At 53.8% G+C, this 55,124-nt stretch overlaps 1 protein-coding gene across 4 annotated transcripts; it reads right to left on the bottom strand.

The window, feature by feature from the left end:
* Nucleotides 1-2,440: 2,440 nt before the first annotated feature.
* On the bottom strand, nucleotides 2,441-46,800 carry GLCE (glucuronic acid epimerase). 4 transcript variants are annotated; one of them, XM_064669310.1, is made up of 15 exons: nucleotides 46,289-46,800; nucleotides 45,101-45,276; nucleotides 44,359-44,541; nucleotides 43,769-43,901; nucleotides 43,400-43,524; nucleotides 43,081-43,167; nucleotides 42,309-42,353; nucleotides 41,763-41,887; nucleotides 41,160-41,244; nucleotides 40,867-40,966; nucleotides 40,599-40,765; nucleotides 25,538-25,638; nucleotides 13,663-14,204; nucleotides 9,215-9,451; nucleotides 2,441-6,169 (listed from the first exon to the last, which is right to left on the bottom strand). In XM_064669310.1, exons 1-15 carry the CDS (start codon nucleotides 46,434-46,436, stop codon nucleotides 5,145-5,147), a joined length of 3,279 nt encoding a protein of 1,092 aa, XP_064525380.1. In that variant the 5' UTR covers nucleotides 46,437-46,800; the 3' UTR covers nucleotides 2,441-5,144. The 4 variants fall into 4 exon arrangements, with proteins under 4 accessions (XP_064525380.1, XP_064525384.1, XP_064525381.1 ...); XM_064669314.1 differs by lacking the exons at nucleotides 40,599-40,765; nucleotides 40,867-40,966; nucleotides 41,160-41,244; ... (6 more) ...; nucleotides 45,101-45,276; nucleotides 46,289-46,800 and adding an exon at nucleotides 37,920-38,070 and having other exon boundaries at nucleotides 25,236-25,638; XM_064669311.1 differs by lacking the exons at nucleotides 40,599-40,765; nucleotides 40,867-40,966; nucleotides 41,160-41,244; ... (6 more) ...; nucleotides 45,101-45,276; nucleotides 46,289-46,800 and adding an exon at nucleotides 37,920-38,070.
* Between the last annotated feature and the right edge of the window lie 8,324 nt (nucleotides 46,801-55,124).

Here is a 55,124-nt window from a genome sequence, read left to right as displayed (position 1 = left end):
CACAGCAGGGATGGGCCAGGGATGCAGGGATGGGCCAGGGATGCAGGGATGGGTGGAGGATGCAGAGATGAGCTGGGGATGCAGGGATGGGTGGAGGATGCAGGGATGAGCCGGGGATGCAGGATGGGCCAGGGATGCAGGGATGGGCCAGGGATGCAGAGATGGGCCAGGGATGCAGGGATGGGCCAGGGATGCAGGGATGGGCCAGGGATGCAGGGATGGGTGGAGGATGCAGGGATGGGCCAGAGATGCAGGGATGAGCCGGGGATGCAGGGATGGATGGAGGATGCAGAGATGGGCCAGGGATGCAGGGATGGGTGGAGGATGCAGGGATGGGCCAGGGATGAGCCAGGGATGCAGGGATGGGTGGAAGATGCAGGGATGGGCCAGGGATGCAGGGATGGGTGGAGGATGCAGGGATGGGTGGAGGATGGGCCAGGGATGAGCCAGGGATGCAGGGATGGGTGGATGGTGCTGGAGAAGCCGATGCTTCCCGCTGGGTTCATCAAGAGCCCTTTTGGTGGGATGAGGAAAGCCAGGCTGTCCCAGGCACCACAAGGAGGGCAATTCCATCATGGTTCCTCCTTGGAGCTGCATCCTGGATAACCAGGTGCCTCTGGATCACCCCCAGCTCCCGCAGTGTTGGCAGCCTGGCACAAAAGGAGGATTTGCTGTGCTGTGCCCTGGGCACGTCCATTCCCAGGGGGATTGTCACTGACTGATCCCCCCACGGTCCCCAACCCACAGGATTTCAGGAAGAGCAGGGAGAAAACACTCCCTCTGTGCCCACCCCACGCTTTTGGCACCGAGTGTGTGTTTTGAACCCTCTCCAGGCTCTTTTCCCTCCAAAGCAGAGCCCGGGATGTGGATTGACTCCAGGTGCCCCTCACCTGCCTGGGTTTCTGGGATGCATCAGAGCTGGAAAGGCTGGAATTCTGCTGCTGGGATGGCAGAGAGCTGGGAAAAGCTTTGAAATGACTCTGGATTGTTTGATATGATCACGGACACAATCTCAGCAATAATCCCTGTGCCCAGGAGCAGCTCTGCCAGAGCCACAGGGAGAGGGATTATCCCGAGTTCTTCGACCTCCTGCCCGAGGCAGGACCTTCCTCCCAGCCCTGGGAAACCTCCTGATTCCCAAACCAGTGCTTGGAAAGGCTGTGCCAGCCCCTGGTGCCTCCCAGGGAATCACAAAATCACTAAAGTGGGAAAAGCCCTTAAAGATCATCAAATCCAACCATCCCCCAGCACTGCCAAGGCCACCCCTGGACCGTGTCCCCAAGTGCCACATCCACACGTCCTTTAAAACACTTTGTGCAACGAGTGACAGTCCAGTTTCAAACCAGTGGAAACTTCCCAGCACCGAGGGGTTGAAGTCCAGTGGAAAATCCTCTTTTTTGCAGGAAAACGAGTCTGGAGCTGCAGCCCAGCCCCGGGAGCAGGATGTCCTGGGGGCTGGACACAACAGACCAGCCAAGAATTCCTGCTGGGATTTGTCCCCGGGGCCAAAGCCCTTGGGTGGGGAAGCTCTGCCAGCCTGGGAGAGGCTGGGGAAGAGATTAAGGAGAGAAGCAGCTATTTAACATTCCAGAAGCACAAGGCATCCATGGGATGATCAGTCACTCCAGGCAGATGGGAAATGTGGCTCCTTCCACCACGAACTGAGCAGCAAACACCCAAATCCATCACCAAGCAACAGAGTTAAATCCACTTCTATTTTCAATCCTGCGTTTTAACGAACTGCTCAGGAATGGAAATCAATATTCTCACCCAAGGAGTGGGAGAATCCTGGAGTGGTTTCTTGTGGATCTTAAAGTTGATCTTGATCCCATCCCACCCCCTGCCATGGGCAGGGACACCTCCCACCAGCCCAGGTTGCTCCAAGCCCCGTCCAACCTGGCCTTGGACACTTCCAGGGATCCAGGGGCAGCCACAGCTTCTCTGGGAAACCTGTGCCAGGGCCTGCCCACCCTCACAGGGAGGAATTCCTTCCCAATATCCCATCTGTCCCTGCCCTCTGGCAGTGGGAAGCCATTCCCTGTGTCCTGTCCCTCCATGCCTTGTCCCCAGTCCCTCTCCAGCTCTCCTGGAGCCCCTTCAGGCCCTGCAAGGGGCTCTCAGGTCTCCCTGGAGCTTTAAGAGTCCTGAATTTCTTACTTCACCAACAATTTTTGTTCAGGTGTTTTTAGTGACCAGTCAATTAAAATTATGATTTAACAAACCCCATGAAACTCAAACCAAAGCAGATTCAGCAGAAATCACTCCCACCAGGAACCCACCTCGTGACCTTCACCCCAGCAGACAGAGAACATCGATTTGTGCTTCTTACCTCAAACCAGCACATCAGTGAAAAAATGAGTTATTTTCCACCTTCCTCAGAATCCAAACCTCCCCAAAGCCACCACGGGGGAAGGGGGGGGTTAAAGAAGACACCCCGTGCTTGCCTTAAGATAAAAAAATTTATTTTACAGTCTTATAAAGCAGCTTTTACACGAAGCACAAACGCTGACCCATTTTCACATCGTATAGAAACATAGAGGAACCTCTTCCTGCTGCAAAAAACTCAGGTTTGGCTGAATAGAAAACTAACTGTGCACATTGTGCTTGAACTGCAAAGGCTGTACAGCTTTACAAAGGACCACCCTGCCCAGAGCATCCTGTAAACAAGTTATTGCATATTTACCACACGGGGAGAGCCCGCCCGGCCACGGCGGCGCAGCGAGAACCCGGCAAACCAAAGCCCCACGAGGAGGGGGGTGGGAAGAGCAGCTTCCAGGGAATGGCAGCTTCCAGGGAATGGCACCTGCCCGCTGGGAGGGTTGTGCTTGTGTCACTGGTCGGGGGGATCCGCGAGCGCGACGCCTCCGATGGCGCCCGGGGCCGGCAAATCCCGCGGGAGGATTCGCTGGATCCGGGGCTCCGAGAGCTCGGATCGGAGTCTGGAGTCTGAGGGCTCAGTGCCAAAGATCTGTGTGTCGGTTTGGAGAGTGAAAATCAACAAAAAAACCCCAAAAAAGTCAAAATGGATCTGGTGGAGGTTTGGGCGCCGCTGGCGTTGGCGCCGTGTCCGACGATCCTCTGCCACCGCACAACTCAACTGAGGGAATGCCAGGAGAAACTCCACACGGATTCTCCACGGTTCTACCACCTCTGCTGGGTGTTCCACTTGTGCTAAGGCCAAGAAAATGCAATGGGATGTTAAGGATCAGGTGGTGGGACAAGACCGACGGTGTTGGCACGGCCAGCTCGCGCTTCCGAGCCGGATCAGCCACGCTCCAATCCTGGAATTGGATGTAATTAGGGAAAAAAAAAAACAACAAAAAATTGGAAATTGTGGCCTCCATAAGGCACCAAAACCATCTCTCGAGCAGCACCCAAAGGGTGTCTCCAGATTCCCCAACTCCCAAACGGGGACAGGGTGGAGGGAAGAAGCAGGAGGGAGATGTCGCAGGAAGGACCAGTTTTTGGGGGGGGAAGCACATTTTTAGGGTGGTTTTGTGTGCGCACAGATAAGTAACAAAAATCACCTCTGCTACCTTTGGTATTGAAATTCCTCCTCCACCCCCACGTCCCACACGGATCCGTGTGGTGGGAGCGTGGGCTGGAACATCAAGTAATTCAAAAGTTGCTTCAAATCTCTGCCAGAAATCCCAAAAAGCATCAAAAAAATCAAAGCAATGCTCAAGTGCAGATGGATGTTGTCCTTGTGCCCGGCCTCCCTGGGGTTTGGGCGAACACCTGAAGCCCCACCTCCATGGACAGCATGGAATGGGAGCAGTGGGAGCCCCACAGTCAATCCGTGTCCTCTCTGGGAGTTTGGGCTCAGAGCAAACCTCAGCCATAGGCTGGTTTGACTCCTCTGGATCACCCCAGACACCTCAGAGTAATGTGGGTGTAAAGGACTGGGAAATGGGAAGAATCCACCTGGTTTCTTCTCCATCCCAGTGTGTGGGTTGGGATGTGTGGGTTGGGATGTGCACAGGGACCACTGGTCACTTGGCAGAGCCACGAAGGCAAATCCCACCCAAGAAGCCACTGCTGGAGGTGTAATGACCCCTTACACTGTAAGACAGTGAATCATGGAATCCTGGAATGGTTTGGGATGGAAAGACCTTAAAGCTCATCCAGTTCCAACCCAGTGACACCTTCCACTAGCCCAGGTTGCTCCAAGTCCTGTCCAACCCGGCCTTGGACACTTCCAAGGGGATGGGGCAGCCACAACCTCTCAGGAATTAAAGCCCAGGCAGAGCTGCAGAGCCCTCTGAGGTAACTTCAATTTCTAAAATGCTTGATGGATCGAGCAGGTTAAAAATTAAAATCACCTCAGGAAACCCTTAATGAACCCCGACTGAATTTCCTGAGCGACTCGGGACGAGCTCCACGTCCCGCTCAGCAACTCACCACGAGTGTCCCCAAAAAGAAGCGGCCAAAGCTCAGAGAAACCTCTCAGAGGGAATCACAAAACCCAGGACAGGACATCAGGCTCCAGAGGAGGGATCCAAGCTCCGAGGTGACACCAGTGAGGGGTGATGGTGAACCTGGGGGTGATGAGGCTCAGGCTCCGGGGGCCCCGCGAGCCCCACCGAGTTGTGCTTACGTGGCGCCGGCCGCGCGTCCTCCGCCCACACGTCTGGGGAGAAACCCTCCAGCTAAAGGATCTCCAGCCAGAGGACTGGGGAAAAACTTAAAAAGGTGTATTTGTCACCCCGAGAAAAGAATTCCTATTAAAAAACACCCCCGCCTTTAAAAGATACACTGTGCACTACCCAGGCTACGAGTGAAGTCACATCGACGGCGTCACACCACAGGAGCTGTTCCCACAGAGACACGTAAGACTCAGTTTAAGAGGCCACGGATTAACTCTTCAGGCGAGGCCTGCGGGACTTTCGAGACCTCTATGGCTTCTGCAAACATTTTCCTGCAAAAAGGAAAACTAAAACCCAACAAAACCCAGCCTCAGACTCAGGAGCACGGGGGGGCTTCGCTTCGCGGAGCGCAGGGGACGGGTGACGCTCCCCGGCCCCACCCCTCGGCCCCAAAGGTTCCCACCCTGGAATGCAGTGATTTCAGGAGAGCAGTTCTAAGGATCACTTCTTTGAACGGGCCGTAGAGAAGCGGGGCCGTCACCCGGCTTTGGTGGCAGCTCAGTTGTGCTTGGCCCGCCCGCCCCGCAGGTAACTCTTCCACCTCTTGACGAACTCCTTGAAGATGGGCGAGTCGTCGATGGTGCTGAGGAGCTGCAGCTGGTTGATGTGGGTGGTGTGGTAGTCCCAGCGGGCCAGGTTGGGCGCCGTGCCCAGCATGAAGTGGCGCAGGTCGTAGATGGTGCCCGAGCCGGTGTCGTAGAGCGGCAGCATGGCCTTGAGGGACTCCATGCCGCGCTCGTAGAGCAGCCGCGCCTCCCGGCCCAGCTTCTCGCCCGCCGTCTCCTTCAGGTCGTAGAGCCCGATGAGGGAGTACATGAAGCCGTTGAGCACGAAGGAGCTGGGGGACGTGGGGTACTCCTCGTACCAGTCGTGCCGGTTCATGAACACGGCCTTGACCCCGCGCTGCTCCGCCGGCAGCTTGTAGGGCGCGGTGGCCCTGAGGGCCGCGCCCAGGAAGGCCGCGTCCCGCGTCAGCAGGTAGGCCCGCACCAGCGTGGACATGGCCTGGCCCTGGGCCATGGCTGAGTACCACCCCGGCTCCAGGGATTTGAAGCCCTCCCCCAGCTTCCTGGTCACCATGATGGGCCACCCGCCCCGCTCGTCCTGGTTCCTCACCAGCCAGTCGCTGGCGGCGAAGAAGGCGGCCATGTGCGCCGTGGCCGAGATGGTGACGTTGTCCAGGAAGCCCCTGCCCTTGGCCACCAGCCGGACCACCCGCTTGGGCATGATCTTGGTCTGCTTCACGGCCTTGGTGTTGGAGAGCCCCACGCCCTTGCGCAGGTCGGTGAGCAGGTCCCTGGTCAGGGTGCTCCAGCTGGTGCGCGCCCCGATGCCGTAGTAGATGTCCCTGTCGCGGAAGGCGATGAGCTGCGTGTTGGACACGTAGTGCACCGTGAACAGCTGGTTCTTCTCCGTCGTCTCCAGCACCACCGAAATGCTGCCGTTGGTCACGAACTTGAGGTCGAAGGAGATGATGAAGTCCCGGGTGTTCCCCAGCTGCAGGGACACCCCCTCGCTGGTGTCTGCGAACAAACCCGACAGCTCAGCGCCCCACGGCTTCCACCCCCAGGGATCCCCCCTCCCCAGGCAGGAGCCCAAAGCTTTCAGGGCAGCCCATCAATAATTCAGTCGTTTCTGGGCTGTTGCACATTATTTAATTAAGCATAAAAGTAAATCTGGGAGCGAAGGGGAGAACCTGTTTGTGCCTCCCATTAAAGGGCTGCGGCAGTGCCAGGGGCTCCATCCAGCGTTTTATGGGATGTTTCTGGTACCTCGTGGATGGAGGGGAGCCATGACCCAGCAGCACCCGGGGTTGGGGACAGGTCACCAGCCTGGCAGGGCACAGGGCCCCTCCTGGAATGGGGTGGGCTGGAAGGGACCCTAAAGCCCGTCTCATCCCACCCTGCCACGGGCAGGGACACCTTCCCCTAGAGCAGCACCTTTCCTCCAGGATGGGGCACAGCAAGAACTGAGATGCCCCCTGATTTTCCTCTGCTGTAACTCAATAATAAACCAACAACCACCCTTTTGTTCCCAAATTAAAACCTCCCTTGGCACAGCGACACCAAAACCCGGCGCTGCTGCAGCCTCACATTCCTGAATAAAGCTCTGCTTTCAGCAAAGGGAAAAAAAAAAACAGGAATGCCAAAAGCAGGTATTTAGGATCCTCCTGGGACTGTTTCTGGGATTTTTTTCTTTCCCAACCTGACAGAGCCAAAACCCGATTAGTTTAATGGGGGGAAAAACCAAGGAATAAAGATGAGTGTGTTAAAATATTTCTTAACCTCTGCATTGGCAAAACTCAGCTTAATTTTAAGCTATAAATTAAATAAAGCTCCCAGGCACTGCCACAGAATAAAATCCAGTGTTCTCTGGATTTGAAAATATCAACTTCTCCCACAAAACCTACAGCGGGAGATCAAAAGGATAATTAATTTGGAAGGCTGAGAGCAAATCCTGGAGGTTTGAATGCACAGAGGGATGATGAGCACTTAAAGAGTGTCACATCAAATTAAGGGCTTTCCATGGGATAAAACTCTCCTGGAAAAGGCCATTGTTTCCTTATTTCTGCTCTGGGATGTGGGAAATACCCCGGACACGTTTCTCCGTGCAACCAGTACGTCATGGGCAGCTTTTCCTGCCTCCCAAACTAATCCCTGGAATTTTAAAACACCTCCTGTACAGGCTCTGTTGTCCAGTCCCAATTTTTTTGACTGAATGTCATGTTTTCCAAGCTTTTCAAGGAAAAACTGGGAGTTTTAAGCTCAGCATCTGCTCTGAGAGAAGGAACCGAGCGCTTTGGGCCACCACGTTTTGCTCCTGTGGAAAAAAACCTAATTAACCTCCCCCCTCTCACAGTGCCTGTCAAGTGAGTTTTATGGTTCCTTGTAAATAAATTATAACAAAGAGAATTAGAAAAGAGGGAGGAAAAAGAGTTTGGAGAAGCAAGGAACTAAAGGCTGCTCGTGGCTGCTGTGCCTTAAGCATCCATAAATCCATTACTTAGGGCCTGCTCAGAGGAGTGGATGCATATCCATATCCATGGATTACTCAGCCATCAATAAAGGATGAGGAGAGAACACAGCCCAGACCTTTTATCCTCCCCTCTCCCTGTATTTATCCACTACAAAGACACAAAAGTGTTGGACAACCTTTTCCCGGGAGCCCCAGGGCCGAGGTGCCAACGGAAAATTACTTCATTGTCCTTGGAAGTAATGGACTCATTAATTCCAGTGGGTATTGATTGAGGGAAAATACATTAGGGCCTTATTAATGAGCCTGGCCTGGCACAAGGGGAACTCTTGGATTAAATAATGGGTTTCCCTCCTAAATACCAAACAGAACAGGGGGAATCAGGGAGGTGGCAGCGAAACGCGGTGAAGGGAACAACTGGGAGACCCCAAAACACTCTTGTTCTTTCTCTAAGGCAACTTTAGGGTGTGTCAGGGAGGTCTGGGATGGATACTGGGAGCAGGTTCTTCCCCCCGAGGGTGTCTGGGCGCTGCACAGGCTCCCCAGGGTGGTGGGCACAGCCCCAGGGAGGGTTTGGACAATGTTCTTGGGTACAGGGAGGGATTTTGGGGTGTCCTCAGGGACTTAGTTCTTGAGGTGCCTTCCCACTCAATATATTCTGTAATTCTACCTGGGTTTAGGCAGAATTAAGACCCTAAATTTTACAGGCACAGTTGTATCCCAGTGAAGGGAGAGAGAGCTCCCGGTCCTGCCCGTGCTCCGGGCTGGAAACAGCCCTGCTGTGCCACCTGTCCCATCCCCTGGCACACCCCACACGCTCCCACCTCCTCCTGCAGCTGCTATTTTGGGACAGGAGCTGGAAGGCTCGGGAAATGTGACTCCTCGTCCCCCTCCATGAGCACATCCAGCCTTTGGGTTGGAGTAGAACAGTGCTGGAAGCCAGTGGAGAGGAGAAAACAGGGAAAACTCCAGAGGGACAGGAATCAGGGGTTGGATGAGGTGATCTCCAGAGGCCCTGAGGGGTTGAGGGAAGGGGGGTGAGCTCTCAGGTGAGGGGGATGGGGAATGGAGGATGGGGGATGAAGGATGGGGAATGAAAAGGATGGGGAATGAAAAGGATGGGGAATGAAAAGGATGGGGAATGAAAAGGATAGGGATGAAGGATGGGGAAAGAAGGATAAGGAATGAAGGACAGGAAAAGAAGGATGGGGGATGAAGGATAGGGGATGAAGGATAGGGGATGAAGGATAGGGGATGAAGGATAGGGGATGAAGGATGGGGAATCAAGGATGGGGAATCAAGGATGGGGAATCAAGGATGGGGAATCAAGGATGGGGAATCAAGGATGGGGAATCAAGGATGGGGAATCAAGGATAGGGGATGAAGGACAGGCAATGAAAAGGATGGGGAATCAAAAGGATGGGGAATCAAAAGGATGGGGAATGAAGGATAGAGAATCAAGGATGGGGAATGAAGGATGGGAATGAAGGGTAAATGAAAACAAACACATGAATCCCAAGAAGTTAAGGCTCCTCTGGCACAGCATGTTCAAATGAACATGTGCTGTTACCTGTGACACCTTCAGGACAACCCACCTGGAGCAGAGAACTGTTTGACCCCGGTGAGCTTGGCTTTGTCCCACACCGTGGTCAGGGAGCAGCCCTTGGGCACGGCCCAGTCCCCGGCCCTGCCCCTGTCCTCGGCTGTCTCATAAACCTCCACGTGCGGCGGCTTCTCCGTCAGGTTCTTGCTGTAGTGGCTCAGCCCGTACTGGGCGATCTGGATGGGGTAGAAGTAGCCCTGGGGCCCCCACTGGGTGGAGAGGGGAACTCCTGGGGGAGGAAGGAGAGGGAGCAGTGGTCAGCACCTTGCCAAAACCCCCAGTGCTGGAGCTCTGCTGAGTCCTCCTGCAGGGCCAGCACTGCCTCCCCTGCACACATGGGGCGTGGAGGGGTCACCATCCCAGTCCTGCTCAGGGACTGAACTGTTCCCTTTGCCACCAAGATCCATAACTAGTTCAAACTCAGCACTTTGGAGTGGCAGAGGAATCCTTATCACGGGCTTCCCTACATTCACAGACTCATGGAATGCTTTGGGTTGGAAGGGACCTTAAAGCCCATCCCATTCCATCCCCTGACATGGGCAGGGACACCTTCCACCAGCCCAGGTTGCTCCAACCTGGCCTTGGACACTTCCAGGAATCCAGGGGCAGCCACAGCTTCTCTGGGCAACCTGTGCCAGGGCCTCCCCACCCTCACAGCCAGGAATTCCTTCCCAATATCCCATCTCACCCTGCCTTCTGGCACTGGGAAGCCATTCCCTGGGTCCTGTCCCTCCCTCCCTTGTCCCCAGTCCCTCTCCAGCTCTCCTGGAGCCCCTTTAGGCCCTGAAAGGGTCTCTCAGGTCTCTCTGGATCCTTCTCTTCTCCAGGTGAGCCCCCCCAGCTCTCCCAGCCTGGCTCCATCCTCCTTCCATTGTCACTGGAGCCTCCCACTTATCTCAAAACACATTTTCCAAGCCTGAACAGATTTTTCCCCCCTGCTCCCGAGAGCAGTTAATCCCCAAACGCTTTTCCATCCCCGCAATCCCTTTAACGTCAGTAAATCTTTGCAAATTAAGTGCATCTGTTATTGGGCGATTTTTCTAAGAGTTATTTGCTGCTCAGAGAGCGATTTACCCTCAGCCACAAATCCCTCCCATTACCCAGCTCTCCTGGGAGCCTTCCTGCCTGGAGTGGTGCCTGCAGGAGCCAGCAGGCTCTCCAAGAAGGATTTGCCCTAATTCCACCCCGCAAAGCTGTCCCTTGTCTTCATCCCAGCCTTCCCTGGGATTGTCCCAAAAGCCTGTGGTCTCACAAAGGTCTCTCCCTTAGTTTAGGCTTTGGGTGATTTTAGATCTAAAAGAACCCCCTGGAGGCACCTCAGAGGAATCAGGCAGGAAAATCACAGAGTTCATCATTTGCATCCTGATTTATGGGTTTTTAATGGGGTTTTATGGGTTTTCACAGGGGAGGAGCTCAGTGTCACATAAAACTGCCACCCTCCATCAGGATCCTTGGGATGCACCTGCAGAAATCCCTGCAGAGCTCTACCTGCCCTTCCCAGCTCCCAGGATTTGGGTGGAAAACCCAGGAAGTGGGAACAAGCTGCGTGGGGGAGCCTCATTTGCACATGTTCCCCCCGAAGCAAACACAGGATATTTAAAGTATGGTTAAATCCTAAAGTCCTGAATTTTCTGTGGAACAAATTCCCGACCTCTAAATACAAATCCAAAGTGGGAACAGATCACCAGGTCCTTCCTGCAGCAAACCAAGGACGTTTGGCACTGAAAGGGGAAAATCAAGTTGGCACTTGCACCATTTCCCCCTTGGCAACGTCAGGCTCAGGAACCAATTTGTTCTTCAGGGTGGAACAGTGAAAAGATGACTTAAATTAAATATAAAAAGATGTATTTTCATTGTTTTCATACATTTGTTGGTGCTAATGATTATCACTGACGGGATAAACCATCCCAGGAAGGTTTGAATATTCCATCTTATGGGAGCCCCTGGAGGCTCATTAATGCTGAGCATTTCCAGTTAAAGGGACATTCACTGGGAGTGAAAGATGGAAAAAAAGAAGGAAATTTGCTATAAAAGCTTCACTTGATATTCATCCAACCTGACAGGGTGAAATTCTGCAGGACACAGGATGGAACAACCCCTTGGGAGAGAGAGGAGGGAACACAGAACACGAGGGAATGGTTTGAGTTGGAAGGGAATTAAAACCCATCCCATCCCACCCCCTGCCACGGGTAGGGACACCTTCCCCTATCCCAGGCTGCCCCAAGCCCCATCCAGCCTGGCCTGGGACACTTTCAGGGATGGGGCAGCCACAGCCTCTGGAATGAGGATGAAAGTTAAAGGAATAATCTCACAGGACTGTGAGAACTTCCAGGGCTGGGATGGTGCAAAGTAAAAGCCTAAAGGTGCCTGAGAACCCGGTTTAATATTAAAATCCCTTCCCGACAAAGCTGGTAAGAGAATTGGGATTGTTCACCTGGAGAAGACGAGGATCCAGGGAGACCTGAGAGACCCTTTCCAGGGCCTAAAGGGGCTCCAGGAGAGCTGGAGAGGGACTGGGGACAAGGGAGGGAGGGCCAGGACACAGGGAATGGCTTCCCAGTGCCAGAGGGCAGGGAGAGATGGGATATTGGGAAGGAATTCCTGGCTGGGAGGGTGGGCAGGCCCTGGCACAGGCTGCCCAGAGAAGCTGTGGCTGCCCCTGGATCCCTGGAAGTGTCCAAGGCCAGGTTGGACGGGGCTTGGAGCCAACTGGGCTGGTGGGAGGTGTCCCTGCCCATGGCAGGGGGTGGCACTGGATGGGCTTTAAGGTTCCTTGCAACCCAAACCATTCTGGGATTCTGGAATCCTTTCCCACCCTCTTTGCTGCATTCCCAGAGCTCTGTTTCCTTCCCCACCCAGGCTCTGGCACCACATTTACATCATAGGCTGCAAACCCCCAACATTCCTGGACAACCAAGCCCATTATCCAGTGTTAAACTCCCTGGAGCCTCAAGGGCTGAGCAGGGAGCAGCTCCACAGGCCCCCGGTGTTCCCGAGGCTGCTGTTCCCAACCCACCTCTCCATCCCTTCCTTCCCAGGTGTAACAAGGACGAGAGTTAAAAAACAACAATAAAAATGTGAGAATAACCTCAAACTCCCTCCCCAGAATTCCATATCCTACATATCTCCTCATGTGAACCTTCCCAGCCAAGTAACTCCCAGGCCCAGCAGCTCCTGCCGTGTCCGTGTGCCGGGAAGAGCTGGAATCCACACCCCAGGAGCAGCACCAGAGGCAGGAGAATTAATGGGCTTTATTCCTTAAGTGAAAGTTGGTCATTAATTTATGAGGGGTCACGGTGGCACACTCTGTAAGTGCTTCACAAAGTCATTAATTTTTTAATGGGAAGCCAAGAAGAATTTTCTGCCATCAAATCTCCACCGAGCCGTGGGAGGACCCCGAGGGTTAATTAGTGATGGCTCAAATTGGGAAGGTTTGACTGCATCTCCCTGTTATCCAGGGATAATCCAGGGGCTGGAGAGCTGCTTGACCCTTGGGCTGTTCTCCAAAACCTCCTCCCACAGATTTAATCCCCAAAATTAAGGTGCCTGAGAGCAGCTGGGCTGTTCCAGAGGTGCCAGCAGCGCTCAGCCCATGGATTTATCCGTGTCCACAGGGAAGCAGGAGCCTCCTCAGAAACCAAGGTCAGGCTTGCTGGCCTTCTAAAATGATTTTAAAATTTAATTCCAAATTTAAATTCTAAAATAATTTTTTACTCTGTAGTTTTATTTTTTATTTTTTAAAAAACGTAATATTTTAACGCTTTGTATCATAAAATAATTGTGGCTCCCTGAGAGGCTCAAGTGTCAACAGTGATGCCAAACCCTGGCAGCAGCACTGCCAGAGCAGTGTCCCAGCACCTCTGGAGCTCACTGCAACTGGGAAAACTGGGAATCATCACGGAATCACTGAATGGGTTGGGCTGGAAGGGGCCTTAAAGCCCATCCAGTGCCACCCCCTGCCACGGGCAGGGACACCTTCCCCTGGCCCAGGTTGCTCCAGGTTCATCCAACCTGGCCTTGGACACTTCCAGGGATGGGCTGACACTTCCCTATGGAGCTGGGAAGACTTGGCATGAGGTTGCCCAGAGAAGCTGTGGCTGCCCCTGGATCCCTGGAAGTGTCCAAGGCCAGGCTGGATGGGGCTTGGAGTGACCTGGGATAGGGGAAGGTGTCCCTGCCCATGGCAGGGGGTGGAATGAGATGAGCTTTAAAGCCCCTTCCACCCAAGTCTAGGACTGATTCTCTGATCCTCTCCAACCTTTTCACTGGACACCAACGTTTCCCTCACAGTTTTCCCTTCTCCACCCTCACATTCCCCCCTCACACTTTGCCCCAAATCACCCCAGGCTGTTCTCCCACCGACCCAAACCCCGGGTGGCCTCGCAGAGCAAATCCCAAGCAGCGTTTCCACCCCAAAGGAGAAGAAAACACTCCACCCACCTTCAACCCCGCTGATGCACTTGACCCTGTCCCGGACCTCGACGTTGTAGCCCTCGAAGGACATGAAGACCCCGTCGGGGTGGTAGGGAGCCCGCTGTGTGTATACTTTGGAGTAGCTATGAGAGAATTCAAACCTGTCATAACCATCGTACTGAGCAATTTTCCCATAAACCTCAAAGTATTTCTCTACCCAGCTGAAGGGCAGGAACACCTCGTTGCCCTCCCTCCTGCCCTTCACGGTGTGCTCCTCGTTGATCACACAGTCAATCTCCTCGTACTTGGGCGCGGGGGCCCTGCCTGCCCCGGCCACGGGGGGGGCTTTCTGCTGCTCCTGGGGGGAGGTCTCCTCACTGTGCTGCCTGGGCTCGTCCTCGGCCATCCCGCGGCGCTCCAGCCCCGGCGGGATCCGCGGGAAGGGGCCGGAGGTGTCCGAGGAGCAGCGGTTCCACAGCAGCACCATCACCAGCGTGAACAGGGCACAGATGACGATCAGAGTCTTGTAGTTGACCCGAGCTGCCAAGCAACGCATATTCACACCATACCTGCAACACAGCGGGCACAGCGTGAGGGGGGCACAGGGCAGCTCCGGGGGGAGCATCTCCAACAGGAACATCACCCCTCGTGCTCCTGATGGAGCCTTTCCACAGGAACATCACCCCTCGTGCTCCTGGGGGAGCCTTTCCTACAGGAACATCACCCCTCGTGCTCCTGGGGGAGCATCTCCAACAGGAACATCACCCCTTGTGCTCCTGGTGGAGCCTTTCCAACAGGAACATCACCCCATGTGCTCCTGATGGAGCATTTCCAACAGGAACATCACCCCTCGTGCTCCTGGGGGAGCATTTCCACAGGAACATCACCCCTCGTGCTCCTGGGGGAGCATTTCCAACAGGAACATTACCCCTCGTGCTCCTGGTGGAGCATTTCCAACAGGATCATCACCCCACGTGCTCCTGGGGGAGCCTTTCCAACAGGATCATCACCCCACGTGCTCCTGGGGGAGCCTTTCCACAGGAACATCACCCCACGTGCTCCTGGGGGAGCATCTCCAACAGGAACATCACCCCTCGTGCTCCTGGGGGAGCATCTCCAACAGGAACATCACCCCACGTGCTCCTGGTGGAGCCTTTCCACAGGAACATCACCCCTCGTGCTCCTGGGGGAGCATTTCCAACAGGAACATCACCCCTCGTGCTCCTGGGGGAGCATTTCCAACAGGAACATTACCCCTCGTGCTCCTGGTGGAGCATCTCCAATGGGAAAAGCACCCCTCGTGCTCCTGGTGGAACATCTCCAGCAGGAATATCACCCCTCATGCTCCTAGTGGAGCATCTCCAGCAGGAAAAGCACCCTCGTGCTCCTGGTGGAGCATCTCCAACAGGAACTTCACCCCTTGTACTCCTGGTAGAACATCTCCAGCAGGAACATCACCCCACACACTCCTGGTGGAGCCTTTCCAACAGGAACATCACCCCTTGTGCTCCTGGTGGAGTCTCTCCAATGGGAAAAGCACCCCAGGTGCTCCTGGTGGAGCCTTTCCACAGGAACCTCACCCCACACACTCCTGGTGGAGCCTTTCCAATGGGAACATCACCCCATGTGCTCCTGGTGGAGCCTTTCCAATGGGAACATCACCTCCAACACCCTCCTGACAGCAATTCCCAGTAATTCCATGTAATTCCCACAGTTAATTCCCGCATTAATCACGATTTACCTCCCAGGAAGTGCTGGACACACATTCCCTGCAAACCACAGCGTCCACCAGGAGATCCATCAGCAATTCCCTCATTCTCTGCTCCCCTGGAAGCTCCAATCTCTGGGAAGCCCCAACCCCCCCCCCAGTTTTGCCCCACTGATGTTCCCAGTTTATTATTGGCACATCCCATTCCAACCCTATTCCCAAGGGATACTTTCATCACCTTTTGCCTTCCCTGTGCAAAGAGCAGAGTTTAAGGGAGTAACAGAGCAGAGAAAGAAATAAAATCCCAATTAAATTTGAAGAACTGGCTAAAAATGCCTCATTTTTCCTGCTTAGAAATCCCTGGCACTTATTTCCCAGGGAGGAACAACCAAAGGCAGTTCCTCCATCACAGAATTCGTATTTTCACTGGAATTCTGCAGCTTCACCAAGTGATTGTTTCTAAAGAGAATGTCCTGGACGAGGGATTTTGCCAGGGAATCTTGAACCTGGGATGAAATTGCTCCCACAGGGATTTTCACTGAGGAAAAACCACCGAAAATACCACATTTAAATAATATATTTCTATATATTACCAATAAATCAGTAGAGCCTGAACCTCAATGTCGGGAAATGCGAGGGAACAATGGAACGTTTTCCACATTTTCCATAAATCCTGAAGAGCACAGGGAGGGTGGAGGCCATGGAATGGGCATCTCTGGGAACCTGGGTGTGATCCCATTTTGGGAATATCGCTTTCTAAGGATCAGGATGTTCAATATTCCCACCAGGGGAGGGTGTCCAAGCTGCAGGAATGGGAACAGAGGAGATCCAGGAGATCCCTGTTCCTGTGCCTCCTTCTCCTGAGCCTTCAAACCAAGCCCTGCCTGGCACCTCATCCTGCAAATACGTCTGTCCCAGCAGAGCTGATGGTTAGACTCTGGAATTAGCCCTGGAAAATGTGTTTGGAACCTCCTGCTCCTTGATTTTCTGCTGTTCAGGGATCACTGGAGCAGCACTGGGGAGACCAAGAGAACCCACAAATCCTGGGTTTATTCAAGTCCAGCCCAAAGGCTGAGCTGGATTTTACACCAGGAACTTAAAACTGGTTTTTAGAACACGGCCAGGAATGTACAGAGGCCTGGAATAAAGTCTTTTACCTTTTTTATCCCAATTTTTTTTACCTTTTACCTTTTTAATCCCAAATTTTTTACCTTTTTTTCTCTCCCAACTTCCAGAGCTGAGGCCCAGGAGGAGCAGAACAGAACGAGAAGCGACAGAAAAGCTCCTTGAGGACAAACTGTGAATTATATTTGAATCCCTGACAGTGAATTATTGAAGTCCAGGAGGTGATTAATATTAAATATCGAATAAACAACAGAAAAGCACCAGTCCAAGGGCAGAGCAACTGCTGAGCAGGGAAAATGCTGCCAGGGAATTCTCCCCTGGGGTCAGCGAAGAGCAAAGAGGATTCCTGGAAAAAGGTGGAATAATTCTGTGTTCTTACCTCCCAGAGCCTTTGGTTCCCTGCTCCCAACAAACCTGGAATGAACATCTCCAATACCTGGGATGCCCAACACAGAACCCACAAAATCCTCGTTGATAAATGGAATTGGGGGTTGATCCCTCAGAGCAGCTTTTCTTTGGGAGGAACAGAATTCCCGAATATTTCGGTTTCTTCTTCAGGCTCAGGTTAAAAGGCAGGGATGTGGCTGGAGGATCCAGGTCCTTTGGGAAGGCCACGTCCAAGTGGAAGAGTTTTGCCAGTTAAATCCCACAAACTTCATCCCCAAAGCCGGGCAGTGAAATCCTCCTGCGGTGCCAAACTCCTCCTTTTGGTGACTTTTTTTACAGTAATCCCTGCTTGAAAAATAAATTCCCATTTTCCAAGCGTTCTACCCCAAGTTTTTAAGGATCAGGGAGCACTCCAGGACTTGGAGGATCCAGAGAGCAGCAGCAGGGACAGATCCACACCATTCCCTGTGTCCCCTTGCAGGCCATTCCACATCCCTACGGACACACTCTCTGCTCCAGGGCTTGGGGATCAAACCCAGTTGGTAAAATCTGACAAATTTGGGGGGTTGTTGATTTTTTGGGTTGTTTTTTTTTCCTTTTTTGAGGGGTATTTCTGTCATTTCCTGGAGCACTTGATCTAATTCCAGCCCCGTCGAACGGAGGTTGAAGTGGTTCATCCTTACTAAGGGTATCCAGGAATCCCCTCCAGGAATCCCTTTTTTTCAAGAGGCAGTAATTGTGTTGAAATAAGCAAAAAAAAAAAAAGTTATTTCTTTGTGCTGCACAATGTTTCAAAACAGTTAATGGAGGGTGGAGGGCACAGTAATGGCTCTTTTCAGTTTGTCCAACAGCTGAAATTTGAAGCTTGAAAGCTCCTTTTACTGTGGCCAAAAAAAAAGAGTCTGGATCCATCCTGTGACTCTGGGCTTGAAAATTTAGGTTAAATCACAATTATCTTAAAAAAATAAAAAAACTCTCTTCCACAGCAAGTTTCCCTTCTGCAGCTCAACCTCAAGACACGGGAATTCAACCCCGAGGAAGGAAAGAGCCTCAGAAACGAGGGGGGAAAGGTTTTACTCCACCTGGATATCCTGGAACGTGGGAAATGGAAGTCAGGAGGCGGTTCCCAAAGCTCCACAGTTTTCCCACTGGTCCATCTCTGGCCTTCAAATCTCTTCTGCCTCGGCCTTCCGGGCTGGACATGCCACCAACCTGTTCCTCGGGGATTTTTGGGAGCGTAGGAGTCTGGTCCTGCCGCCTCCTTGGAACTGGGAGAGGGACCACTGCGGTTCTGTGGCATGAGGGGGGTCTGGATGTTGGGCTGCACTCGGGGGGTGATGCTTTCCTGGCAGGAGTGGGTTCCCAGGGCAGAATTCCACACTCCAGCCCATGCTCCAGCCCCGATCCCTCGCAGGGATCCGCAGGCACAGCTGCTGCCGGGCTGCAAAGGGAGATGAACCGACTCCAAACCACCTGGAATCACTGCAGAGTCAGAAGAAGAGGGTTGTGTAACTTCCATTTGGACAGAGGAGGCCTTGGATAACATTCCTGTGCAGGAGTGAGCTCTGCCAACGTGCCAAATCCTCAGTTTTTTATGGAAGCTGAGCAGCTTCCGGAGGTTTGCCCAGTCCCTCCCTCCCATCTCCCTGTGGGCAGGAACTCAGCTCCAGCTGAGTCCCAGCAGGAAAACCAGCCCTTAAACCCCACAAACTGCCCCAAACACCCCTGTTCTTCCCATGGCAGAATCCTGGGATGGGTTGGGTTGGAAGGACCTTCCAGCTCATCCCATTCCAGCCCTGCCCCTGCTCACTCCAGGCCCCATCCAACACGCTGGCAAGGAATTCTCCAGGATAATCCTCCTCCCTAAAAGCCTGGCACCCCCAGGACTGGGAACCTGGTGCTGAACCTCCTCCTCTGCTTTTTGAGAATCCCATTTTACAGAAAGGTGGATAAGGGGGGATACAAACCCCCGGCTCTGCAGCCCCAGCCGTTCCCCAGGGAGCAGCTCTTGGGGATGCTCTGCCCTTTTTCCCAGGCATCCAGCAGTTTATTTTAGGCAAATCCATCCAGCAGCACAAACCCTCCAGGAAATCAGCAGAGATTGTTTAATCCTTGACTCTTCAGCTCCATTTGCTGCAGACTTTTCCTTGGCTCCCGACTTGCCACGACGGAGCCGTGGCCGTGGAACGGAGCAGCTTCATCCAACTGCAGCTGAAGCACCTTTGCTTCCTGACTTTCCTCTGCTCCATCTCCCAAACCCCCAGTTTTTTTTCTCCTTGTCTCTTCTTGCATCTCATTTTCCAGGAATCAACCTGCAGGAATTTCCCTGAGACTTCAGGACACTCCGAGTGGCCCCTTTTAACTCAGCAAAGCGTCCTTGGAAAACAGGGACATCTTCCCAGAAGCTGCACAACATAAATCCACAGAATCCCGAGATTCACCTACTAATTCTCCTGGAATTCCATTGATGAAATGTTAATAGGAACAAGCAGGAGAGAAGTTCCAACATTTGGCTGTTTTCCTGCAAAAAGAGGTCACGATTCCCTCTGTCTTTCCTGGTTTCAGGTAACAGGGAATGATTTGTGAGGGATGTGAGGTCTTTGATCACTGCTGGGAGCCTGAATTTAATGGATTATAAACTGCCAAGCTCTCCCATGTCACTAAATAATGGATAAATATGGAGATGTATTCACACAAACACAGGGATAATGCACTGGGAGAGCGAGGTAGAACCAGCAGGAAAATATCCTTTTCTTTTCCCAAACAAATTGAATTGTTGCTAATTTCTCCATCAATTCCTGCTGCCAAAACCCCTCGGGTTTGTGGTTTCCCTGTTCTTCCTCTGCAGGAGCAGGAGTGGATTTTTATACTGAGATAAACATCCCAATTCCAGCGTTGCCTCCTCCTCTCCCCCACAAAGGTGGGAGCAAGGAACGCTTCAAAGGGAGGAGGGATAAACAGGAAGGATGAAATAAGGCAGCTATTTTGGGGAGAAGCAAAGCAAACTTCCAGAAGCATTGTGAACAGCATAAACTTGAAGTAAATGCAATGGAACTCAGAATTCCCTCATTAGGAAGTATCTCCAAATCCTACCTTGCAACCAGAACCAACCCAAGGCAACCCCAAATCCTCTCAGGAGCATTCTGAAAGATGAACCCAATTCCAAGGATCACAGAATCCTGGAATGGCTTGGATTGGAAGGGAACTTAAAGCTGATCCTGCCTCACCCCCTGCCCTGGGCAGGGACACCTTCCACTAGCCCAGGTTGCTCCAAGTTCATCCAGCCTGGTCTTCCTTCCAGAACCTTCCTGGTTCTCCTGCCTCCAGCCCTGCCTGGCTCGTGTTCCCCACGGATCCCCCGGGGCTGTGTGGGCTGACATTCCCCGGGCTCAGTCTCCTCAGACACTGGAGTTTTCCTCTCTCTGCTCAGTGGAGAGGGAAATCAGGTCCTGCTGCTTCCAAATCCTCCCTCCTGACCCTCCTGTCTGTGGGAGCAGCTGAGCCAAGAGGCTGCTCAGGGAGCTCCAACAGGGAACCCATCCAGGGAACCTGCATCCAGTGGGGATGTTCCTTCAGCCTGTGGAGGCTTCAACTGGAACATTTAAAGAGTTCATTGCATTTTTGGTAAAAACATCTTCATTTTGGTGAAAGCTCTTCCCCCAGAGAGCCAAAACCACTCAAATCTTACACTGCTTCAAATTTAACCTCTCCAGTGATCTGCAGAATAATGAGCTGGTGATGGGCAAATCCCAGCCCTGGATGAACTTGGAGCAACCTGGGCTAGTGGAAGGAGTTCCTGGGGGCGAAACAAGATCATCCTTACGCTCCCAACCCAACCCATTCCATGATTCCACGATCTCCCAACACGTTATTTAACACATATTTAATATCTCCTGTGCCTTTTTTTGCTGCCTCTTACTCATTTTATCCCAATTTATACCCTCAAAGCAGGGATAGATGTGGCTCCACGAGCAGAATTCCCTCCCAGGTGGGTTTTTGGGAGGGAATTTTTTTCCTTTCAGCGACTGGCACTGGCCCTGCCAAAAAAACCCTTCCCGAGCCCCAGCTGGGAACGAAACCCCGACAATGGATTTGCTGATGATCCCGTTTCCCTGCCCACATTCAGCAGGATCCATTGCCTCGTGCAGGATAAAGCCATTCCTGGCAGTTCTGGGCTGCAGAGCTGCTGAAAAGTGAAAGGAAAGAGGCTTTTCCCAGTCAACATTTTCAGCACAACCATCAGCAGCCTTGGGGGTGGAGTGCCCAGCTCAGCACTTCCAGGCTCTGCATTCCAAGCTCCCACAGATGCAAAGAGGGGGGTTTGACTTCCCCTCAGCACTTCCAGGCTCTGCATTCCAAGCTCCCACAGATGCAAAGGGGAGGGGGGTTGACTTCCCGTGGTTTCCAGGGAAAGTGGTACCTGGACACTTCCTGGAGAATCCCAGAATCCTGGGATGGTTGGGGTGGGAAGGGACCATAAAGGGCACCTGGTTCCACAGGGGGTGTGAGCTCTTCCCTCCTTGTTTTCAGGGAAGATGGTGCTGGAGCCAAAGAATCACAGAATCCTGGGATGGGTGGGGTGGGAAGGGACCTTAAAGCTCATCCAGTCCCACCCCCAGGGACACCTGCCACTAGCCCAGGTTGCTCCAACTTGACCTTGGACACTTCCAGGGATCCAGGGGCAGCCACAGCTTCTCTGCCCAACCTGTGCCAGGGCCTCCCCACCCTCCCAGGGAAGAATTCCTTCCCAGTATCCCATCTAGCCCTGCCCTCTGGCAGTGGGAAGCCATTCCCCCTTTTCCTGTCCCTCCAGGCCCTTGTCCAAAGTCCCTCTTTCCTTACCCAAGTCCTCCCTCACTCCTGCAGCCACCTCTGTGTCAGCAGGCATGGAACACTCTGGAATTCCAGCTTCCCAGGAAGCAGTGCATGGGACACCTGCAGAATTCCTGCTTTTGCCACCCAGGAGCTCCAAACCCAGCCAGAGGGAAAAATACCCCAACACGACCTTGCCTTGGGGAAACTGCTCCCACAGCTCCCACATTCCTCAGGGAGGACATGGAAGCACTTCCAGCCTCCAGCTGGTTCCTGGGCCTCTTCCACAGGGATTTATCCTCAGAGAGGCTCTGCCAAAGTGGGAATGGCGGGAGGAGAAAGGAGGATTTGAAGTGCAGGACACCTGGAGCATGGGGGCAGGAATTCCCAACATCCCTGGCACCTCCTGAAGCAGGAGGTGGGCAAAGGGCAGCCCCTGGGTCACTGCAGGTTTCCCAGAGGGATTTGTTAGTTCAGTTAATTATTAACTGATCTCAAACCCTTCCTGCCAAGTCCTTTTGGAAAAAAAAAATAATAAAAAAATTCAGGAATGTCACCTTCTGGGAAGGACACGGGCAGCAACCCAGGTTTTGGCTGCAGGGGCAGAGGTTTGGTGGTGGCAGGGCAGGGCCAGGGGGCTGGCACAGCCCATCCTATCCCCCCAGGGCAGGAAAAGCCCTGGCACCACGGGGGTTTTAGGGAGAAAGGCTGGATTTCCCGGGAAAAATTCCTCGTGAGGAGAGTTTTTCCCAGAGCAAAGAATTCCCCCCACCCTCTGTAAAGGGTGAACATTCCCAGCTCCAGGTTAATGTTTGACAGGGAATGGTTGGGCTGGGCTTGCTTAGGTCTGGTTTAGGGGCAGGACCTGCCCAGTTCCTCAGGGTTTGGAGCTTGGAATCCAACCTGGAATCCACCAGGAACAGGCTCTGGGTTAATAAACATTAAAGCACATTTAAGGATTTATGGAGGGACTTTTTGAAGGGGTTTAAAGCACATTTAGTGATTTATTGGAGGCCTTATTTAAGGGCTGGAAAGCACATTTGCTGCCTTATTTCCAGAAGGTCCAAAGGAGATATTATTATTATTATTATTATTATTATTATTATTATTATTATTATTATTATTATTATGTCATTATTATAAATCATTACTATCACAGAGCATCCAAAGGGCTGGAATAGAGACACAAAACACCCAGTTAGGAGATGCTACAATCCTGTTCTACACCAAATAGAGAGAAAATGAGAGATATAAAATTATATTTCAAAATATTAATTATATTATATTTTCTATTATATTAATATATAAATAATAAATATAATTATTATTTATTATTTATATAATAAATTTATAAAAATATAAATTATATTAATAATATATTAAATACAGTTTGTTAAACAGATAATTATATCCTATATAAAGATATGTAGATATTAGATACCATATAAAATATATCTATTGTGTATTAGTTTAAATATATAATATAACAATATAAAATATGTCTAAACAGATATAAAATATATCTAAAAAGATACTAAACATATATTAAGGCTATTTTAAAAAGATAAAAATATATTGAAAATATTAAAAAAATATAAAAAGACATAAAATATATAAAAAGACATAAAATATATAAAAATATATAAAATATATAAAATACATAAAATACATAAAATATAAAAAATACATAAAATACATAAAATAAATTAAAATACATAAAATATATAAAAGTATAAAGATATAAAAGTATAGAGAAATATATAAGATTAAATAAAAAAATATATATAAAATAAAGTGTGCAGCCAATGCCAAGAACTCCTGTGCTGCTCTTCCCTCTGGCACATCCCTAATTGCTCCATCCAGAGCTCCTTCCCTATTTTTCCCGCTGCAATGTCGTTCCAAACAAATTAAACCCAGCCAAGAACAAGCTCCAGATGTGAGGAATTTGTGAGGAATTCCCAAAGGCCAAAAATTCAGGTTTCCAAAAAAGCTGGGAATTTTTGCCCCCATCGTCCCTTCCTTCCCAACCTCCCTGGAATTTTCAAACCGAGCCTGAACTCTGGGATAATCAATATCCAATAGTTCCAACAGCAACATGATCCTGATTTTCTCCTTCAAATCCCTGTCTCAGACCATCCAGCACTTCCAAGGAAACAGGAGGTTGGGAATAAATCTGCTTTTTCCCCCAGGATTTAATCCAGACTCCTAAACATGCAAAATTCCCACATTAAGGCTTTTTAATTTCCATCATCTTAACTCCACCTGTCCCTCCCAATTCCCAACTCCAGTTGCTTCCATGAGAGGGAAAACCATCCAAATCCCTCCCCTTTAAACCCCAGAACTGCCGGGAGCAGGTGGTGGGAATGTTGGAGAGGTTATGGATTGAACACCTGGCAGGAGAACTTTATTCCCTGGGACCAGGAGTGTGGTTGCTGTTCCTGAACCCCACATTCCAGGGGCAGCTCAGCCTGGAAAAGCCCGGGAAGGACGAGGAGTTGGACAAGTCCAACAATTCCAGAGGGGACTTGGAGAGTTAGAGCAAGAGATGGGAGAGGGAATGTTCCAGACCCCTAATCCCACGGGATTCCGGGGGTTTGGTCTCCACTCCAGAGGGGGGACACAAAATGGAGGCTTTCCCAGGAAACACCACCTTCATTCCCAAACTATTTCCCTGGCCACTGAAAAATTCATTTCCTGGAGATTTTAATTGTTCCCACAGATGCTCTCGGGGCTCATTCCAAAGGATTTAAAGCGTTCCCTGCACGGAGGGATTGGGAATGACAGCCCAGCCTCCCAAACCTCAGCCCAGCCTCGGGAATTCTGCCTGAATTCAGCGGGAAAAGCCTGGAAAATACAACTTCCCCAGCCCAGATGGGGCCCACCAGCCTGGATTAATTCCTGGGAAGGAGCCTGGAGTTGCCTTTAATCCTGGAAAAATGCTTTGGAATTACTTGGCTGGTTCAGCAGCTCCTGAAAAGCTTTTGTGTCCCAGCTGAACCCCTGGATTTTCCAGCTTTCTTTGGGCATTTCCCCTTTGGAGTTCGGCTTTTCCCAAAGTTGTGGGATAAACCCCAAGGACCAAAGAAACTGGTGAAGGATAAAAATTATCCCTGAATTTCATATGTTTGAAAATTAGAGTCATAGGATCATAAAATCAGGGAATTTGGCTGGAAAGGAGCTTAAAGCTCATCCAGTTCCAACCCCCTCCCCCATGGAAAACCAAGCTCCAGTTTAATCCCTGGATTTTCCAGGATCCCAAAGCCTCCCTGCAAGTACAACAGGTTCAATCCAGCCTTTTCCATGTTTAATCATGGATAATGAGATCCCCCATGCAAAGGAAGGGAATCACCATCTTTCCCACATCAAACAACCCCAGCCCTGTTCTCCCGAGCCCGGGATAATTCCCATTGATGCCTCCGAGCCCTCCCACCGGAGTCACTCATGGATACCATGGAAACACAGCTCCAGCTCCCCAAACGGAGGGAATTCCGCACTTCCCACCTCTCCAAGGTGAGCTTTCACCTCCTCCAGCTCATTCCAAGCCCGGAATGCTGCAGGAGTTACTCACGGTCTGAGGAGGGCGAAGGAAAAGCTCTGGAAATCCGGGATTTAGGCTGGAAAGCCCCAACTCCCCCTGAGCCGGAGCAGCTCCCGCTTCCCGTTATCCCCACACTCCTGGAAGCAGAGCCATGTGCAGCTGCAGCTGCGAGTTCTTCCACGGGATCAACATTAACCGTTTAGGGAAAGGCTGGAATCACAGCCAGGAATTCCAGCTCGCCCCAGGAATTCCAGCTCGCCCCAGGAATTCCAGCTCGCCCCAAACACACGCGGATTGAAGCCGGGAACGGGGAGAAGGGGCTCCTCTCTTACCTTAGGAAAGGGAGGGCTGGGAATTCTAACGCATCTCCGGGTTTTCCAACTTCCAGAATAGATCCCTGGGAGGTTTCAAGCGGGTCTCCAGCTCCGTGTTCCTGCGGGGACGTGGAGAGAGGGAAAAAAACCAGGGAAGATTGAAGTGCTTAAGGATCTGGCGGAGCCTCCGGAGCCTCCGGAGCGGGGTGTTCGCCTCCTTTATCCCTCAAATCCTCTTATCCAGGGCTGTGCTTCCCAAGGCAGCCGGGCTGCTGGATTCCAAGGCTCTGCTCCTGCACGGAAGGCTGGGGAGCAGGGATGTCACTTCCTCCAGCAGCACATCCCGCTCCCCCTCCCAGCCCGCCCCGCTCCGGAGCGGATCCCGAATCCCGGCATCTGCCCGGGCACGGCTCCCGGGAAACGCGCCGGGAAAATTCCAGTGCAAAGCTCCAGCCAAAGGATCCCGGGTTTAGCTCAGCCCTGACGTGGCTGGAGCTGCACGAGGGGGAGAATTCCAAGGGAAAAGGGAATAAAGCGGAGAGAGGAAAGAAATTGCAGCTGGAATTACGAACAGAGCTCCAGAGATTTCACTCCCCAAATTCCACGGCTCTGGAATTAACTGAGCTCCAGAGGAGATTTAACTCCCCAAATTCCACAGCTCTGGAATTATTCACTGAGCTCCAGAGGAGATTTAAGTCCCTCAATTCCATAGCTCTGGAATTACGAACTGATCTCCAGATATTTAACTCCCTCAATTCCATGGCTCTGGAATTATTCACTGAGCTCCAGAGATTTAACTCCCCAAATTCCACAGCTCTGGAATTACTGAGTTTTAACTCCCCAAATTCCATGGCTCTGGAATTATTCACTGAGCTCCAGATATTTAACTCCCCCAGTTCCATGGCTCTGGAATTATTGAGTTTCAGAGGAGATTTAACTCCCCAAATTCCATAGTTCTGGAATTACTGAGTTTTAACTTCCCAAATTCCACAGCTCTGGAATTATTCACTGAGCTCCAGAGGAGATTTAATTCCCTGAATTCCATGGCTCTGGAATTATTCACTGAGCTCCAGAGGAGATTTAACTCCCTCAATTCCATGGCTCTGGAATTATTCACTGAGCTCCAGAGGAGATTTAACTCCCCAGATTCCACATTTATTGATGGTCTGGTCCAGCCCCAAAATACTTCCAGAGGTTTTTCCCAGCTCTTTCATTGCTGTTCCTTTTCCCTGCTCAAATCCAACAGGAACAAACCCTCGGGAGCTTTTCAGATTATTTATTCCCCTTTTTTTTTATGTGGCTGAACATTCCTTAAAAAAGGAACCACCCCCCTGCCCACACATGATCCATGGATTACCCGGGAATCAGGACCCGGCACTGCCTCAATCCCATGGAATTAACTCCTAACCCAGCCTTTCAATGGGCTCTGCCCTTCCCAAATTTGGGATAATCACTCCCTTATGAACTCCCTGCATCCTTCCCTCGCATTCCCAACCTCTGATCCAACAAAAACTCCTCTGCTGGAGTTTCCCTGGAACAGGCTTTGTTTTCCAAGGATTCTCCACATCTCTGAGCAAACTGGATCCCACCAGAGGAGGTTTATCCAGCCACTTGAATCCCATTCATCCATTATCCAACACCCACCTGGACCTTTGAAAACTCCACTGGAATTTTCTCCTGGAATTAGCCCCATAAACCAAATTTATTCCAGGTGGGATTTTTCCCTCCAATCCTCCTGCTGGAGGCTCCATTTAACAACCAGAGCAGCTCCAAGGATTCAGATTTCCTTCCAGGGCCGGGATGGACCCGGCAGGAGCTTTCTGACACACTTCTCCTTGGAATGCTGAGGATTCCCAGGTTCCTTTGGCATTTTTAGAGCCTCTGCCCCAGGAACTGGCAGCTTGCAAAAAATAAGAAAAAAGCAACAAAATCCTCCTTTTCTTGGCATTCCCTCAGAAAGCCAAGGAGACAAAGCCCAGATCCCACTGCCATGGCTCCACGGGGACTTTCCTGCGGGAGCACAAGCCCCACCTGGATTTTCCAAGGCATTCCCAGCACATGGAGCAGAAACCCCTTCCCTGGCTCCCTCCAGATGTTCAGTTCTATTATTCAGGAGCTCATCCCTCTCCCTCAGAGCCCAGTTGGAGCTTCCAGAGCAGAAATCCCACTTTTTGAAGCAGGAATCCGGGAATATTTTCCCAGAGAAGCCCTCCAAGGTCACCCACCACCATCCCAAGCAGCCCAGAGCACCGAGTGCCACATCCAGGCATTCCATGGACACCTCCAGGGACTCCAGCACCTCCCTGGAGCCCATTCCAACGTCCAATCCCCCTTTCCATGAGGGAATTCCTCCCGAAAATTCCTGCTGATCCTCATCCCAGCCAGCCCCACCCCCCCAGTGGATGTTGCCATGTGTCCCCACACCGTGGCTGAAGATTCCCTCTGTTTTTTCCTTTTAATCCCTCCCTTATTTTGAGGGAATATTCGGGAGTGAATCTGCTCTTTTCCACACTCCTCAGCTCCTCTCTCCCACTCACCCTCCTGAGGGCCCCAAACTTTCCCTGGCACCGTTTCCAGCAGCCCCAAAAACCCCGGGAGCGCTGCTCCAATCCAGCTCCTTCCCACAAGGAACCTTCTGGAAGGCTCTTCCCACTCCAATCCCTTCCCTTGGATCCACTGCCAACTTTTCCAAGTAACCACCAGCACTTGGGATGTTTGATTCCCACCTGGATTTGCACATTCCTCCTGGTTTTTGGCAGAAAAAGGGGAAATATCCCTGGGTTTTCACAGAGGAGAATTCCTGACTGAAATACTGGGAAAATTCCAGGTGCTCCCGGTCACCAGGAGCTGGGAAAGGTCCCAGATGGGAAGGACTGTGGAGAACATCCCTGGGACAGCCTGGACACAGCTGGGAAAGCCAAGGAGCCAAGCCTGGATCCTTCCTGCTCCTGGCTCCTGGCAGGAACAGCTGCAGAGCCTGGAATTGCACCAGGAATGGCCTGGAGGCTGAGCCTGGAGCAGCCAAGGAGCTCAGCAAACAGCTCATCCCGGGAGCTCTGCCAAGGCTGGATCCAACAGCCCAGGAATCCCTGGAGAAACCTCCAGGAGAGGGATGGAGAGCTTGGAGCAGCTCCCCAGGGAATGAGGAGGGAAAGGGCAGGAGAAGAGGCCTCAGGGCAGCTCAGGGGGGGAGAGCTGCTCTTCCCTACCCAGAGAGCCCAGATCCAGGCTGGAATGCTGCTGCTTCCCCAGGAGGCACCTGGGGAACAACTCAGTGCCTTGCAGGCTGAGGGGAAAATTCCTACCCATTTATCCCGGGATTTTAGGAACAGATCTTCCAAAGAGGGATTTGGGACACATTTTTCCTCTCAAGCCCCACCTGCTCCACTCTGACCTTCCCCAAACTTCACTTTGGGTCGATTCTGTTCTAGTTCTGAACTTCCCAAGCCATTTAAATCCCTGTCCTGGGGGATGAGGAGCCTTGGCTGGAATTCCCAGGCTGGAATCCACGTGAGCCACAGGCACGTGGGGGGTTCCAAACCCCACAAACAAACAGCCCAGCGGCCAGAACTTACCCAACCCATCCCAAATTCCCCATGGAACATGGAATCCTCTGTCTGGACCCAGGGTCATCCTTTATAAAACCCCCTGGGAATAAAGGATCCCAAAAAACAATGAAAGCACCCGAGGGTTGCAAAGTGTTCCCTTTTTAAATTAATTTTTGACTCTTAAATTGAATTTTTGATGAAAAAAGGACTCTTTGGGACTGCCTGGGGAGGCACAGCCTTTCCAGTAGCAGGGCAAGGCTGGAAAAGAGCGGAATTCCAGGTTGGTCCAAAGTTTTAGGTGCACCCTGCAGAGACACTCCCATAAAAATCCAAGCTTTTCCCATTTGGGATGATGTTTGGGCTGCTGGCAAAGCTCCCAGAGGGGACATTCCCAGCACTGCTTTTCCTGGTGCCTCATTTGCCATCCTGGTTGGAATTATGAGCCCTTCCAAAAAACCAGGGAATAAAACTGCAAAAACCCAGGGAATAAACCTGCAAAAAATCAGGGAATAAACTTGCAAAAAATCAGGGAATAAACCTGCAAAAAATCAGGGAATAAACCTGCAAAAACCCAGGGAATATACCTGCAAAAACCCAGGGAATAAACCTGCTAAAAACCAGGGAATAAACCTGCAAAAAATCAGGGAATAAACCTGCAAAAAATCAGGGAATAAACCTGCAAAAAAGCAGGGAATAAACCTGCAAAAAAGCAGGGAATAAACCTGCAAAAAAGCAGGGAATAAACCTGCAAAAAAGCAGGGAATAAACCTGCAAAAAAATCAGGGAATAAACCTGCAAAAATCAGGGAATAAACCTGCAAAAATCAGGGAATAAACCTGCAAAAAAACAGGGAATAAACCTGCAAAAAATCAGGGAATAAACCTGCAAAAAAACAGGGAATAAACCTGCAAAAAAACAGGGAATAAACCTGCAAAAAAGCAGGGAATAAACGTGCAAAAAATCAGGGAATAAACCTGCAAAAATCAGGGAATAAACCTGCAAAAAAACAGGGAATAAACCTGCAAAAAATCAGGGAATAAACCTGCAAAAATCAGGGAATAAACCTGCAAAAAAACAGGGAATAAACCTGCAAAAAAGCAGGGAATAAACCTGCAAAAATCAGGGAATAAACCTGCAAAAAAACAGGGAATAAACCTGCAAAAAAAACAGGGAATAAACCTGCAAAAAAGCAGGGAATAAACCTGCAAAAATCAGGGAATAAACCTGCAAAAAAGCAGGGAATAAACCTGCAAAAATCAGGGAATAAACCTGCAAAAAATCAGGGAATAAACCTGCAAAAAATCAGGGAATAAACCTGCAAAAAAACAGGGAATAAACCTGCAAAAATCAGGGAATAAACCTGCAAAAATCAGGGAATAAACCTGCAAAAAAGCAGGGAATAAACCTGCAAAAAAGCAGGGAATAAAGGAGCTCCCTGCAGAGCCCGGGGGTGTTTCCAGTTTGGGAAGCTGTTCCAGGGGAATGTGCACAACTGTCAGTCAGAGCAGCTGGAATGAGGGCACACAAGGGCACAGAGTCAGGCCAAGGGATCCCTTGGAGATCTTTTAGGCTGTAATATTTTGCCCAGAAAATTAAAAAATCTCCTTGGATTTAATCGGAATTCCCTGGGGAAAATCTTGGAGGAGCGACGGTAAAATTTGGAATTCCCTGCCAAGCTTGTTAGGAATCCTGTGAGTGTTAAAATTCAGTGTATCCCAAGGATAATCAGTATTTGCTCCAGTGGAAACCAGTAGGACCAGTTTGAGTCGGATTTAATGAGGGGGAAAAAAGGGATTTTCCGGGTTAATGGTTCTCCTGGAGCACAAAATGTTTCACTGGAATGTTACAAAAGGGCATTTTAAAGTAGCTGTGACAGCAAGGATCAAGTCCAGCATCCATGGCCAAGCAAATCCATGAGCTGTGGGTGCACCTTGGACTGGAAAAATCCTGGAGGAGAACCTGGAACTCCACAATCCATGGCAGGGAAAACCCAGCTGTTCCCACACTATGGAAAGGGGGGATTGACAGTTCTATTTCTCATTGAAATCGGTTAAAAACATCTATAAAACAGGCTTTTGGGATTAAACAAGTGGATTTAAGGCCCAAGGAGAATCTGGGATGGGTGGGAGCCTGGAAATCCAAAAATCCTGGGAGCTGTGAGAACATGGGAGGGAAAACCTGGAAGTTCAGGGCTTGAATATTTAGTTTTCCAGCACTAAATAGATCCAACTGTGGGCTCCTGACACTTCCCTTAAAAACACACGTGGAATTTTGTGCCAGGGAAATGCAGCATCACTAAACCCTTTAAAAATTCAAACCAGTGCTTCTGCAAATGATCCCAAAGTTCCCCTTTTCCCAGCCTTTTTTTTTTTTTATAGGTTAAAAAAAGGTATTTAGGGAAAAGACTCGAGAATCAGATCCCTCAAAAGGTGGGAAGCTGCTAAAGCTCCCTCCTGGAGGAGAGGGAATTGTGAGCCAGCCCAGATCCCTGTCCCAGTTCCACACTGGCAGCAGAACATTTGCATATTTATTATTCCATAAATTTTACAGGCTGTGAATCCCAAGAAACTCGGGCTGTTCCTGGACACTGAGCCAAGAGTCGCCTTTCCAAGAAAGCCCAGGACTGGCAAAGCCTCTGGCTGACCTAAAACATTCCCTGCTGCTTTTCCCTGCCATTCCCAGCCCCACTCAGCTGAAATGTAACAACAAATCCACCTTTTCCAACGGAACATTCCAAGAAATAAGGCCCCCCCAGTATTTGCCTTTTGCTGCAGTTCAAGGATTAAATGAGGGTTTAAGGACTGGATGTGGATCAGGACCCATTTTTCCCGAGTTACACCAAGAGGGACACAAAAAAATCCTGTCCAGAGTGGGAACAAACTGCCCCTCCAGGGATAAAAATGTTCCCATCTCGTGGCAATAAGATCCAGGACACTCCAGGGAAGCACCTGGCACGTGTTAAATCCAAATTTTGGGAGTTTAAATCCCAAAGCACATCTTGAACTCCCACCTGTCCTTTCCCAGCTCTCAGCAAGGAGCTGATCCCAATCCCATCGACAAGTGTTCCAAGGCTTTTGGGACTGCCTGGCAAAGGTGAGGGAATTCCCTGCCAAACCATGGAATCTTGGAATGTTTGGGTGGGAAGGGACCTTAAAGCCCATCCAGTGCCACCCCCTGCCATGGGCAGGGACACCTCCCACCAGCCCAGGTTGCTCCAACCTGGCCTTGGACACTTCCAGGGATCCAGGGGCAGCCACAGCTTCTCTGGGAATTCCATTCCAGCACCTCCTCTGCCTCAGAGCCAAGAATTCCTTCCCAATCTCCCATCTATCCCTGCCCTCTGGCACTGGGAAGCCATTCCCTGTGTCCTGTCCCTCCATGCCTTGTCCCCAGTCCCTCTCCAGCTCTCCTGGAGCCCCTTTAGGCCCTGCAAGGGGCTCTCAGGTCTCTCTGGATCCTTCCTTTCTCCAAGCTGGACATTCCCAGCTCTCCCAGCCTGGCTCCAGAGCAGAGGGGCTCCAGCCCTTGGAGCATCTCCATGGGAACCTCTGGATTTGCTCCAGCAGTTCCACGTCCTTCCCCATCCCCTCTCAGTGAACACCAGCCCAGGAGTGACCCCCCTTTCCCCCCCATTATTTTCCATACAATCCAAAGAAATTCTCCAAGTGTTATTCTTGTCATTTTCCCCAAATAAGAAAGTGTTATCTTTCCCTCCTTCCTCCCTTTTCCTGAGGAAACTGTTCCTTTAAACCTCCAGCTCTGGGAAGGCTTCATGTGAACATTCCCGAGTGCTGCTCATCCTCAAAACCAGGCTTCAAACAGCTCCAACACTTGGTGTTTGGAAACAAATTCCCCATCTGCCAAGGCTTTGGAATCGTTACATTCCAGGCAGGATTTGCTCTTCTAAACCCATTTCATGTTCAAGGGGAAAAAAACCCAACATTTCACGTTCAAGGAAAAGCTCCAGAAGGGCTTAAAAATAATCCTTTCCCTCCTTCCCGGCTCCTTTTCCCGGGAAGCATCACTTTGCTGTGGCAGGAGGAGGAGCCCTGGGATCCACCTGGATCTCCATCTCCTCCAGGAAAAAAATGGCATTTATGAATTAATCACAGCATTCCCAAAGAACTGACCTACTTTGCTCGGCCGCCAGGGATTCGCTGCATCCGAGCTCTGGAACAACCCCCCGTGCCCATGGGAGTGGGAAGGCACGGCACAGCCTGGGATTTCATGGAAAACTGTTGCTCAGCTGCCTCCAAACTCCTCAGGGAGAGCTCCACAACCTCCCAGAAGGAAGGTCCAGGTGTCTCCAGAGGTTTCCTCAAGAGGAATTCCTCCAATCCCACCGATCCCAGCACATCTGGACACTGGATGGACTGGAAGTTCAGTTCCAGAGCAGGGATTTGCCCTGAGCCCCATTCCCAGAGCTTAGGGACACTCCCAAGGTCCCTCAGAGACACAGCCTGGACTGAACCCTACAGAAAACACGGAAAACCCTCCAGAAAACATGGAAAACCCTACAGAAAGCATGGAAAATCCTACAGAATGCATGGAAAACCCTACAGACGCAAGGAAAACCCCACAGAACACAAGGAAACCCCCACAGAACACATGGAAAACCCCACAGAACACATGGAAGAGACTTTGCTTTCCATGGCAAGACAAGGACTGAGCCTGAGCCTGACTGGAGCCACTTCCAAAGGCAAGGGACAAGGACCTTCCTTGTCCCACCACTGAAGGTCCAGAGCTCTCCCACCAACTCAGGGTCATTCCATGCTCCCTCCCCTCCCCTCTGCTCCTTCCCTGGTGTTTGGGAGACTCTGGATGAGCCCCAAATCCCAGGAAACACAGGGAACCACCCCCCTGAGCCAGAGCCGGTGCTGTGGCACCTCCCCAGCCCCTTCTCCAGGGACATCCCAAATGGAATCACTGGATCCTACCAGGCATGGAAAGCCTGGGATCAGGTGAGCCTCATCCAACACTTTGCTTCTTGATCCAATCCCTCAATCCCAACCCAAACATCCCATCCCTGGAAGTGTTCCAGGCCACGCTGGACAGGGCTTGGAGCCACCTGGGACAGTGGAAGGTTGGAACAAGAGGAGCTTTAAGGTCCCTTCCAACCCAAACCATTCCAGGATTCTATGAAACCACGTCCACAATTCCTGATTTTTAAAACTCTTCCCTGCCATATTCCACCTTCTTAACCCAAAATTTCCCAAATCAGCTGAAGTTTAACTCCAAAACCACAAACGAGGGAGGAAGAAAAGGTGCCAGACTGGGGAGGAGACACCAGGGAAAAGCTCCTTTCCTTTGGAATTAGCAGGGAGCTTTCTTTCCAAGGCTCTCATTTCCATGCCTTTTATCCCCTCCAATATTCCCATCTCAACACTCCCATTTCAAACCCAGCTTCCTGTGGTCTGGGAGGAGATTCTGCGGGATCACTGCTAAGTTTTCCGGGTCTGCTCGTTGCTTTAATTCCCAAATTTTACTCAGGAGCGTCAGAAAATCCCAAAATGGCAACAGTGGGAAAGGGGAACATCCTCTGCCACCTCAGGGCTGCTCACAGAGCTCAGGGATGAGTCAACTCCCTTTGAATCCGGCAGGAACCGGCTCGGGAAGTTCCGACTGCGGCTCCGACGGGAAAATTCCATCGTTAAACCCCAAAGAACCCGTTCAATTAACTCCATGAGAAGATTCCTTTTCATCTTCCAGCTCAATTAAAAGTCCAGAGAAACAGAGCCAATTTATTGGAACCTCAGAGAAATCCAGCTCATTATTCCCTTTCCGAAGGAACCGAGATCCGGAACAGCAAAAACCAGGAGAAATCCACCAAAAATGAGGGGAAAAGCCCCAAAGCAGCACTTTGAGGATGCCCTGCTCCTGCTCCAGTGGGATCACAGCCCTAAGATGGTGCTTGGGGGTATTTTTCCCACATTTTCCCTGTTTTCCTGAAGGAAAATCTAATTTCCTGCAGGACCTGCACCAGCCACGACTTGTTTTCCTGCTGGAAAACTGGGGATTCAGGACCAAAAATGGGAGAGGAATGACCTGGGGACACTCGTCCTACAGAGAATTCCTGCCAGCTCCAGCTTCCCCTTTTCCTGGGCCTCCAGTCATTCCAGGGCCGTGGGACACCAACGGAGCAGCCCCAGCCAGGATTTCTGGGATACTTTGAAAAACCATTCCAAAGGGAGGCAGTGGGAGGTGTCCCTGGATCATCTTTAAGGTCCTTCCAACCCAAAGCATTCCAGGATTCCATGACCCCCTGCTCCTTCTCCAGGGGGATCACAGCCCAAAAATGGCATTTTGGGGTTTCTTTCCCAATATTTTCCCTGTTTTCCTGAAGGAAACCCTCTTGTTTCCAGTGGAAGTCTCCCTGCCCATGGAACTGGATCATCTTCAGGGTCCTTCCAGCCCAAAGCATTCCAGGATTCCATGATTAGCCCATGGAAAGTTAAAGGAGGCATCACCTGAAGGGTCACATGCCAGGAACAGGAAAAAAATGGAGGAATCCACCAAAACTGAGGGAAAAGCCCCCAAAGCAGCACTTTGAGGATCCCTGCTCCTGCTCCCGTGGGATCACAGCCCTAAGATGGTACTTGGGGTATTTTTCCCACATTTTTCCCTGTTTTCCTGAAGCTGCCACCCAAAAATGCTTCAATTATTCCCTGTGAAATCAAGTCTCCCTTCCCTGGGAGAGCACAGAGCCATTCCAGGAGCTGGGAAGCCAAAATAATCATGGAAGTTTGTGGAAAAGGTCCAAAAAACACCTGGATCAGCAAAATTCCTCTGACCTTGACTTTATTTATCGATTCCCAACCGTATTCCAAGGGTCACCGGGGGGGAAATAAAGCCTTTTAACCCACAAAGGGCAGAATTCCAGCCCCACTTCCCAACTTTTCCAAAGAAAACCCCAGCAGGACGTGGATCTGTGAAATATTGTTCAGCCTTTTCCCATCTGGCTGAGTTGGGAAGCACAAAATGGCCTTAAAATCCCTTTTTTTTTAATCCCTGGAGAGTTTTATCCAGGAGAACTCGGAACCACTGGCAGCTCCTGTGGCTGCTGGAAAAGCCAAAGGGTTCCAATTCCTGATGGGAAAATAACAAAATCCACTGAGAAATTCCCCCATTTTTGGGCTGCACTTCCCCAATTCCAACAGGCAGAGCTGGAATGGACATTCCTGGGTGGAAAACGAGCCTCTTCCCCTGCCTGGGAATGTGCAAGAGGAAGATTTTTAGCCAAAAATTGGAATGATAATCCCACTATCCTGGATCCTCCTGAGCTTTTTTGGGATGGGCAGCACTTGGAAGCCCAAATCCCTCAGGAATTGCAGCATAAACTCGTCCTATTTGTGTCTTCCTGACTTCCTGGGGCAAGAAAGGGCCAAAATTCCCACTGATTATGGGATTTCTCCCTGTTTTCCACAGGTCTGTGCCCTGGAAGGAGTGGAGACCATCAAATCCTGGAATGTTCTCCTCCTCCCAGCCCTCACTCAGCTCTTCCCAGAATTGGGATTATCTGGATTCTCCCCTTCCCTGGTAGGAAAAATCGATATTACTGGAATTTTCCCCCTCCCTGGCAGGAGGATCATCAGGTTTTCTCCTCTTCCTGCTGTTCCAGAGGGAGTGAATTCCAAAAAAACCCACATACAGGCCACACCTCGGAATTAAATCCTGTTCAGGACTCACTGATCCCACACAAAATTCCCAGAGCTCCCAAACAAATCAATCCACCTGTCCCAGCAGCCACAACCTCACCTGGATCCTTCCCACAAACAGGTGGAATCACTCTGCACGTTCCAGAGGCACCTGGAAAACTCCTGTTCTCCCAGATGGAAGTTCCAAGGCTTGGTCAGACAGCCCTGGAGCTCCCAGTGGGAAATGAAGGACCAGGACAACATTCCAAGGAACATCCCGAGCCTGGGAGAGCCTCCAGGTGGGATCTGTGATCCCTGAGGCCTCAGTGAGACACAAATCCATGGAAAACACCGGGATGGAGCACAGGCACCCCAGAGCTGAGCAGGGGCAGCCCCTCCAAACTCTTCCCTAGGGATAGCCAGGGATTGGAGCAGCCTGGGAACAGGGAAGGTGTCCCTGCCCACGGCACTGGATGGGCTTTGAGGTCCCTTCCCACTCAAACCATTCCAGGATTATCCCAGTAACACAACCCATGTCCCAGGAATACCCCCGTTCCAGGGCTGAGGCCACAGAACCCCCTGGAACAGCACACACCGGGATTTTCCAGGACTGGGAGCCCTCAGTGATCCCCATTTACTCCCCCTGGAGTTCGGATCCCCCTGGATTGGGGGTTTTCCAGGCAGGACTCAGGCTGGAAGGGTCCTGGGAGTTCCTCAGCAGCACAGCCTGGATTCCCATATCCCAGGGCCCATATTCCCACATCCAAAGGCTCATACTCCTGCACCCCACACCCCATATTCCCACCGCCCCTATTCCCGCATCCCCCAGCCCGTATTTTCCCAGTCCATACTCCCGTACCCTACAGGCTGTATTCCCACATTTCACAGTTTATATTCCCATACCTCACAGCCCGTATTCCCACTTTCCATGGCCCATGTTCCCACATCCCCCAGCCCCACGGGCCGTATTTTCCCAGTCCCTATTCCCGCACCGCATATCCCCCAATCCCCCATTCCAGGGCCGGCATTCCCAGCCCCTATTCCCCCATGCCCGGCTCTCACACCAGCCCAGCCCAGCCCAGCCCAGCCCAGCCCCGCCGGCGCGGGCTGAGCCCGCTCACCCCTCCCTGCCGTCCCCAGCCCGCTGGCCGCGGGGCCTGTCCCGTTCTGTCCCGGTTTATCCCGGTTTATCCCGGTCCCTCCCGCCCCGCTCGGTACCTGCGCCGGGCCCTGTCGTGCGGCGGAACCCCCGCGCGGGGCAGCGGGGGCGCACGGAGGGGCCGCGCCGGGCCCCGCCCGGGCGGGCCGCGGCCAATGGGAGCGCGCGGTGGGCGGCGCGCGCTCGGGGCGGCGGCCAATGAGAGCGCGCGGCGCGGCGCCGCCGCTACCGCCACAGCGGCGCCGGGCGGGGCCGGGCCGGGCCGGGCGGAGGCACCGCCACCGGGACACACCGGGGATACCGGGGCCGCTCCCGCCGCCGCCTCCCTCCCCACCCCGGGGCTGTGTCCCTGCTCTGCGCCTCCCACCGGACCCACCGGGGCGGGGGGGATGGGTGGGGCGCGGCGCGCGCGCGGCCCCGGCGGCGGCCAATGGGGAGCGCGAGTTGAGGGGGCGGGGCTTCGGGGAGGGGCGGGCTCCGATTGGCTGCGCGCGGCCCCGCCCATGTCGCGGTCACGTGGGCGGCGCGGAGGAGCCGCGTGACCCGGCCGGGTCTGCTCCGGGGTTAATTAACGATAATTAGCGGGGCTCGGGAATGAAAGCGCAGCGGGAGGGGCTCGGCCGCACCGCAAAGGTGGAGGTTGTGCCGCGGGGAGAGGGGTGTGGCCGGCGAGGAGCCGCCCCCGAGGGCGGGGCGGGGCCAGGGGAGGGTCAGGGGGAATATCGGGAAATTCCCTGATGGAAAAGGGGGTTGGAACGACCTGCCCGGGGCAGGGGGGGAGCTCCACCCCTGGAGGGGTTTAACAGCCCTGTGGATGTGGCACCTGGGGACACGGTCGGGGTTAGGGTTGGACTCGGTGATCCCTGAGGGCTTTTCCAGCCCCAACCATTCCATGAGTCCAGAGGGCTCCCAAAGGACGCGAGCGAGGAAACAACCCCCGAGTTAACACCGAGTGCCCGATTTCCGCCGTGGTTTTAATCGGGACAAGGGATGGAGGGACAGGACACAGGGAATGGCTTCCACTGCCAGAGGGCAGGGAAAGATGGGATAGTGGGAAGGAATTCCTGGCTGGGAGGGTGGGGAGGGGCTGGGGTGGAATTCCCAGGGAAGCTGTGGCTGCCCCTGGATCCCTGGAAGTGTCCAAGGCCAGGTTGGACGGGGCTTGGAGCCACCTGGGCTAGTGGAAGGTGTCCCTGGGTGGAACTGGAGGGGATTTAAGGTCCTTCCAACTCCAACCATTCCAGGATTCCCTAATTATTGTCTTGTTCCTGGTTGTCCCCGGTGACATGGGGTGGGATGGGGTGGGGAGGGATGGGATGGAGGAGCTGCCAAATTATTTGTCTTTGCAGAACAACGTTCGGTGCCTCCCAGGAAGGAGCAGCCGGAGCTGCCCCGGGATAAGGGATGGGGTCGGGGGGTCCCAGAGGACCCGGGGGGGTCCAACAGGGATCCGGGGGGTCCCGGGAGCGCAGCCCCATTCCCGAAGGGCCGCCTGGAGCTGTTCCCGGGGCTGCAGTGCCCTCCTGTGGGGGGAATCCCAAACCAGCCCAGATCTCTGCCAGGTGACACAGGACCCGTCCCAGCCATCCCAAATCCCTGCCAGGTGACACAGGACCCGTCCCAGCCATCCCAAATCCCTGCCAGGTGACACAGGACCCGTCCCTGCCATCCCAAATCCCTGCCAGGTGACACAGGACCCGTCCCAGCCATCCCAAATCCCTGCCAGGTGACACAGGACCCATCCCTGCCATCCCAAATCCCTGGGACCCTGGTTCTCCCCCTCCACCCCACCGTGGCTGCTCCAGGACCCCCATCTCCACATCCCACCCGGCCCCAGGATCCCACCCCTCCATCCCACATCCCCCTGGCCCATCCCACCGTGCATCCCCCCTCTTCCCAGCCCCGATGGAGCAGCTCCCAGCCCCGGTGCCATCCGTGGGCAGGCCTGGCAGGGCGGGAAGGCCCCGGCTCAGAAGTTCTCCCTGGAGAAGCGGAAGCCGAAGCGCTCGCAGTGCCCCCGGATGACCTTGGCCAGGGCTGGGGAGCCACAGAAGAACACCTGGACCTTCCCAACCTGCTCCTGGGCCACCTTCCCAAACACCTGGAGCACAGGGGGAAGGGGGAGAGGGAGTGCTGGCTGGACCCAGGGGATTGGGGGCCGGATTAGGGGGTCCCTCCCAGACCAACCCATTCCATGGCTTATGATCCCTGGGCCTGATTAGGGCTTGGAACAAGGTGATCCTTAAGGTCCTTTCCAACCCATTCCATGGTTTATGATCCCTGGGGTGGATTAGGGGGTCGGAATGAGATGATCCTTAATGCTCCTCCCACCCCAACCCATTCCATGGTTTATGACCCTGGGATGGGTCAGGGGGTTGGAATGGGATGATCTTTAAGGTCCTTTCCAACCCAACCCATTCCATGATTTATGATTCCTGGGCCAGATTAAGGGGTGGAACAGGATGATCCTTAAGGTCCTTTCCAACCCATTCCACGGTTCTGTGATCCCTGGGCTGGATGAGGGGGTTGGAACCTTTAAGGATCTTACGGATCTTTACGGTCCTTTCCACCCCAACCCATTCCCTGATTTCTGATCCCTGCCTGCCTTGGCACAGCTCAGGCTCCCTGTAACCCCTGGCATTCCCTGTCCTGGATCTGGATGTCCCAGCGCACCCAGAGGGGTCTATCCCTGGTTCCCCCTGCCCCGGGACAGTTTTGGGACGTGTCCCGGTGCCCACCTTGCCCCAGTCGGGCCGGCCGGGCTGTGTCCGGGTGCGCAGCCCGGTGATGGAATCCCGCTTTTCCTTGGCCGCCAGCAGATCCAGCGCCACCTGCAGCCCCAGGGCCTTCACGTCGCTCCTCGCCAGGGCCGAGGTCATGTACAGGTGGAGCTCCAGGAACCGCCCTGGGGGTGCCAGGGGAGCCCGGCTGGCACCGCGGACCCGCACCCCGGCACCGGGATGGATGGGGGATGTCCCGGGAATGCTGGCCCTGCCTCCCGCTCACCTCCCGGCTCCAGCTCCGCCTGCTCCCTTTCCAGCTTGCTCAGGAGGCTGAGGAACCACTCGAAGTGCTTCTGATCCCGGTTTATCCAGATGAAATCCACCTGGAAGGGCGGGGCAGCCTCTGCTCCGGAGGTGGAAGCAGCACAGGGACCAAATCCGGCCACCAAACCCGGCCATGCCCTGCCCAAACCTCCGGCATGGGAGGGATGCCCGTGGGCTCTGCACCCTCCTGCCCCACCCCAGGGCACACCTGGATCCCACATCCCCTCCATGTGCTCCTGCTCCCATTCCTACCTTCCTGAGGGTCATGTCCTGGTCCCGCAGCTCCTCACACCAGGAATGGTGGCAGCTGGGGCAGCTCAGCCTCCGCCGGCGGTACCTGTGCACGAGGATACAGCCCTTCCTGCCCTTTCCTGCTCCTTCCTGCTCCTTCCTGCCCCTTCCTGCCCCTTCCTGCCCCTTCCTGCCCCTTCCTGCTCCTTCCTGCTCCTTCCTGCCTTTTCCTGCCCTTTCCTGCCCCTCTCTGTCCCTTCCTGTCCTTTTCTGTCCCTTTTTGCCCCTGCCTGTCCACTCCTGCACCTTCCTGCCCCTGCCTTCCCTTTCCTGCCCCTTCCTGCTCTTTCCTGTCCTTCCTGCCCCTCTCTGTCCCTTTTCTGCCCCAGGATGTCCCTTCCTGTCCCTTCCTGCCCCCCCCCCGGGAAAATCCTGGCACTGAGAGAGGACCCCCCTGGGGGTCTGGGAACCGAGTGCCGAGGTTGGAAGCGAGCAGGACCCCGAGGGGTGTCGAAGGACAGGTCTTTCTGGCTGAACATCACCTGGTGCTTCCCAAATCCAGCCAGGGCCGTTCTGGGAAGCTCCCAGGTCTCCAGGGGCACCCTGAGCTGCAGGGACACCCACCTGTACATGATGCTCTGCAGGATGGAGGCGAAGGGGGTGATCCCGATCCCGGCCCCGATGAGCACGGCGTGTTCCGACAGGAAGATCCGCCGCGTCGGGGTCCCGTAGGGACCGTCCAGGAAGCACTGGGAGAGAGAACACACGGATCACAGGGGGCTGGAGCGACTCCCAGCCTGAGGGGAAGAGCAGGGATAGAGCACAAAGGGCATTGCAGGTGGAATTTGGGGGCTCTGGGGGAGTTTTGTGGGAGCAAAGGAAGAGGAGGAGGGGTGGGGAGGAGCAGGAAGGCTCCAGCAGGGCAGGGTTGGGATCAGCCCCACATGGGACCATCCATACCTGGGGACACATGGATGGGATGGCTGGGAACAGGGATGGGGCTGTCAGGAGTAGGGATGGGGTGGTCAGGAGCAGGGATGGGGCAGCCAGGAACATGGATGGGGTGGTCAGGAGCAGGGATGGGGTGGTCAGGAGCAGGGATGGGGTGCTCAGGCCCACAGGTGGGTCCCCCCAGGAATGCTGAGCCCAGGGAAGGCCCCAGCCCCTCACCTTGACACTGCAGAGCCGCCGGGTCTCCCCCGGGCCGGTGGAACCCTGTGAGGTGCAGAGAGCAGTGACAGCCCCTCCCTGCACAGAGCTGGGACATCCCCTCCCTACAGAGCAGTGACAGCCCCTCCCTGCCCAGCCCCTCCTGACCCTGCCTGTTCCTGGGATCGGGGGGTTTTCCCAGCTGGGTTATCCAGCTGCACACACACTTCCAGCCCCATCCCTCAGTCAGAGCTGGGGGGAATGAGGGGTTTGCAGTGACTGTGCTGGCTCAGGCAGTGGGAGCAGCCACAGGGCACCTCTGCTTATCCAGGGATGGACAGGAGCAGATCTGTTATCATGGAATCATGGAATGCTTTGGGCTGGAAGGGACATTAAAGTCCATCTCATTCCACCCCCTGCCACAGGCAGGGACACCTTCCACTAGCCCAGGTTGCTCCAACCTGGCCTTGGACACTTCCAGGGGTGGGGCAGCCACAGCTTCTCTGGGCAACCTGTGCCAGGGCCTCCCCACCCTCCCAGCCAGGAATTCCTTCCTGATCTCCAGTATCCAATCTAACCCCCCTGTGGCTGCTCCTCCAGCCTGGAGGGATCAACATCCTGATAAAGCCACCAGTGGAGGCTCTCGGTGTCCTGGCAGGGCCCTGGGCACACCCCAGGGGTTCTGTTTGAAGGATCCCTTAAAGAAGAAGCTCTGGGCTGGTTCCTCCAGGTCGCTCCTGGCTGTGGATGGGGCAGAGCCCCCTCCCTGCCCTGGGCTGGGCTCAGTGCTCACCCCCCTCTCCAGGTCCTGTCCCAGGGCAGTGGCTCTGAACGCTGTCAGCTGGACAGATCCATCCCTGCCAGAGGCCACCGAGCCTTCCTGGAAAACAGAGGGCAGGAATCACTGCTGGGATGCTCCCGGGGGCTGTGTCCCTCCAGCAGGGTCAGCAGGGCGGTGGGACACCAAATCCCCCAGGGCTGGGCAAGCACCGTGCAGGGAATGTGCATCCCGAGGGATAACCCAGCACCCCAGGGATCCACTCCACATCCAGCCCAGACCTGGCTGTGCTGCTTTGCTGGGTTTGCCCAGAGCTGATCCCAGTCCCACCGACCTGTGCCCAGCTCCGGCTCCTCCCGGGCGGATTCGGCTCCGGGCTGGGCGATTCCAGCTGCTGGAAGTACTCGTACAGCCTGTTGGTCCACTGGCCCAGAGACCTGATGTGCAGCCAGAGGGTCTCTGTGGGATCAAACAGAGAAGAGGGTGCTCAAAATCTTGAATGCTTTGGCTTGGAAGGGACCTTAAAACCCATCCAGTGCCACCTGCTGCCACAGGGGCAGGGGCACCTCCCACGGGACCAGGCTGCTCCAAGCTGGCAAAACATCACCCTGGCGATGCAAAACATCAGCCCAGGGATGCAAAACATCATTCTAGTGATGCAAAGCACCCCAGGGATGGGACATTGGGAAGGCTGTGCTCCCACCTGGCTGCTCGGGGGCGCTGCTGATGGAGAAGGGGTGCCACTCGTAGGAGGCGATGGCCGGGACGTTCAGGTACACGTAGTCCCCGGGTTTGAAGTGGAAGGACGGAGGTCTCTGGATCACCAGGTGAGTCACCTGGAGGAGGAGGGGAGCAGGAAAGCTGGAGCAGCCAGAGGACACTGGCTGGTGTGCCCAGGGGGTCCCTGTGCAGCTGAACCCCTGGGCTGTGTCTCCCAGTGGCTGACACAAGACGGGCTCCCAGGTTGGACCTAAAAGGGGGTTTATTCCCCTGTTCTCTGCCCACTTTGTGTTGAACAACAGTCCCAGTTCAGGCTGGACTCAAACAGGGGTTTTGTCAAAATTAAGAATCTGGGCAGTTTTCATTTTGGCTCCAGTTGTTCCACGACTTTGGGTGGTTTTGAACTTGAAAAATCAGCAAAAATTCTCAGTTAAATAAACAATGGCTCGAAAACGAAGAAATTTCTTTCACCTCTCCCTGCAAACCTAAACCATCCAAACCCCCAGTTTTCCATGGAAACTCTGGGTTTACTGGGTTATTCCTGCTCTCCCCAGAGGAGCTCTGGGTGCACACCTTGGAGGGGAGCAGGTTGACCTCCACGATGTGCAGCCCCCCCGCCCGGCGCCAGGCCCAGCCCAGAACCTTCTCCAGCACAAACAGGGAGCCAGGAACCAAGAACCACTTCCAGAAGTGGGGGCCATGGAGGATGAGGAGGGTCCAGACAGAGATGTAGGAGAGGTGGGTCCAGTAGAAAACCTGTGGGCAGGGAATGGAGGCACAGGGAATGTGTGGAGCCAAACTGTGCCTCGTGGTGAGGCTGTGCCAGGGCATCCCGGGGGGAAAAGGCAAATGAATCATGGAATGTTCTGTGTGGGAAGGGAGCTTAAACATTATCCAGGTCCTGCTTGGGCAGGGACACCTTCCACCAGCCCAGGTTGCTCCAACCTGGCCTTGGACACTTCCAGGGATCCAGGGGCAGCCACAGCTTCTCTGGGCAACCTGTGCCAGGGCCTCCCCACCCTCCCAGCCAAGAATTCCTTCCCAATCTCCCATCCAACCCTGCCCTCTGCCAGTGTGAAGCCATTCCTGTTGTCCCACCTTCCCTCTTATCCCATCCAGGGAGAAAAGCCCAGAAACCCCAAACCTGCAAACCTGGGGAGTGTCCAGGGGGTGTCGGGGGCACTGCCCCAGCCCAGCTCCCCCTCCTCGCGGGGCAGCCCCTGGATGGGCACCCACCCATCCACCCACCCACCCACCCACGGGACCCTCCCCCTGGTGCCCCCACCCCACCCACCGGGGTTTTCCCCTTTCCCACCTCGAAGTGGCCGCGGCGCCGGACGCAGGGGCTGGAGAAGGTGCCCATGGCGAGCAGCAGCGCCAGCAGGGCCAGCCCGGTCTGGGGGGCTGTGCCCCCAACGCCGCCCCCCCCGGGCCGTGCCCACAGCAGCGACTCGAGCAGGGCAGGGCCCCCGTCCCGCTGTGCCAGCCGGGCTGGGGGCACACACAGGGACACTGGTTTCACCCGGACACCGTGGGAATGCCCCGTTCCCCCTCCCCTGACCCCCTTCCCGGGCTCGGTGTCGTGTCCCGGGGGCACCGGGGCATCCTGTGCCGGGGGATCGTGCGGGAGGGTGGGCAGGGGGGGCAGAGCTGCTCCCCTGAGGGGGGTGGGCAGCCCTGGCACCCACCGCGGGCTGGGGAGGCTGGGGGGTGACGGGGTGAGGGGTGCAGGGCAATGGGGAGCTTGGAGTGCAGGACTGAGGGGTGCAGGACTGGGGGGGGGGGGGGGGTTGCAAGGCTGTGGGGTGCAGGGTTTTGGGGTGCAGGGCTGTGGGGGGGGGGTTGCAGGGCTGAAGGGTGCAGGGTTTTGGGGTGCAGGGCTATGGGGTGCTGGGGGGTGTAGGGTTTTGAGGTGCAGGGCTATGGGGTGCTGGGGGGTGTAGGGTTTTGGGGTGCGGGGCTGTGTGTGCCAGACGCCACCCGGGAGCAGCGCGGGGGGAGCGGGAGCCCTTTGGCTGTCGGGCTGGGAACCACTAGAGGGGGATCACAGACTGTGCGGCACCGCCGCGCCCGCCGCTGCTGCTCCTGCCCACACCCTGCCTGTGCCCTGCCCACACCCTGCCCGCGCCCTGCTTGTACCCTCGCAGCCCCTCTCGGCATGGGCACCCCCTCTCCTGGGCTTACATCCCCCTCCTGGGACATGTGCACCCCCCGGGACACGAGCATCCCTTCCCTGGGATATCCACACCCCTCCAGGACAGGAGCATCCCCTCCGAACATCGGCTCCCTTCCCCGAGACATCTGCATCCCTCTGGGATACGGGCATCCCTCTGGGCATCCCCCTCAACACGAGCATCCCCCAGGACACGTATCCCTGGGATACCTCCATCCCCCCGGGATACCTCCATCCCCCCGGGATATCTCCATCCCCCCGGGACGGGAGCACCCTCTCCCCGCTCCTCCGCCGTGGCCGAGGTCCCCCCGCCGCAGGGCCGGCACTCACCGAGGTGGGCGATGTGAGCCCCGCTGTGAGCGGCCCCCAGGGCCAGCACCACGTACCCCACGAGCTGGTGGCACTGCACGGGCTGGTCCAGGGGCAGCGCCTCGGCCGCGGCCGTGGAGCGGAGCCAGGTCAGGCACCGCCGCAGCATCGGCACCTCCGGGGCGGGGGGACAAAGGGAGGGGTGTTGGGGGCGCGTGGAGATACCAGGGGGGCAATGAGAGGTGCCAGGGGAAAATTGGGCATGCCAGGGGCACTTGGGGGCAATGGGAGGTGTTGGGAGGCAGTGAGGGATAACAGGGGGCAATGGGAGGTGCCAGGGGATGATGAGAGATGTGGGGAGGATTTGGAGGTGGCAGTGGCAGCAGGAGATGCTGGGGAGGGCAATGAGAAATAGCAGAGGGGCAACGGGAGATGCTGGGGAGAAATGGGAGATGCCAGGGGCAAGTGGAGTTGTTGGGGGCAATGAGAGATGTTGGGTGTAACTGGAGATGCCAGGGGGCAATGGGAGATTTTGGGGATGATTGGAGGTGCTAGAGGCAATTAGAGCTGTTGGGGGCAATGGGAGATGCTGGGGAGGCAATGGGAGATGTTTGGGGTAATTGGAGATGCCAAGGAGGTAATGGGAGATGTTTGGGGTGATTGGAGATGCCAGGGGGTAACGGGAGATGTTTGGGGTAATTGGAGATGCCAGGGGGGTAACGGGAGATGTTTGGGGTAATTGGAGATGCCAGGGGCACCTGGAAGTGGTGGAGGCAACGGGAAATATTGGGGAGCAATGGGAGATACCAGGGGACAGTGGGAGACGTTGGGGGTAGTAGGAGATGCCAGGGGGCAAGGGGAGGGGCTGGGAGCACTGGGAGAGACCAGGGGCATGTGGAGATGCTGGGGGGCAACTGGAAATGTTGGGGGCAACATCCCTCCTGGACTCCCACAGTCCCTCCACCCCTCCCCGTGCCCGTGCCCCGCACTCACAGCCAGGAGGGCACAGTCGAGGTTGAGCCCCTGCCCGCAGCCCCGGGCCACCATGATCGCGGGGCCGAGCCCGCGGTGCCTCAGGGCCGCCAGGGTGAAGAGCAGCAGGTTGAGGGCGGCGAAGCCCCCCAGGCAGCCCAGCTGGCCCCGGTGGTTGTACCAGTAGCCCCGGGACAGGCAGCGCGGGCGGGGCCGCTCCGGGGGCTCCGGGGGCTTCAGCCAACTGGCGGCACTGGGAGAAAGGAGTGGAGCTGCCTTCCGGGGAAGGGGGAGCTGGGGAGGGCGTGTGCCGGGCTGGCACCAGCATGGGGGCACCCCTGCACCACCCCAGCACCCATCCCTGCATCCCAGCCCAGCATCCAGTGTGGCATCAGCCCTACATCCATCTCAAATCCATCCCTGTATCCATCTCAGCACCATTCCTGCATCCATCCCAGCACCATTCCTGCATCCATCCCAGCACCATTCCTGCATCCATCCCAAAACCATCCCTGCATCCATCTCAGCACTATCCCTGCATCCATCCCAGCACCATTCCTGCACCCAGACCTGTGGCATCATCCCTGCACTCACCCCTGTATCCAAGTCCCACGCCCATCCCATCACAATCCCAAACCCCAACACCAACCCCTCACCCATCCCTGAATCCAAGACCAGCACCTGGCTTGGCATTATCCCTGCACCCATCCCAACATCCAAACCCCCATCCCAACACCATCCCTGCATCCAAGCAAGGCTCCCCAGTTGCTCCCAGTGCCAGCCAAGCCCTGCCCAGTTTGTCCCCCCCCCCCCTCCCCCGAGAGTCTCGACAGGAGCAGAAATCCCCCAGTTTTCCTCCAGCAGGAGGACAAAGATGCTCCCTGGGGGGGACTCCCAGCCGGAGGGTCCCACCTGATGGTCAGGTTCTCCATGAGCTCTGGGAAGGCCTCCAGCTGCTCCTGGAGCTCCGGGAAGGTGATGGAGCCGCTGTGGTCCCTGTCAGCCGCCTCCAGGAGGGCCCTGGTGAGGTCCCCCAGGCGCTCCTCGGGCAGGGACACGCAGCTCTCCCGGAGGCACCAGCGCAGCACCAGCTGCAGCTCCTCCGCCTCGATGGAGCCGCTGCCTGGGGGGGCACGATGGACACTGGGCAAAATTCCTTCGTGGAAAGGGTGGTCGGGCAGTGGAACAACCTGCCCAGGGCAGGGGTGGGGTCCCCACCCCCTGGAGGGGCTTTAAAGCCCTGTGGATGTGGCACTTGGGGACGTGGTTAATGGTGGCCTTGGCAGTGCTGGGGGAGCTTGGGCTCGATCTCAAAGGGCTGTTCCAACCAAACTGATCCTCCAGGTCCATGAAACCAGGATGGGGAGTTGGTGTTTGAGCAGAGCAGAGCCCACTCCTCTCCATGGCTGAGGGTGAAAGCACTCCATGGGAATTCCTGACATGTGGCCAATTTAATTGCTGCCTTTCAGACGGATTTTTGATGTTCTCACCATGGAATGATGATCCCAGACAGACACGAAGCTCCAGCAGCGCAGACCCCCCGCCAGCCCTTGGCTCTGCTCAGAGCAGAGCCCTCCCACCTTCCAAACCCCAACTTCATCCCAAAGAAACACGGCTCAGTGTGTTTTCCCTCGTCTCACCGTCCACGTCGTAGACCTGGAAGAGGAAGCTGAGCTTGTCCCGCTGGTCCCCGTGCACGAGCAGCCTCAGGGCCCTCAGCAGCTCCTCCAGGCTGATGGTGCCGCTGCCGTCGGCGTCGAACAGGGCGAAGAACCTCTCGGCAAAGAAGGACTGTGGGAGCACCACGGGAGCTGGGATGATCCCAAGTCACGGGATCCTGGAATGCCTGGCTTGGAAGGACCCTAAAGCTCATCTTGTTCCACCCCCTCCCACGGGCAGGGACACCTTCCACCACAGCAGGTTGCCCCAGCCTGGCCTTGGACGCTTCCAGGGATCCAGGGGCAGCCACAGCTTCCCTTGGAATTTCATTCCAGTCCTTCACCACCCTCCCAGGGAAGAATTCCTTCCCAATATCCCACCTAACCCTTCCCTCTGGCACCTCGTTCCAACCCCCTGCCATGGGCAGAGACACCTTTCCCTGGAGCAGGTTTTGTGACCGCCCTGCACGGGGTGTAACGAGGAGAGACCTTCAAGGTCCTCCCTTCCCAAACCATCCCAGGATCCTCTAACCCCATGAACACCACACAGTCCCATTTTTAAGCTGGATTTTCCCTCGGTCCCCTCCTGGGGCAGAGCTGGGTGCTGTCCTGGGGCAGGACCCCCACGGCCCATCCCCGGGGGGACCCCTCACCTCCTTCACTTGCAGGGCACTTTTGAACTCTTCCAGGCTGATTTCCTTGTCCTTCCCGGCGATGCTCCCGAACTGCTTCGTCACCCAGCGCAGCCACTCGGCGTCTCCCGCCGTGCCCATGGTGCTGCACCTGCGGGAGGCGACATTCCAAGCCCTGCATCCCTCCAAATCCGCCTTGTCCGTGCTCCTGCCGTGCCTCCAGCCCCTCCAGCCTCGTGCTGCTGAGCGGAGCAGGGGCTGCTCTCTGGGAACGGGTCACTCGGGGAAACTGGGCTCTCAAAATTAGGGAAATCTGGGGCTGGAGAGCCTGGTTTCCCAGACTGACCCATTCCCAGAGTCCTTCAGCTCCCAGGGACAGGGAGGTGCTGCTCCTCTGCCAAGCTGTGCTGGAAGAGGGGTGATGGCAGTAAGATTTTGGGATTTGGGGCTTCCTTTTGCCAGCAAAAACCAGAGCAGGGAGATGGGAATCTTTGCTCTCCACAGGCATTCATCCCTCCCTCCCCTTCCCTCTCCTCCCTGGATTGTCCTCACCTCCCTCCTCCTGCTCCCTCCTTGCCTTCCCACCCCCTGTCCCCCCTCTGTCTCCTTTTCCAGACCTCCACAATTCCTCAAATCCCCCATGCTCACATCAGATCCAGCAGCAGCCCCCCAACAGTCCCAAATTACTGTAGGACCTCGTTATCTCGGGAAACCAAAGGAAAATCCACATGGAGCTGCCACGTTCAACGAGCCTTTTTCCAGCCCCAAAGGTGTGACCCAACCCCTTCTGTTCACCCCAAATGGCTCCTGGGGACACCAGAGGGGGCCTGGCAGAGGGATATGGTGTTCCTGAGGAGGACAGGCAGGGATGGATCAGATTTGGGATGTCCAGCTGGGACAAGGCACAACTCCTGCCCACACTGGTCACTCCCAGCCCTCTCCCACCTCATTCCCGTTGTCCCTCCTGTCCTGTCCTACAGCCACACACCAGGTCCCTGCTGCACCCTGGCTCTTCCAGCTGATCCCAGCTCTTGGATGTTCCTCCTGCAGCGTCCTTGATTTCACATTCCCTGCCCCACTGAGCCCCCTGCCCTTGGGAAGCGTGTCCTGCCAAACCCACACGGCCTGGGATCCAGCGGCGCTTCCGTCGCCATTCAGGGCCCGTCAGGAACACACGGGGAAGTGTCTTTTCCATACTGCCACCTTTATTCCTTCCTGAACAGATCCTGCTTGTGCAGCTCTAAACTGGGACTCCTCTGGGGGAGGAGGTTGCCATGGGAATGTCAGGACCAGAAACCAGGTAGTAAAACATTCCTGCTCCGCCGGCGCTGTCACGGAGCGCCGGGCAGGGAAGGCAGGAGAGGGTTGTGCAGAGGCAGAGCTGGAGCTGAGGCAGCTGATCCCGGCTGGAAAACTCCCTCCCTCTCCCTGCCTGCTTGTTTCTTGGGAAGTTGGCTGAGCTTTGGAGCAAATTCCCCCCCTGGCTGCACGGGAAGGGCAGGGATGGCTCAGCTCCCCCATGGACACACTGCCCAGGGAGCAGGGCCTGTGCTGCTCCGACCTGATCCCAGGGAATCCTGGAGTGGTTTGGGCTGGGAGGGACCTTAAGCAGGTCCTGGATGGGCAGGGACATCTTCCACCAGCCCAGGTGGCTCCAAGCCCTGTCCAACCTGGCCTTGGACACTTCCAGGGATCCAGGGGCAGCCACAGCTTCCCTGGGAATTCTATTCCAGGGCCTCCCCACCCTCACAGCCAGGAATTCCTTCCCAATATCCCATCTCTCCCTGCCCTCTGGCAGTGGGAAGCCATTCCCTGTGTCCTGTCCCTCCATCCCTTGTCCCCAGTCCCTCTCCAGCTCTCCTGGAGCCCCTTTAGGCCCTGCAAGGGGCTCTCAGGTCTCCCTGGATCCTTCTCTTCTCCAGGTGAACCCCCCCAGCTCTCCCAGCCTGGCTCCAGAGGGGCTCCAGCCCTTGGAGTATCTCCATGGCCTCCTCTGGATCTGCTCCAGCAGCTCCACGTCCTTTGGATGTTGTTCCCAGGGCTGGAGCAGCTCTGCAGGGGGGTCCCTGAGGGGCACAAGGGGACAATCCCCCTTTCCTGCTGCTCCCCCATTTCCCAGGATCTCTGTGTTCCTTCTCCACCTTTTCCTCCTGGGATCCATCCCCCAAATCCTGACTGGAGCCAAAGCTGCTCATTCACCACCCGCATAAATTCATTTTTAAACAATCCAAGGTCATGGAATTATTTACTTGGGAAAGGGGAGAGCAGAAGATGAAAAACCTTGGAGTATGTGCTGGATGTGATGGACACGACCCCCTCTGTCCTCAGGGTGTTCCCACCACACTGGGGATCTAAAATAAAACAGAAATAAAGAAATAAAATAGAAATCAAACAGTAAAATAGAAATAAAGAAATAAAATAGAAATCAAAAAGTAAAATAGAAATAAAGAAATAAAATAGAAATCAAAAAGTAAAATAGAAATCAATACATAAAATAGAAATCAATTGCTAATATGACCTAAAATCTACATAATCTCAGAATTGTCTAAATAATTCTTCCCCAGGACACTTTGGTGTTTCTCTCACGTTAAAAACACCCCCAAACCCATCAGGATTTGAGGGCTCTGCTCCGTCTCTTCCCTTAAAATAAACTAAAAATGATCATTTTTTAATCCCACAAACTGCAGTCAACCATAATTGAGTTGTGTTTTAATATTTAAATTATACAGGAAGTGGCAAAACCATCTTTAGGTTGAAATTATATGAAAAGTTGGCCAAAAAATCTATTTTTGAAGGATCATTTACTGCAACATTCTCAATATTTAAACTCACCTTAAATCAGGTGTTTGATACTTTTCGTTCCCATTTATTCCAGGAGCTGCTGCTCCTCCTTTGGCCTTGGATCTCAACTGAAGGATTTTTCCCAAAATGAGGTGCCAGGGACACGAGGCCCCTTTTAAAGGTTTTAGTTGTTCCCATTAAAGCTTTTCATGTCAAACAACAACAACAAAAAAAGGGATTTCTCAGATCCATTGAGCAGCACCTGGATGTGACACTTCTGTAATTCCCTGGTTCTGGCACAAAAAGTGGCTTAGAAAGATATTTTTTTCATTAAATATTCGATTTAAATTTCCTATTAATTAAATAAATATTAAATATTAAATTTAAATTATTTTCTTTACTTGATACTAAAATGCCAAGGCTTTGCACCTTGTGCTTTTGCTGAACATAATCACGAAATTATTCTAATGATTCCTCGTGAAATTAACTGATCATTAAGTGATTATAATTATATTTCATGGAAATATATTTAATTATTCGGTGGAAATATTAATTGGGATATTTACCATTCCTTTTTTTTTTTTTTTTTTAAGGACATTCCTCAAAGATCTCCCCCTAAATCCGTTAATTCCCTGATGGAGAACCTCGTTTTCCTCTTTGGAGCAGCCAGTTTGGGGTGGCCAGGCTGGTTCCCCACAAACATCTGGGACACTTTGGAGCACCAGGGATGGTGGGGGTGGAGAGGGAGGAGATTTTTGGAGCATTGGGGTGTTTTCCATGTTTTGCATGTTTGGGGGGATGTTTTGAAGCAGAGCAGCATCGATGGGACCGTGAGGGGGAGGAAGGGCAGGAGGGTCCTTCCCCAGCTGCTCCCACAGGGGGGGTTTGGAGGGGCTGAAAATGAGGATTTAAGGAGGTTTTTAAGTTGTGAGTCCATGGGAGTGTCAGAGGGGCAGGGGATGCACTCACCTGGTGTTGGGATAATTGGAGAATCCCAGATGGGTGGGAAGGGACCTTGAAGATGATCCCATTTTAATCTCCTGCCGTGGGCAGGGACACCTCCCACCAGCCCAGGTGGCTCCAAGTCCTGTCCAACCTGGCCTTGGACACTTCCAGGGATCCAGGGGCAGCCACAGCTTCTCTGGGAATTCCATTCCAGCATCTCCCCACCCTCAGAGCCAAGAATTCCTTCCCAATATCCCATCCATCCCTGCCCTCTGGCAGTGGGAAGCCATTCCCTGTGTCCTGTCCCTCCATCCCTTGTCCCCAGTCCCTCTCCAGCTCTCCTGGAGCCCCTTCAGGCCCTGCCAGGGGCTCTCAGCTCTCCCTGGAGCCTTCTCTTCTCCAGGGGAACCCCCCCAGCTCTCCCAGCCTGGCTCCAGAGGGGCTCCAGTCCTTGGATCACCTTCCTGGAATCCTTTATCATCTCCATATTTGCAGACAATCCATTAGTTTTGTTTCTCTAGAGGATAACCCTGAATTCCTGAATGGATGAATAATGCAGGGATTCTCCATCTCACTCTGTTCCTTCCATGCTGCTCCTGAAATCCACACTTTTATGCCCTAATGAACGTTGGGAATGTGCAAGGGATGCCTTCCTTCACATCCTGCTGGAGATCCTGTTTGGAGAAGGTCCTGTTGCTCAGGGTGTGGGTTGTTGGTGTGCCAGGGAAAGTTCTTCCCACGGGATCCAGCAGGAATCTCTGGAGGGGAGGAAGGAGATCACTTTTTAATCCCACAAACTGCAGTCAACCAAAATTGAGTTGTGTTTTAATATTTAAATTATACAGGAAGTGGCAAAACCATCTTTAGGTTGAAATTATATGAAAAGTTGGCAAAAAAATCTATTTTTGATGGATAATTTACTACAACATTCTTAATATTTAAACTCACCTTAAATCAGGTGTTTGATACTTTTCCTTCCCATTTATTCCAGGAGCTGCTGCTCCTCCTTTGGCCTTGGATCTCAATGGAAGGATTTTTCCCCATCATCTGCCAAACACAAACCCCAACTCCAACCACACCAGGCCTTGCAGCTCCCAGGAACAAGGAGATTCATCATCATCACGTGGAATTTGGGAGGCTCAAATTTAGGCAAACTCCTAAAAAAAAACCCTGGGGTGGAAGGAGGGAAATTTGTCAAAGCATTTTGCTTGGAAGGCCTGGAAAATCCCAAGTCAAAGCTCCTGTTTTGAGTAAAGAGGCAACAGAACCAATCCAAGGAAAAAATCCCAGCAGGAAGAAGTGTCCAAAGCCAGGTTGGACAGGGCTGGGAGCAACCTGGGATAGTGGAAATGTCCCTGCCCATGCAAGGAGGTGGAATGAGATGAATTTTAAGGCCCCCTTCCCACCCAAACCATTCCAGCATCCCATGATTTGTGAATATATTCTTTACAATACTCACAACTCATAAATTTCCTGCTCCACGAGCCCCATGTGGGGGAGAAAACGGGCTTTTTCGAGCTGAGAAACATCAAAATCCAACTTGCAAGGGAACGTTTTTGACAGAATATTTCATTCACACTTTGCCTTCCCACCTTTTCCTCGTGGGGAAAAAATGAGAGCAGGTAGATTTGAAATCTCTCCTCGGTCTGCAAGCTGGAATGCAAGGAATATGTGTCCAAAACTCCATATTTTGGAATAGGAATGAATGTGCCTTCAGGCCCAAAAGCCTCCTAGGTAGCCCTACATGATGTTCTTTTATCAGTGGATAAACAGGAATAAAGAAGTGTCTTTATTAAAGGTTCCACTGGCAAGTTTTTCAATGGAATTCATACAAGTCTTTCCATACTGGGAATCTCTTGGGAACCTCCC

Source organism: Pseudopipra pipra, chromosome 12 (assembly GCF_036250125.1).
Source record: "Pseudopipra pipra isolate bDixPip1 chromosome 12, bDixPip1.hap1, whole genome shotgun sequence".
Classification (NCBI taxonomy): domain Eukaryota; kingdom Metazoa; phylum Chordata; class Aves; order Passeriformes; family Pipridae; genus Pseudopipra; species Pseudopipra pipra.
This window is presented reverse-complemented; position numbering and strand designations above follow the sequence as displayed.

Excerpts from the sequence above, each read along its gene's own strand:
- GLCE (XM_064669310.1), bottom strand. The coding sequence starts at position 46,436 with ATGCTGCGGCGGTGCCTGACCTGGCTCCGCTCCACGGCCGCGGCCGAG. Across the intron at positions 45,277-46,288 it reads GGCTCACATCGCCCACCTCG|CCCGGCTGGCACAGCGGGAC; the intron begins GTGAGTGCCGGC and ends GTGTGCCCCCAG. Across the intron at positions 42,354-43,080 it reads GACAGGACCTGGAGAGGGGG|GGTTCCACCGGCCCGGGGGA; the intron begins GTGAGCACTGAG and ends TGCACCTCACAG.